Source organism: Panthera uncia, chromosome F1, assembly GCF_023721935.1.
Source record: "Panthera uncia isolate 11264 chromosome F1, Puncia_PCG_1.0, whole genome shotgun sequence".
Classification (NCBI taxonomy): domain Eukaryota; kingdom Metazoa; phylum Chordata; class Mammalia; order Carnivora; family Felidae; genus Panthera; species Panthera uncia.
In genome coordinates this window covers 24727915-24799339 of record NC_064813.1, presented here as the reverse complement: position 1 = coordinate 24799339, position 71425 = coordinate 24727915, and the positions used below count along the sequence as shown (strand labels likewise).

Here is a 71425-nt window from a genome sequence, read left to right as displayed (position 1 = left end):
ACTAAGTGATGCACTAAAGAGAAATAATATACGCATAATTGGTATTCCAGAGGAGGAAGAGAGAGGGAAAAGTGCTGAAGGTGTACTTGAAGAAATCATAGCTGAGAACTTCCCTGATCTGGGGAAGGAAAAAGGCATTGAAATCCAAGAGGCACAGAGAACTCCCTTCAGACAGAACTTGAATCGATCTTCTGCATGACATATCATAGTCAAATTGGCAAAATACAAGGATAAAGAGAAAATTCGGAAAGCAGCTAGAGATAAACGTGCCGTAACATATAAAGGGAGACCTATAAGACTCATGACTGATCTCTCTACTGAAACTTGGCAGGCCAGAAAGGAATGGCAGGAGATCTTCCATGTGATGAACAGAAAAAATATGCAGCTGAGAATCCTTTATCCAGCAAGTCTGTCATTTAGAATAGAAGGAGAGACAAACGTCTTCCCAAACAAACAAAAACTGAAGGAATTCATCACCACTAAACCAGCCCTACAAGCTCCTAAGGGGGATCCTGTGAGACAAAGTACCAGAGACGTCGCTACAGGCATGAAGCCTACAGACATCACAATGACTCTAAACCTATATCTTTCTATACTAACACTGAATGTAAATGGATTAAATGTGCCAACCAAAAGACATAGGGTATCAGAATGGATAAAAAAACAAGACCCATCTATTTGCTGTCTACAAGAGACTCATTTTAGACCTGAGGACACCTTCAGATTGAGAGTGAGGGAATGGAGAACTATTTATCATGCCACTGGAAGTCAGAAGAAAGCTGGAGTAGCCATACTAATATCAGACAAACTAGACTTTAAATTAAAGGCTGTAACAAGAGATGAACAAGGGCATTATATAATAATCATAGGTTCTATCCATCAGGAAAAGCTAACAATTATAAATGTCTATGCGCCAAATACAGGAGCCCCCAAATATATAAAACAATTACTCACAAACATAAACAACCTTATTGATAAGAATGTGGTAATTGCAGGGGACTTTAACACTCCACTGACAGAAATGGATAGATCATCTAGACACACAGTCAATAAAGAAACAAGGGCCCTGAATGATACATTGGATCAGATGGACTTGACAGATATATTTAGAACTCTGCATCCCAAAGCAACAGAATATATTTTCTTCTCCAGTGCACATGGAACATTCTCCAAGATAGATCACATACTGGGTCACAAAACAGCCCTTCATAAGTATACAAGAATTGAAATCATACCATGCATACTTTCAGACTGCAATGCTATGAAGCTTGAAATCAACCACAAGAGAAAGTCTGGAAAACCTCCAAAAGCATGGAGGTTAAAGAACACCCTACTAACGAAAGAGTGGGTCAACCAGACAATTAGAGAAGAAATTAAAAAATATATGGAAACAAATGAAAATGAAAATACAACCATCCAAACGCTTTGGGATGCAGCGAAGGCAGTCCCGAGAGGAAAATACATTGCAATCCAGGCCTATCTCAAGAAACAAGAAAAATCCCAAATACAAAATCTAACAGCACACCTAAAGGAAATAGAAACAGAACAGCAAATACCACCTAAATCCAGCAGAAGAAGAGAAATAATAAAGATCAGAGCAGAAATAAACAATATAGAATCTAAAAAAACTGTAGAGCAGATCAATGAAACCAAGAGTTGGTTTTTTGAAAAAATAAACAAAATTGATAAACCTCTAGCCAGGCTTCTCAAAAAGAAAAGGGAGATGACCCAAATAGATAAAATCATGAATGAAAATGGAATTATTACAACCAATCCCTCAGAGATACAAGCAATTTTCAGGGAACACTATGAAAAATTATATGCCAACAAACTGGACAACCTGGAAGAAATGGACAAATTCCTAAACACCCACACTCTTCCAAAACTCAATCAGGAGGAAATAGAAAGCTTGAACAGACCCATAACCAGCAAAGAAATTGAATTGGTTATCAAAAATCTCCCAACAAATAAGAGTCCAGGACCAGATGGCTTCCCAGGGGAGTTCTACCAGACGTTTAAAGCAGAGATAATACCTATCCGTCTCAAGCTATTCCAAAAAATAGAAAAGGAAGGAAAACTTCCAGACTCATTCTATGAAGCCAGTACTACTTTGATTCCTAAACCAGACAGAGACCCAGTAAAAGAAGAGAACTACAGGCCAATATCCCTGATGAATATGGATGCAAACATTCTCAATAAGATACTAGCAAATCGAATTCAACGACATATAAAAAGAATTATTCACCATGATCAAGTGGGACTCATTCCTGGGATGCAGGGCTGGTTCAACATTCACAAATCAATCAATGTGATACATCACATTAATAAAAGAAAAGAACCATATGATGATCCTGTCAATCGATGCAGAAGAGGCCTTTGACAAAATTCAGCAACGTTTCTTAATAAAAACCCTCGAGAAAGTCAGGATAGAAGGAACATACTTAAACATCATAAAAGCCATTTATGAAAAGCCAACAGCTAACATCATCCTCAATGGGGAAAAACTGAGAGCTTTTTCCCTGAGATCAGGAACACGACAGGGATGCCCACTCTCACCACTGTTGTTTAACACAGTATTAGAAGTTCTAGCATCAGCAATCAGACAACAAAAGGAAATCAAAGGCATCAAAATTGGCAAAGATGAAGTTAAGCTTTCACTTTTTGCAGATGACATGATATTATACATGGAAAATCCGATAGACTCCACCAAAAGTCTGCTAGAACTGATACATGAATTTAGCAAAGTTGCAGGATACAAAATCAATGTACAGAAATCAGGTGCATTCTTATACACTAATAATGAAGCAACAGAAAGACAAATAAAGAAACTGATCCCATTCACAATTGCACCAAGAAGCATAAAATACCTAGGAATAAACCTAACCAAAGATGTAAAAGATCTGTATGCTGAAAACTATAGAAAGCTTATGAAGGAAATTTAAGAAGATATAAAGAAATGGAAAAACATTCCGTGCTCATGGATTGGAAGAATAAATATTGTCAAAATGTCAATACTACCCAAAGCTATCTACACATTCAATGCAATCCCAATCAAAATTGCACCAGCATTCTTCTTGAAACTAAAACAAGCAATCCTAAAATTCATATGGAACCACAAAAGGCCCCGAATAGCCAAAGTAATTTTGAAGAATAGGACCAAAGCAGGAGGCATCACAATCCAAGACTTTAGCCTCTACTGCAAAGCTGTAATCATTAAGACAGCATGGTATTGGCACAAAAACAGACACATAGACCAATGGAATAGAATAGAAACCCCAGAACTAGACCCACAAACGTATGGCCAACTCATCTTTGACAAAGCAGGAAAGAACATCCAATGGAAAAAAGACAGTCTCTTTAACAAATGGTGCTGGGAGAACTGGACAGCAACATGCAGAAGGTTGAAACTAGACCACTTTCTCACACCATTCACAAAAATAAACTCAAAATGGATAAAGGACCTGAATGTGAGACAGGAAACCATCAAAACCTTAGAGGAGAAAGCAGGAAAAGACCTCTCTCTCTGACCTCAGCCATAGCAATCTCTTACTTGACACATCCCCAAAGGCAAGGGAATTAAAAGCAAAAATGAACTACTGGGACCTTATGAAGATAAAACGCTTCTGCACAGCAAAGGAAACAACCAACAAAACTAAAAGGCAACCAATGGAATGGGAAAATATATTTGCAAATGACATATCAGACAAAGGGCTAGTATCCAAAATCTATAAAGAGCTCACCAAACTCCACACCCGAGAAACAAATAATCCAGTGAAGAAATGGGCAGAAAACATGAATAGACACTTCTCTAAAGAAGACATCCAGATGGTCAACAGGCACATGAAAAGATGCTCAACATCCCTCCTCATCAGGGAAATACAAATCAAAACCACACTCAGATATCACCTCACACCAATCAGAGTGGCCAAAATGAACAAATCAGGAGACTATAAATGCTGGCGAGGATGTGGAGAACCAGGAACCCTCTTGCACTGTTGGTGGGAATGCAAATTGGTGCAGCCACTCTGGAAAACAGTGTGGAGGTTCCTCAAAAAATTAAAAATAGACCTACCCTTTGACCCAGCAATACCACTGCTAGGAATTTACCCAAGGAATACAGGAGTACTGATGCATAGGGGCACTTGCACCCCAATGTTTATAGCAGCACTCTCAACAATAGCCAAATTACGGAAAGAACCTAAATGTCCATCAACTGATGAATGGATAAAGAAATTGTGGTTTATATACACAATGGAGTACTGTGTGGCAATGAGAAAGAATGAAATATGGCCCTTTGTAGCAACGTGGATGGAACTGGAGAGTGTGATGCTAAGTGAAATAAGCCATACAGAGAAAGACAGATACCATATGGTCTCACTCTTATGTGGATCCTGAGAAACTTAACAGAAGCCCATGGGGGAGGGGAAGAAAAAAAAAAAGAGGTTAGAGTGGAAGAGAGCCAAAGCATAAGAGACTGTTAAAAACTGAGAACAAACTGAGGGTTGATGGGGGGTGGGAGGGAGGGGAGGGTGGGTGATGGGTATTGAGGAGGGCACATTTTGGGATGAGCACTGGGTGTTGTATGGAAACCAATTTGAGAATAAACTTCATATATTGAAAAAAAAAGAAAAAAATTCATTTTAAGTAGATATATAAAGTTGTAGAAGCTTTATGGAAAAGAAATATAGAGAAATGAATTCTATATAGTCAACCTAAAATTAGAATGTATTTAAGTTAAAAAAGAGTTTTAATATCAAAAATATTTTTAAAATTCATAATCAACATTTTTCTTCGGTTAAAAGAACAAAGTTTTATTATATTATCAGTCTGTTTTCAATAAGGAGTTGTAAACAAATGTTTTCCTTACGTTTAATATAATCTGCATAGGAAACAAAGGTTTTATATTGTGTCTTTTTAAAAAAAAATTTTTAATACTTATTTACATTTGAGAGACAAAATAGGAACAGGGGAGGGACAGGGAGAGAAAGAGTCACAGATTCCAAAGCAGGCTCCCGGCTCTGAGGTGTCAGCACAGAGGCCGATGCAGGGCTCGAACTCACAAACCCGAGCTGAAGTCAGATGGTAAACTGACTGAGCCACCCAGGTGCTCTTGTTTTGTCTTCATCAGGTCTCTGAGCACTCAAGAAAACCAAGTCTTCTGCATATTAAGAGAGCTAAGTTTTGCTTCAACTTTGTGAGCCTTTGAAATCTTCCCTTGTCACTTTGGACAAATAGACAATTAAATACTGCTTCATAATGATCTATAATTCTATTTGGTCAACTGTCCAACACCTTTTGATTTTTTTTTTTTTTTACAAACTTCTCAAAATTAAATTTTTTTTTCATTGCTTTTAAACTTTTTTTTTCCAATCTATGAAATTTATTGTCAAATTGGTTTCCATACAACACCCAGTGCTCATCCCAAAAGGTGCCCTCCTCAGTACCCATCACCCCCCCTCCCCTCCCTCCCACCCCCCATCAACCCTCAGTTTGTTCTCAGTTTTTAAGAGGCTCTTATGCTTTGGCTCTCTCCCACTCTAACCTCTTTTTCAAAATTAAATTTTAAATAGTTTTTTTCTCTATAAGTAACGGAGTATTTCCACAAGATGCTTGAAACTTCTCAAAAGGTTTGCTCTCTCTCCTTATAAAAAGGGAAAGGTTAAACTGCACTAATTAGGTACATTGGGTATTTTAAATTACATGACAAGTATTGTCAAATAAGAGATGCTAAATTTGAATATTTTTGTGTAGATATATGTTAAAATAAGTGTTCTATAAATTGTGTGAAACTCCTTGAAATCTGATATGTTCTTTTTTTTTTTTAATGTTTATTTTTGAGAGAGACACAGACAGAGACAGAGGGGCAGAGAGAGAGAGAGAGACACAGAATCCGAAGCAGGCTCCAGGCTCTCAGTACAGAGCCTGACGCAGGGCTTGAACTCACGAGTGTGAAATCATGACCTGAGCCAAAGTCAGACGCTTAACCAACTGATCCACCCAGGTGCCCCTGATATGTTCTTATATATTGAGATATGACATATCTTGGAGTATGTCACAGAAATAACCAAATTCCCTTGCCAATTACCTCATAATAAACTTTCATGAGACCTCTAACCATTGTTATTTTTAAGTCTTTTGTCATCTATAGCCATGATTTTAAGTACTTCATCTTCAAGGATATTTATGGGAAATATTTGATAGTTTTTAATAAATTTAAGATTATAACACTGAACTGGGTAAGAATTTCTGATAGATTGCTTTAATGTTTTGTTTTCCAGATTTAAAGGACTTCTGTTTTTCTTCTATAATCTATCTATAGCTCACAACAATTTTGTAAAATATATTTTTATTTAATTTACTTATTTTAGGGGAGAGAGCAAGCGGGAGAGGGGCAGAAAGAGAGGAGCAGAGGATCTGAAGCAGGCTCTTCACTGACAGGCTGACAGTAGTGAGCTTGCCGTGAGGCTCGAACTCACGAACCACAAGATCATGACCTGAGCCAAAGTCGGACGCTCAACCGACTGATCTACCCAGGTAAAGTATATCTCTAAATGAAAATTAAAGCATTTAACTTTTTCTCCCTACCTGATCCCTCTAGAATTCTGAAACTCTTATTAAATTCTTATTAAATATTTAATTAATTATCAAATATTAAACTCTTATTAAATATTCTTATCATTTATGACAATGTATATATTTACACAAGTTCATGAGAATCTGTTCTCTTTGGAATAGCATACCCAATGCAACTACTTCCTGCTTTGACCAACAGTCAATAAAAGGAGATATACTTCAATATTGGAAAGGCCTCATTGCTTCTATTAAAAATAATCACGCTTTTGTAGAGCATTCATTCCACAGCATATGCTCCTGGAAGACAGAAACTAAAACATCACCTTTATAAACTGGGGACTTTATCTACTGGAAAACATATCTCCAGAAAGACTCTCTTCAACCCCGTTGGAAAGACATTAATCAGGAACTGTCAGACCAACTCTTGTGTCACCAAACTCCAAAGACCAGACTCTTGGATTCATGTGTCACATCTAAAGGAAGCACCAACCCCTGACTAGATCCACACACTCATAGGTGACCTAAAAGTAAAGATTTCCAGGAACTGAAACATATAGCTGAAGAAGACAGCTTTCCCAAGACGATAAGAACAGGCCGGTATGCCCTCTCCTTACTGTTCCTTCTTACCTTGTTTCCCGCCCTGCCCCCCGCCCCTTTCACTTGGAGAGATAGTACTCCTATATGCATTTCTCAGTCTATTGCAAAAAGGGAAAACCTATCTGAGTTTTAAATCTGTCACCAGAAACTCCAATTGGTTCACAGTGTCAGAGACCCTTTGGTCTTGTAACTAATTTCTCCATAGTCCAATGCCACAACTGAATACATATATAAGCCTATAGATGTCACCAATCAGGTTAGATTGATTTGACCAGATGTTCCCATAGCTTGTTTCAACCTGTCCGCAATCATAACCATATTAGCTCAACTAACCGACTGAGCCACCCAGGAGCTTGTCCTGAATTACAATTCTGCTGCTAGTCCCAAATAAATTCATTTTGCTGATAAAATAACTGGCATTTTATTTTTAAGGTCAACACCTAAAATGTACACAAATACACACACATATAGACAAACACAGAGGTATTGTAGCTTCTGTTTTAAAACACTATAAAACTCACCAGTTTATAAATAAGAGTTGGAATAAACTGTCTACTCATTCAGATGAGTAAAGTCTTTTACTATTTGTGGGGAAGATTTTTGAGATTTGTATCTGTCCCTGGCAGTAATCTTAAGGAGGCAGTGCTAGAATTTGGGCACAAGATACATTTTAACTGCCTGTATTTTTTAAAGGCCTCTTTCGGGGCGCCTGGGTGGCTCAGTCGGTTGAGCATCCAACTTCAGCTCAGGTCATGATCTCACGGTCTGAGTTCGAGCCCCACGTCAGGCTCTGTGCCGACAGCTCAGAGCCTGGAGTCTGTTCAGATTCTGTATCTCCCTCTCTCTCTGATCCTCCCTCGTTCATGCTCTGTCTCTCTCTGTCTCAAAAAACTAAATAAAAAAAAAATTAAAGAAACATTAAAAAAATTTTTTTTTTAAATAAAGCCCTCTTTCCATTTTTTCCCTTTACTCTCAGGTTACTGTGAGCTATGTTTATGTTTCAAAGACATGAGATTTCTAACTTTAAAAAAGAAATAATGCACATTTTTTCTAAGATATTTGGGGTAGTTGTAATTGACCTTTTTAAAAAAAAATTTTTTTTAATTTTCATTCATTTTTGAGAGAGAGAGACAGAGCACGAGTGGGGAAGGAGCAGAGAGAGAGGGAGACACAGAATCCAAGGCAGGCTCCAGGCTGTCAGCACAGAGCCTGATGCAGGCTCAAACCCAGGAACCATGAGATCATGGCCTGAGCCGAAGTCAGCACTTAACCGACAGAAACACCCAGGCACCCCTGTAATTGACCTTTTTAAAATACAGGACAATTTTGTTCCAATATCTTGATGCTTATCTACAAGCATTTTGAGAGATACAGGTGAGCTTTGGAGGTTAGTAAAGATAGGTGGGCTTTGGCCATTTCTTGAGTTGGATTTCTGGTTTTGTAGAGATTTGCAAGACAAAGATCGTTGTTTTTGATCCTCCCAAAGGAATTGGCTTATAGCCTAAGTATTAAGGGACTGACCCACCTTTTTAATTAAACGTGCTACTTTACATCAGGGAGATTTTAACTAGAATGAAAATCAGACAACTTAGGCCTTTGTATAAGGTCTGTTATAAAGCATTTTAACAAAAGCCTTGTTTCTGTGTACACAATTCAGCATTGGCTTCTATCAGTCCCTGAACATCAGCCCTTCTGCTGATCATCTGCAGACGCACCTAGGAGATATTTTGGTCACCTATTTTCTCTGTGGGGAAGTATTGTGCATGACGACTATCTTTCTAATTGCTCCCTGAATTTGGGAGATCTTCTGAAAATGGAGGGAAAGGGCTTTATGAGTGAAGAGACATGCTTATTCAGGGGACATGAATTTCATTTTGATGGGGTGGGGGGGAGGGTCTAGGATGGATCTATAAAGGACATCGCATAGGAATGCGTGAAGCTGGCAGAGGCCTAAACAGTAGGCGCAAAGCCAGCCTTACTACCAGTCTCAGGAGCTGGTTAAATTCATTTCCTCACTTTCAGCATTTATAAGAGTAACCTGTATACTTTGAACCTAGAGGTTAGGCCAGAGTGCTCCCTATAAATCATGTAGGAAAAGGGAAGTTAAAGCAGGTAGATAGGGCCAGATTGTGAGAAGGGGGATTTAAGTTGGATGCAGACATTAAATTTGGTCTTAAGTCTAATTTCCCTTCTTTCATCTTACCAAGGGAGTCCCTAAGCTAGTTGTTTTACTAATAAGACAAAGACTTGTCTTTCCTTTCAGATATAACAAATTTAAAGGATCCACCGTCTGGCCACTCACCAGTAGGCGTTTATTAACCTCAATGGCTACTCAAACCAACACACCTTGTAACAGAAAGACCCAAAGTCAACTTTCCAGGCTTAGACCATGGATGCAAAGGGCATGCTTAGAGAAGGCATCACCGATGCTGGCCCCCATGATCCCAAAAATCCTCTAAGAAAGCAAAGGTGTTCATTGCACAGGCAGTAAGGATGGTGTAGTGAAGACAGTGTCTCTGTTCTCTCCTGGAAATGTGAGACACCTCCAGTCCCAGACTGCTAATCTGTGACACCAGGCAGGCACCACTGGAATGGGACTTTCCAGTATTAACAATCAATGAAGGTTGAGACACACATATCCCTTATGGCTGGGACCCCTCATGACAAACTCCACCTAGAGCTTGGAGAAAGGGAGAGGCTCGACAAAGAGTGCTGCTGCGAGCCTTGTGTTTCAGAACTGTATTCTATCCCACTGGCCACCTGGTACACCCCGGCAAGTGCATCCTTCAGATGACAGAGACCAGAGATATTCTCACTGGTCACAAAGCCAAGTTCTTAGGACGCAGAACAAGATGAAAGGAAAAACTTCATCTTGTTTTCACAGAGAGGACCCACAGCTAAGTTTGTCTAAACAGACACTGGTCTGAGGAGAACCTGAGCTCCCCCCTCTGTGAGGCTGGCTTGAACAGCAGGCGGATAAGGGCTTAGACTGGTGTCCTTTCCCTGTGGTATTATAAATCCTTTTTGTGACCAATGACACAAAAGACAAAGAAAACAGTAACCACCTGTGGGAAGAAAGGGATCAATCACACCAAGAGTATTTTACCAAATTTGCCAGAGTCACTAAGCCCAAGAAACTAGTTCCACAAATGTTTTATCTGACTAATCTAAACTTAGAAAGTGACAGAAAATGGACTCCTCCCTCTTGCTCCATTAGACCCTGTGGGCAGAGAGCCAGGGGCTGACATGTAAATATTCCTATCTTCTGCCAGCTGCTGCTCAGATGTCCCAGGATGTCTCAGCTAACAGTGTCCAGGCAGGGAAGTTTGTCTTGCTGACTATGCCAGCTCTTGAGGAGGAAATATTTTCCTCTTCCCCAAAGTTCCTCTAGCTGGCCTAAGAATTAAACTGACAGGACACAGATTCACAGAAGAAGAAAACAAAGTTTAGCTCACTGTCTGTAACCAAATTGAGAACCAAAGAAAAGACCCAGGCAGGCAGCTTTTATACTTTTTAGACCGAAATTGACAGAAAGGAGAACACTTATGTTTGGGAGCTTCCATTAGCAAGAAATTCTAAACAGAATTTGGGCTGAGGCAGTCATTAATAAAAGTGATAAGGTTTGTTTATACAGCCTTTTCAACTCTGAATGCCCTACCTCTGATGCGGATATCTTTTAGATTTTGGTCCGGGGAGGGCATCTTTCACATGTGAGATTTTTTTCCTGCCTTCTGGAGACAAAGGGGGGGTTTGGGTGACTTTCTTGGACTGGCTGTTTCTTAAGTAATGTACCAAAGTGGCACATGTTAGGGTGGCCTATCCTTGGCCTCCACAGGTGCATCTTTACAGGTTAGGGCTTAGAATAAGGCAGATGCCAAGAGCCCCCCACCATGAGACTGCTCTTGAGGCCTGGATTCTCCAGGCACTGCCCAGTTGCAGGTCCCTGAGCTCCCAGACCTGTGTGGCCCACACCAGGACAGCCAGACTTTGGCAGCTAGGGCCCTCCAGGTGGATATAGCTTGAGCCAGTTTGCAACTACTGACAGTTTCCAAGGTAGAAGGAGCTCACCCCCAAAATCTTTCTGAAGCATCAACTTAAAATTATCAGTTTCCATTTGACTGGCTGCCTGATGGGGTTCCGGACTTCAGGCATCAAACTCCCAGGTGTCTCATATTGAAAGATACCCCTGCTCACCTGCCCCACTCTCCCCTAACAAGGCATCCAATTTCCTGCAGTCCTGACTTCGGGGGAAATGTGTGTGTTTGTAAACGTTAGGGCTCAGAATTAAGCAGATACTTTTGATCCACAAAAGCCCTCACCGAGGACACAGCCTATCCTGACACTTGCCCTGTTCCTTGACTGCACTGACCTGCATGGCTCACACAAGCACTGTGTGTACCCCATCATCTGGCCATGGGCGGCCGGGGCCTCCCGGCTCAACCAGGACCTAACCACCTGCGTAGCCTCATGGGTGGAGGGATCCCTTCCCTTTCCTGAGGTGGCAGCTTTACATAGACCACAGTCAGACCACACCTGCACTGGCTGCCTGATGAGGTCCTGGGCTTCTCCAGCAATCAAGGCTCCCCAGTGTCTCTTACAGGAGGATACCCTGGCCACTCAGGGAATCAGGCCTCATAAAACCAAGGGCCCGTTCTCATGAGCAGCTTTTGCCCACATTTTTCCTGTCACAGTCCCTGGTTATCCTGATCTGCATGGACCACACACATACAGTATGCACCCATAAGCCTGCCTTGTGCAGACCCGGCCCTCCAAGCTCATAGAGCTCCAGCCAGGCCCCGACCACTTGCATATCCTCTGGGGTGGAGGGAAAAAAGCTGAGGCCGCAGCTGCAAATGTGCAACAGTCAGTCATCTTGTGGACTCGCTGCCTGATGGGGTGCCGGCCCGAACAAGGAAGCAGGACTCCCAGGTGTCTCCTTGTGGAGGGATACCCTGTCCCGACCACCCTGCCTGTCCTCGGCAGAGCAGTTGAAAACCCTTCAGCCCTGCCTTTAGGGGGAATACTGCATAATGGGTAGGTAGGCCTTACAGTTCCGTCCATACCTTGCACCACCAAAAGCCTGTCACCAGGGACATGCCTGTCCCGACACTTGCCCTGTTCCAGGTCCCTGACTAACCTGACCTCACAGCCCACGCATGCGCAGTAAGCGCACCTTCAGCCACTTTGGGCTGCCAGGGCCCTCCTGCCCTGAGAAGCTGGAGCCCATCCCCAATCACCTGCATTGCCTCAAGGCTGGAGGCAGTCCACACTCAAAAATCACTCTGAGGCAGCAACTGAAACGTGTGACAGTCAGTCCCCGGGTGGACTTGCAGCCAGTGGCGTCCTGGGCTTCCCTAGGAACCAGGACTCCCAGGTGTCTCCAAATAGGATATCCTTTCCCTGCCTGCCTGGCCCTTCACTGTCAAGGCAGTTGAACAACCTCTCACTCTGCCTTAAGGGGGAGGATTAAACAACAGGCAGGTAGGCCTTATGCATTGGACTAATGTCTTGTCCCCACAAGAGCCCCCTACTGTGATCCAGCCTCACCCAATGTCGCCCTGCCCCAGGTGCCCGGCCACCCTAACCTGCACAGTCCACACACGGTCAGCTGGATCTGGGCCGTGGGGGCATTCTGGGCCTGTGCAATGTCAGCCAGAACGCAACCACCTGAATGGCCTCAGGAACGAGGGAGCCCACAGCCCAAAGTCTTTCTGAAGTAGTGGGTTGAAACTGGCAACAGTCAGTCCCCATTTGGACCCAAGGCCTGATGGGGTCCCGGCTTCTCCAGCAATCAAGTCCCCCAGGTGTCTCTCGCTGAAGGATACACCAGCTAGCAGCCCGGCCTGTGATGGCCAAGTAGCCCAGATCTTCCAGCTCGGCCTTCAGCAGGAATATCCACATCTGTGCAGGTTAAAGCTTAGAATCAGGCTGATGCCAGGTACTTCCTCGTACTTCCCTTGTCACCCAGCCTCTCCCAACACTTGCCCTGTTCCAGGTCTCACACATGTGTATTTTGGACCCCACTGGCCATCCTCAGGAAGCTGAGTCCCTCCAGGCCCATAGAGCTTGAGCTCATCCCCAACCACCCGCACACTATCAGGGATGGAGGGAGCCCACGCCCATTGCCCTGCGGTGACTGTTGAAATGGGCAACAGTCAGCGCCCACGCAGACTTACTGTATGCTGGGGTCCCGGGCTTCTCCAGCAGTCAAGGCTCCCAGGTGTCTCTTAATTAGGATACCAGGCCAGCTCACAATGATCCAGCCCTGGCAAGCAGTCCAGATGACTCTGGCTTGGCCTTTAGCACTTGGGTAGGTTAAGGCCTATAATCAAGCGGTTGCCTTGTAACCCCAAGAGCCCGCTCCAGTGACCAGCATCTCCAGAGGCTTGCGCTCGCTCTTCAGCTCCTTAACTACCCTGACCTGCCCCACCCACACATGCGCAGTAAATACCCATAAGCCAGCCTCAGGCCAGCCTGGCCCTCCAGGCCTTTGGAACTCTGGCATGGCCTCGGGCATGGAGACACCCAACATTCTGAAAATTTCTCTGAGGTGGCCGCTCCAAATGGGGGACAGACCCCATGTGGACTTGCTGTCCAGGGCTTCCTTAAGAACCAGGACTCCCAGGTGTCTCCCAATCGAGCATGTCCTTTCCTGCTCACCTGCTCCCTTGCTCCACAAGGCAGTTGAAAAACCTCCAGCTTTGCCATTAGAGTGAATATTCCACATTGCTGGATGAGGCTTGAGATTTGGCCCACATTTTGGACCCCCAACAGCTCTCTGCTGTGACCTAGCCTCTCCTGACACTCGCCCCTTTCCGGGTCCCTGGCAAGCCTAACCTACGCCTCCCACACAGGTGCAGTATACATTTCATCATCTGTCCCTGGGCAGCTGGGACCCTCCAGGCCTCTGAAACTATGGCTCATCCCCAACCACTTGCATTGTCTTAAGGGTGGAGGAAGCCTACCGCCCCAAATTGCTCTGAGGTAGCTGCTGAAATGGACAACGATCAAGCCCCATGTGGACTAGCTACCTGATAGGGCCCCAGCTTCTGTGGCCATCAGTTCTCCCAGCTGTATCTTATTGGAGGATACCCCAGCCAGCCGGCCAGATCTAGTCCTGGTAAGGCAGTCAGGACTCCTCCAACTCTGCCTTCAGGGGACTACATATGTTTGTAGGTAGGTTAAGGCTTAGAATTAGGAGATGCCATGTACTCCCAATAGGCCTCTCCTGTGACCTTGCCTCTCCGACATTGCCCTGATCCAGGTGCCTAGTTATTCCCTATCCTGCATGGCGCACGCAGATGCTGTTCATCGTCTGTCAGTCAGTTTTGGCCTGCAGGGGGCACTCCAGGCCTGTGAAGCTCCAGGCTGACCACTTGATTGGCCTTGATTGGCTTCAGGGTAGAGAGAGCCCTTCCCAGGAAAATCTAATGTCAACTTTTAGCTGGTGAGTTAATACCCACCCCCTCCCAAATGGACTGCTCACCTGATGGGGCTCCAGGCTTCTCCAGCAATCAGGGCTTTCGGGTCTCTCTTACTGGTGAGTGCCCCAGCAACCCAACCTGATCCCCTTTGGCCAGGAAGTCCAGGCTCCTCCAGCTCTACCTTTCAGGGGAAATATGCACATTTGTGTGGATTAAGGATTAGGCAGATGCAAGGTATTTCCTGGTGTGATTTTCCTGATTTCCTTAATGATGTGGAAAGTTTTTTTCTTAATGGCAACAAATACATTTGATCATTTCAGATAGTGATTAGTCCTATGATATCTTCAAAAATAATGATCGTTGTGAACAACTTTGGACAAGGAAATCCCATCGAATGACAGCAGCTGAGGCCTAGCGGATGAAAGGAACCATCATGCTAAGATCAGCAGGATAAAACCCCAGGCAGAAAGGACCACAAAATCCAGGCCTTTGAGGAAGTGATGGTCTCAGGATTCTTGAGGAACAGAGATACAGCCAGCAAGATAGGAGAGTGAAAGCAATTATCACAGAGTTCTAGGACTCTCTATGTGATGGTGACAGTTTGGGTTTTATCTTAACTACAATGAAAAGTCATTGGAGGATTTTAAGCAGGGAAGTGACCTGATCTGATTTTTTTTTTTTCAAGATCATTTTGTGGAGGAAGGATTGTTAGGGAACAAGTATGGAAGTCAGTTATGAGGCTGATGCTTCAGTTCCAGTGAAAAATCATTGTGGTTTGATCCACGTAGTGGAAACAAAAGGTTGTGAGCAGATTTGGGATTTATTTTGGAAGCAGAACCAACTGGGCTTGTTAATAGATTGGATGTTGAGGGGTGCAGAAAAGAATCCTACAAGACTAATAATTTGGGGGCAATTAGGTGGAAGATGGTAATATCCATAAGTAGAACCTGCATTTCAAAACATGGATATCTTCTGCCTATTCATGATAATATTAGTCATGGTATTTGAAGAGATCGTCTAAGGAGAAAGGGGGGGAAAAGTGAATTGCTTGAGGCTTAAGTCAGGGACACTCAATGTTTAGAGGATGAGCAGAGAATGAGTTGGCAAAGGACATTGTGGAGAAGCAAACAATGGGGTGAGAAAAAGTAGGTGAGTGTGGTGCTGAGAATGCTAATGGGGGCAGGTGAAAAAGCAAAAGAGTGGTCAGCCGGTAGACTGGTGAAAACAGAGAAGTGTCATTGGATTCGGTGCTATGAAGGTCATGGGTAATCTTGACCTCCTAGGCTGCACTGGAGCAACTGACGAAAGCTGCAATAAGCCCCACTCACAATTATCATTCAGCCCTGCCAAACTCACCATCTTTGGCTCTCTGGGGAGGCCACACCTGATGGAGTTGCAGACCTGGGTTTGTATCCTAGCTCTTCCACTTACCACCTTTGTGAACTCGAGCAACTTATCGATCCTTTCTGCACATTATTGCCTCTTCTGTAAAATGGAATAATTGCATCTCATAGCATTGTCCTGGGTGTTGATAGATGTCATGTACAGAAGCATTAGGCATTGGAAACCAGTAGGTGCTCAAGAAGTGGTAATTGTTACGTTTACCACAATTTTCTCCCCTGTATTGCTTGTCCAGTACATTCCAGGTGGGCAACTTCCCTCTTCTCTATGTAACTGGCACTTCTGCTTGACAAGTCCAGGCACAGGATCACCTTGCCTAACATAGCACCTAACATGAGCTACAAACTCAGTGAAATGTTTGTGATAATGAGGACCAAGTGAGAAATATTTGCAGAGCATCCACAGAAACCCTCAGAGAATGAAAGCAGAGGGTAAAACGATCAGTTCCTTCCTTCTCTCTCTACAGACACCCCAGCCTCAAATTGTTCCAGAATTACTGAAGGGCTGAAAATAGGCTCCTTTTCCCATTATTAAAGAGGAGGATGCCCTTTCTTAAAACCTAACCAGGAATTATTCATTGAGCATTTTCTATTATATTTATCACTACTCTCTATAGTGGAAATATCACTTAGAGAAAATCAGACTGAATAAGATGACTCCAAGTTTTATTGACTATGCTTTACAAATGGGCATTTTGATTGACATAACCAGGTACTTACTACAAATCAGAAAAACAAACCTTAATTTTAAAATCTAAGGCAATCCTGCTTCTCCTAAAACCTTACAGAACAGCCTTAAGTTTCTTTCTTCCAGTACCTTTTTTTTAAGCAAGGAGAGGATGATCCATGCAATCATAGGTGAGAGTGGAGGACATCAGTGTCAATTATGTTTAGTTTGACTTCCAACTCTTCTTAACTTCATTTACTGTCATCATCTCTTCAGAAAGAACCTAAGATACTGTTTTATCCCCAGTTCCTCCCATTACAAGTCTCCACCTTGACCACCAGAACGAGGATAAGTGGAAAATACATCAGACTTAATGCCAGAAAATATGTTCAAATCAAGACAGTGATACTTTCTAGCTATGTATTAGAGTAAATCAATATGTCTCTATCCTCATCTGCAAAATGAAGATAACAACACCTACCTTACAGGATAATTTTGAAAACTAAAAGAGAAAATATGTGGGTGTAATTTATAAATTATAAAGCACGATTAAAATGTAAGGTAACATTATTATTCATTTATAAAGATGGTTCATTCATTTTTCAGTGACTATTTATTGAATGTTACCATATGGCAGACATTTTGCTAGGCACTAATGATACAAATCAAAAAATATATATTGGGGTGCCTGGGTGGCTCAGTCAGTTAAGTGTCCAACACTTGATTTCGGCTCTGATCATGATCTCATGGTTGTAGGATCGAGCCCCACGTCGAGCTCCATGCTGAGCCCTGTCCCTCCCTCACCTATCCTCACTCTCTCTCTCAAAATAAATAAATAAACATTATAAATATCACTGGTCCTTGAAAGCTTACATTCCAGTGAGGAAGAAGCAAGCTCAAGGTGGAGAGAAGCATGCTCTGGTTATGGGTGCTAGGGGGCCAGAAAGAGCACTCAGACTGGGGGATGGAGGGTGGGGGGAGCTCAGGGGGCTTTCTGGGGAGGTGACACTGGAATTGTTTCACTACAAATCCAAAAGCAAGAAAATAAATCCAAGTCACTCCTCTGTGAGGTGGTCTACACAATCCATGGTCCTGGTCCCCAAGCCAGTTCAAAAGTGTCCCAATTCCTTAAGGCAGAGTTTCTCAGTCTTGGTACCACTGATATTTTAGGCTGGATAATTCTCTGTTGTGGGGAGCTATACTGTGCATCATAGAATGTTTGGCATCATCCCTGACCTCCATCTATCTGATGACAATAATATTCCCTATCTCCCAGATTTAAAACCAAAAACATCCCCAGATGATGCTAAATGGCCCCTGAGGGGCAAAACTGCCCCCAGTTGAGAACTTCCTTGAGGTCATGGAAAACCAATGTAGGTCGTTCTAGAAGGAATGGAATTCATACAATTAGTGTCTGGTCTTATACTAGGTGTTCAACAAATATTGAATGAATGAATGAATGCATAAGTGGAGTAAATGAGTGAATGAGCTTTCTGGAGTCCCTTTGGCATATTCCTTTGGGGATCCATCCAGAAGATCCCTGGGCTAGTGACTAAGTTCTAAATACCCAAGTAAGTGATAACAATAACACGAAATGCATTTATACAGTGCTCTATGCAAGTTGTATGATCTTGGGCAAGTAATTCAAACTCTCTGAATCTCAGGTCCGCCAGTTCTTAAATGGGGATAATAAACCCTGTCTTGCAAGGTCATTGGCAGAATTAAATGAGACAATCAAGGTAAAACATAGAAGCATTACAGGTGTAGCCACTCAACTCCTGGGGTGCAACTGACAAGAGGAATCTTAGCAGGATGCCCTCCCAGCTCCTAGCACTAAGCTTTACCCATAAAAAAGACAAGGAAGGTAGTTTAAGCATATACATTTTTCTGTTGTAAACATGTAGGAAAACTGGGCACTGTGTCAGGGCCTGATATACCCGCTATCTAACATCCCCGCAAACAACCAGGTTAGTTAAGAGACCCAGACAGAGAGTTGTGACTTGCCCAAGATCACAGCTAAGTAAGTACCTCCCTGAAGTCTAAAAGCTCAGCCACCACTCAGGGATGACCTCTATCACACTAAGGCTTGTTGGGATTGAGGGTTTTGGGAAAATGCTTTTTGTATTCTGTGTTCTGTAGTTTCGTGTAGACATAGATGACCAGATCTGGAAATTTCTCCTGCAAATACTGGAAAGGTTCTCCAATTCTCGACTTCATCCTGAAATGAAACATAAACATATTGGCATGGTTGCCCCCAAATCGTCTTCCCCCATTATAGCATCTGCGTCCAAAGATCTCTTTGCTCCCTTGGTTTCTAGAGCAGAGGGAGTAAGGAGTTTAAAATCTGACAGAACAAGGGGCACCTGGGTGGCTCAGTCGGTTAAGCATCCGACTTCGGCTCAGGTCATGATGTCTCAGCTCGTGAGTTCAAGCCCTGTGTCAGGCTCTGTGCTAACATCTCAGAGCCTGGAGCCTGCTTCAGATTCCGTGTCTCCCTCTCTCTCTTCCCCTCCCCTGCTCACATTCTCTCTCTCTCAAAAATAAATAAACACTAAAAAAAATTTTTTTTAATCTGACAGAACAAGATTCATCTCCTAACTCTTCAACTAATTAGCAACTTGATTTTTGTGAACCCGTTTTATTCTCCATAACATGGAGATGATACAGTTCCACAGTCCCTTATCTACAATTCCAAAATCCAAAAGAGACCTGAAAACTGCAAGCTTTCTGTGAGTTTACAGCTAACATTTTAGGCTGCAAAAGCTGATTTCACTAACAGGGGCTACTTTTGAGACTTTTACAGCACCACATTCACTTTAGCCAGCTGCCCGGGCCCCTGCATTTCTTCCCACAAGGGAGTCACTACCCTTCTGTTCAAGAGAGCTCAGCAATAGCTAAAAAGGAGGATAAGAGCCTGCGGGGCACATCTGTCATTCACTGTAAGACCCTTGTGTTGGCCTTTTCCAGAGGGGAGGAATTACTTTTCTTCCATCAAAATAAATTTCCTATTCTAACAAATAGCAGATATAAATTTAGAACTGGATTTTTAATTTTTTTAATGTTTATTTATTTTTGAGAGAGAGAGAGAGACAGAGCACACATGGGGAAGGGGCAGAGAGAGAGGAAGACACAGAATCCGAAGCAGGCTCCAGGCTTCAAGCTGTCAGCACAGAGCCCAGCACGGGGCTTGAACTCATGAACCACGAGATCATGACCTGAGCTGAAGTCGTACACTCAATAGACTGAGCCTCCCAGGCGGCCCTAGAATTAGATTTTTAAATCACCCTCATTTCATAGATGACTTGCAGGAACAGAAATAGTACTTACTCTTTGTTTTTCTCTTCATTAATATGTTCTCCCAAATTCCGGATGAACTTTAACAGATCACACACAGTATTCTTATAACGTTTGCGTTTGTTTTCATAATACTTATTCATTTCTTGCATAACGTAGTTGTCAATCTACAAAACAAAATGTTAAGCAAAAATGTAGTAGCAACACAAAATAAACCCTAATGCACTATTAGTACAAAAAGGCAAAATGCGAATTTGAATATATGCCCAAATTACCACTGATTAATAAAATAAATTAATAGAAAGAAAAAGAACGGAAGTAAATACTATAACATCAAAATGCTAACAGTAGTTGTGTCTAGATGTGGGATTATAAGTAACTTCACATTCTGGTATGTATTTTCTCAGTGAACTGAGAAGTTTTCATAGGAAGTTAAATATATTGAAACATGGTTTAGACATTCGTTGGCTACTATCCTAGGAAATTTACTCGTTAGACTGTACAATATTTTTATCCTGGTGGCCACCTGTCCAAGTTGGTAATTGATTACATTTCCCCCCTGAAGAGGGGTGTTCAGACTAAAATCGGACCCGGCAGCCATTGCCAAAATGAGTGTGGTGGGTTTTGTTTTGTTCTGAATCCTATTTCCAAAGGTTCCATGTTCCTCCTTGCCTCTAAGTATCTCACAGCAGCGTCTCCCAAGCCCATGCCTTTCTCTGTGTGTTTGCACCCTTGTAGGTGGCTCTCCTTTTTACAAAGCGTTAGGGGTAAGAGAATAGCACCCAACAGTCGTGAAGATAGAGTCCCTCAAGAATCACGGGTGACTAGACCACCCCAGCGAAGACCCGCTGAGACAGTCCACATGTGCCACGTGCAGCGCACCTGGGAGAAGGGCTGAGCCACTGCACGCCAGCGCGGGGCACCCCGGAGGGAGGAGGCAGGAGCACACGCTGGAAAACTTGGCTCCTCGGGGCTGCCGCAAAGCTGAATGTATGACCGTGAAAATGGGCAAGTCGTGAGAATTGACAGAAAGTCAAAGTCTCAAATGGGAATTAAAAGATAAGACTTGAGGGGCGCCTGGGGGCTCAGTCAGTTAAGCATCCAACTTTGGCTCAGGTCATGATCCTGTGGTTCATGGGTTCAAGCCCCACGTCAAGTTCTGGGCTGACAGCTCAGAGCCTAGAGCTTGCTTTGGATTCTGTGTCTCCCTCTCTCTCTCTCTCTGCCCCTGTCCTGCTTGTGCTCTCCCTCTCAAAAATAAATAAATAAACTTAAAAAAAAAACCTAAAAAATAGTAAAAAGGTAAGGCTTGAAGTCAGTCAAAATGCATCATAAGTCCATGAAGTTTTGGGGAAAGAACTGATGAACTGGGAAACAAAAGAACAGGTTTTCCTTCCCAGCCTCTGCCAATCTTTCTTTTCCAGGTCTGGCTATTTCAGGTTATACCTCTGAGTCTCAATTTCCTCAGCAATTAAATGAACGGGTGGACTTCATGGCATCATCACTTCGTGCAGTGAGTAGCTTTAGCACACAGCATCAGCAGCCCGACTGCCCAGCTTCAGATTCTGTTGCTGGCTCTGTGCCTTTGGAAAAAGTATTTGCCTGTGCCTCAGTGTGCCCACCCACAAAAGGGAGGTAATTGCCTCAGAGGTTGTTATAAGGATTAGCTGTGGAAACTCTCACAAAACCCTGGGAACTATAACTGCCACAGATTCAGTGCTACAGAATTGTCAGCTGTTATTATCACTTGTTCTTGTTTCAAACTTCTCTGTTCCTAAAAGTTTAAGTTTTAGCTGAAGTTTTATAGATGTTCATTTAGCAAAGAGTCATGGCATACCTACTCCATGCCAGGAATTCAGTAACAGACATGACTACGGACAGTCTCTGCCCCCCTGGAATTTACAGGGTAGTGGGGGGAAATGGACACTAAGGCAGCAATTATGAGTGTGATGTGTCATCTAGAGGCAAACAAGGGAAGGAAAACAAAATGAGACCCAGAAACAAAGAGGTGTGAGACAAGCAGTCCTAGATCAGGCATATGATTGGGAAGCTATTGGTTTCAGTCAAAGACCTGGGGATATGGATTCTCCCATAGTGCTTTGCACTGTCTCCAGGGAGCCCAGCATGTATCATACAGCCAGTGTTTCTGTGGGTCTCTTGGCCCTCCATGGACCATGCTGTACTCTGCTTTACATGCCCACAGCCTCACATGGGTCTAGCATGAAACTGGCACTCGATAGGTATCTGCTAAGTAATAATAACGAAAGTTTTGGTAGCATTGACCAGATCGAGGTGATGATTAATTTGTTATGTTTTACTGTATTTAGTTCAAGTTAGGTGGACCATTTCTTGAAGAAGAGAAATTTGAAAGATTTCTTCATGGTGTGTTTCCCCAGGCAGAATGTAGATGTGTATGTGGGCCCTCAGAGCTGGGCTGGACAGTTGGCAGAGGCAGCCAATCTCTCCCTGGACTGCGAAGTCTCATGGTGCGGGACCTCCTTGGGGTTAAACTCTATTTAATCAGCTGCTCTTGTCACAATAGTAATAGGATGATTAGCCAGGCCTTTCTTAGAACCAGGGCTGGAGGGAAAGAGCCATGAGAAAGGAAAAGACTCCTGGGCTGGGACAAGGCCATCCTGAAGAGAAGTCTAGATGAGAGTCTGTCTGTCAGGAGGGCCTAGCCTCTGAAAGATGAGACAGAGACCCAACAGGGCAGAGGGGGCTGGGATGGGGAGGAAGGCAGGGAAATCACATCTTCCACCCCTTGGCTGAGCCAGGCCAATAGTATACTGAAAGTTAAAAAAAGAAAAAAAACTAACATAACACATTACACAGATCCTTATTCCTGGAATAACTTCCAGACACAGGAATCGTTCATACCTTAGAAGTCCACTGGGCAAAACTTCTGGAACATTCAGACATTTCAAGTTGCAGTAGTTGGACAATCCTGCTATTACATTTTCGCATTTTAATGTCCGATTCATTTCCCACATCCCTAAGGGTCCTATAGCGGCTGAAGATGACAAAATTATCATGGTCATTCCACTCTGCCTTCTCTTTTCAGAAACAACAATGTTACCTTTTGGTTTTTGATAAAAGTAGTAAAACCATGTCTCTAAAAATTCTGTATGATGGAAGAAGCAGGCATCTTGCTCTCTTTCTCCGCTCCCCCTTCCCCCCCGCCCCGGCTTTTTCTTTTCCTCAGAAAACAAAACCAGAATCCAGAGACATTAAGTCACTACTCCAAAGATACACAATCAGGAGATGCCAAGCTGAGAGGAGAGCCCAGGTCTTCTGATTCCCAGACTAACTCCTTCCCACACCACCTAACCATGATGGTTAATTTTATGTGTTAACTTGTCTGGCCACAAGAGACCCAGATTAAATATTATTCTAGGCATTTCTGTGAGGTGTTTCCAGATGAGATTAGTATTTGAACTGGTGAACTCAGTAAAGCAGATCACCTTCCCCTTGTGAATGGGCCTCGTCTAATCCCCCGAGGTCCTTGAATAGAACAAAACCTGGAATTCACCCCTTCTTGTCTTATGGCTTCATCTGGGACATCAACCTTCTTTTGCCCTCACCCCTTTTGGCTCTCAGGCCTTCAGACCCTTACTGGAATCCCCATCATCAGTGCCCCCTCGCTCTCAGGCCTTTGGATTTAGACTAAATTACACTATTGGGTTTCCTGAGTCTCCAGCTTGCAGAAGCAGATCATGAAAATTCTCAGCCTCAGTACTGCCTAAGCCATTTCCTTATGAAAAATAAATATATATTTATATTTATCATTTGGATATATGATATATGATTTTATATATATTATATATAAAATCTCCTGACTAATACACTCATTGTCTCCCTTCTGGATGCCTGAAATATGCAATCAAGCTTTACTTACTTCTCCCAGCTCCAAAAGAAGGGATGACCCAGCAGGCCACTCAGATGCTCCTTCACATTTTCTCCAGGGTTGAACAGGTGATGAATGAGGTTACAAGTTTCCTCATCTGGAGAAAGTTGAATCACCTCTTCATTACTTTTAGTCTTCAGGGTTTCAAAAGGGATATCTCCCTTCTTTACCACATATAGGACCAGCAGTCCAAGGGCCTGCATGAAACCCATAAATTGAGCTAAAGGTATTCATGAATTATCACTCTGTATGGAGGTGTGATATAGGTTATGACCAAATGGAAAGTGGGAGAAATCTCAAGGAGTCCACAGGCTTATTAGGGAGAAAAGACACAGGTAGTGTATAAAGAACCCTTCGAGGCAGTATATGGTCCCCACAACTGAGGTTTATAAGGAGTGAAAAGTAATCATGGGCCAGAGTTGTCAGGGCAGACTGCTTAAAGGAAGAGGAATTTGAGCTTGATCTTAAAGTATGGACAGCATACAGATAAACAGGGGAGAAGAAAAATATTTTAAGCAAGGGAAATGGTAGGAATCTGGCTGGGAACTGGGACTTTGGGTTGGGGCTATGTCAGGGAGCAGATAAAGGAGCCAGTCCAGGTCCAGTGGGACAGAGTGATAGCCCCAGGAGTTAGGTCATGACAGGGAGGAAAGGCAAAGAAGGAGGTCAGCATAGGAACTTCATGCAGCAGGCAAGACACCAGTCAGGGAAGAAGCTAAAATCTGAGGCTTTTAACAGCAAAGGCCAGACATGGATAGAGAGCTCTTGCTCCTGGGGTTGAAAGTTGAGCACCCTGGAGAATCCCCCAGGACAAAGCTGCCCTGACAGGATCAGAATCAATCTGGAACCTTTGGTCTGCAGAGGTCAGGCTCTGTTTTTGCCCTCTCTCCTCCCAGGAGAAACAGCTATTTCAGGGTCTTAACCCTTTTGGCCAAGATTAGTCTCTTTCAAGCTGAAGATCAATCTCATCCCTCCCTTGTGTTTCAGAGGGCTGTAGTATCTGGCCCTCCCAGGAGTTTAGCACCCCAGTTTGGATGGAATGGGAAAAGAAATCTCAACTGCTTTGTCCTTAGGCAGAAAATACCTCCTGCAGAAATTCTGGAGGTAATTTGGAGATGCTTCTTGGAGGTAATTTTAGAAGAGATGTGGCATGCTCGATTTATTTACTATCTAGCTGGTGCAGGAGGAGAGAGATCCAAAGAGATACAGAAAGGAGCCACAGCAACAACCAACTCCACACCAACCCAGAGAAATGCTACTGTCTGCACAGGACTGAAGGCAGCGATCTCTGGGAAAACGCTGTGAAAGTTAGTTAAAATAGAAATGATGAACTCTAATTGGCCATAGGACATAAGGGAATGAATGAAACAAAAAAGGAAGGTGAAAGATGGAAAAGTAAACTAGTTGTAGAAATTACCTCTAGATCTGTCTTGATTTCCTGCGGCTCTCCACCCCACTTGATGCTTTTATCGAAATCTGCCAGGCAAACAGCATTCTTGGAATCTAGAGGATAGTTTGTAGAGATGCAATGACAATCCTTTCTCTTCCTGTTGTAATTAATTTAAATAAATATGTTCCGCAATGTGCTACCATCGCCGAAGAAAGCAGCAATAAAGCTTATATCTGCATGGCCATTTACTCCTCAAAAGAGCCATGTGCACCACATCGTTTCACCTGTTAGTTATATGCCAAGGGCAGGATTTAAATTTTATTTTTTTCCAGTCCTGGGGGTGAGGTAGGATGAGGATAAATTTAACTAGCTCCCCATTCAGGCAATTCCTGGGGGCAAAGAGCACAGATTTATAAAGAAACTGCTGGCAGGAGTTATGTTGACTTCCTAAGGCTACACAACGGCTAACCAACAAGATTCCAAATCCAAGGCCAGATTAGCACAGCACTCCACTAAATCAAGCCCATCACCCACAGACCACTATGATGCTGTAAGCAGTTATCATGGATAAACCATGTGCTTGTTATGAGTCACTGCCTCATCCCCTCTTCAGAATCCTTCTCCCTAGAAAGAAGCCACTGAGTCCTCAGACAGAGGGATGCATGGACAGGAGAGATCCGGAACAATATGAGAGGAGAACAAGTCAGTGATCTGTCCTTGAAGAAGTAGCTCCTGCTTCTGGCTTGAAGGAGTCAAAGAAAGAAAACTGGGTAACTCCAGATAGGATGACAGTCAGTAGAATTGTGTGCTTCTCGAACCCCTTTTATTCTGAACTTAAATATCAAAGTTGCACGGAAACCCACAGTCTAACAAAAATGCTTCCACTAAATTATTCAATAAGGGTCTAGTGAGGGGGAAAATGACAGTGGAGGAGGAGAACACAGCACAGACTCTGCAGGGTTCAGAGTCGCTGAACAAGGAGATAGATATTGAGTGAATAATTACACAAATAAACACAAAGTTAATTGCAACTTTAAAAGTACTAGCCAAAAGTGCAGGAAACTGAAAGTTTATAACAAGAACCACATGGCTGTATGTGGGAAAGAAGTCTTCCTTGAGGAAGGACTCTTAGGGCACCTGGGTGGTTCAGCTGGTTGAGCATCCAACTCTTGATTTCAGCTCAGGTTATGATCTCACAGTTTGTGAATTTGGGCCCGACATGAGGCTCCATGCTGTCATCATGGAGCCTGCTTGGGCTTCTCTCTCTCTCTCCCTCTCTCTCTCTCTCTGCCCCTCCCCTGCTTGCATTTTCTCTCTCTCTCTCTCTCTCTCTCTCTCTCTCTCTTTCTCTCTCTCTCTTTCAAAATTAGAATTTGAGTGGATAAGTGGAGCAGGGAAGAGAGAATTCCAGATAGGAATTCCCAAGGCAGAAAGGAACCCGAAGAATTCCGCTCTGACAGAAAGCAGGCTGAGTACCTGGAGAGGAGGGATGTAGTTGGAAAGTAGGTTGAAGGGGCAGATGGGATGCAGATCATAACCAGGGACTGTTTTCAGCTATTTGAACTAATAAATCCCCTTCATTGTTTAAACCACTTGGAGCTGAGTTCTACTACTTAAATTGGCAAGTGCCTGATGGAACACTTCACATCTCTGCCTAACACTTGATTTTTTTAACAAGCCCCAGTTTTGTTTTGTTTTGTTTTGTTTTGTTTAGATTCAATAGACATTGTTAAAGTGCTATCAAAATTTTAAACTTACATCATCACAGACTGTTAACAGTCGATGGGCAGAGTCCGGACAAAATCTGCCTACTCCACCCTGCTGTCAATGAATGAATCAAGAACCTCTTCATCCTCACTCCCACCACAGTGATGTCATCTAAGATTAATATATTTGTAATTCTTAAAAAAAAACAATGTGCATAATTTACATAAACAATGAATTCTTTCTTTGTTTATTCTTTGCTTCTTGTAAGTTACTATTTTCTCCCAGACTCTCTCTCCTTCCTTATGCATATCCTCTAGCAGATCTTTCATGTAGGGTCTGTGGGCAGAAAGTTTTCCTGGATCCTTGAATGCTTAAAAAATGTATTTCAACAAATGGTGTTGGGAAAACTAAACAGCTACATGCAAAAGAATGAAAATAGACCACTTTCTTACACCATACACAAAAATAAACTCAAAATGGATCAAAGACCTAAATGTGAGAGCTGGAACCATTAAATTCTAGAAAAAGAAAAACATAGGCAGTAATTTCTTTGACATTGGCCATAGAAACATTTTTTCTATATATGTCTCCTCAGGAAGAGAAGACAAAAGCAAAATTAACTATTGGGACTACACTGAAATAAAAAGCTTCTGTACAACAAAGGAAACCATCAGCAAAACGACAAGGTAACCTACTCAGTGGGAGAAGATATTTGCAAATGAGATATCCAATAAGGGGTTAATGCCAAAAAGGTATAAAGAACATATGCAACTCAACACCAACAAAACCCCAAACAATTCAATTAAAAATGGGCAGAGGACCTGAATAGAAACTTTTTCCAAAGCAGACATACAAATGGCCAACAAACACATGAAAAGATTCTCAACATCACTCATCATCAGGTAATGCAAATCAAAACCACAATGAGATATCACCTTATGCCTGTCAAAATGGCTACAATCAAAAGGACAAAAAATAAATGTTGGTAAAAATGTGGAGAAAAAGTGTGCACTGTTTGTAGGAATGTAAATTACTATAGCCACTGTGGAAAACAGTATGGAGGTTCCTCAAAAAATTAAAAATAGATATGATATGATCCAGTAATTCCACTACCAGATATTTACCCAAAGAAAACAAAACACTAATTTGAAAAGTTATATGCACCCTTATGTTTACTGCAGCGTTATTTACAATAACCAAGATAAGGAAGTAGCCCAAGTGTCTATCAACAGATGAGTGGATAAAGAAGATATATATATATATATATATATATATATATATATATATATATATTGAGAGAGAGAGAGAATGAAATATTACTCGGCAATCAAAAAGAATGAAATCTTGCCATTTGTAACAATATGGATGGTCCTAGAGGCTATAATGCTAAGTGAAATAAGTCAGAGAAACCTAAACACCATAGGATTTCATCACATGTGGAATTTAAGAAACAAAACAAATGAACAAAGAAAAAAAAGGGGGCAAACAAAAAAACAGGCTCTTAAATACAGAGAACAAACTGGTGGTTTCCAGAGGGGAAGTGGAGGGGGATGGGTGAAATAAATAAAGGGGATTAAAGTGTGCTTATTGTGATGAGCAGTGGGTAATGTATAGAATTGTTGAATCATTATATTATACATCTGAAACTAATAAAACACTGTGTGCTAATAATACTGCAGTCAAAAATATGTATTTATTCTGAATCACATGTGAACAATAATAATGTGACTGTTCTCTCAGTCAGTCCTGGATGCTATGACAAATCACAATAGACTGAGTGGCTTAAACAACAGAAATTTATTTCTCACAGTTCTGAATATTGGAAATCTGAGATGAGAGTGTCAGCAGGACTGGGTTCATGGTGAAGACCCTCTTACTGGTTTATAGACAGCCATCTTCTTGCTGTGTCCTCATATGGTGGAAAGATAACTAGCTAGCTCTATGACTTCTTTTTTTTTTAATGTTTATTTATTTGTTTATTTATTTTGAGAGAGAAAGTGCAAGTGGCAGAGTGGCAGAGAAAGAGGGAAAGAGAGAATCTCAAGCAGGCTCCATGCTATCAGCACAGAGCCCAACACAGGGCTTAACCTCAAAAACCATGAGATCATGACCTGAGTGGATATGAAGAGTCAGAGAATCAACCAACTGAGCTGCCCAGGCAGCCCTCTATGACCTCTTCTTATAAGGGCATTAATCCATCCAAAGCAATTTTGAGAAAGAACACATCTAGAGGCATCACACTTCCTGGTTTTTAACTATATCACAAAGCTCTAATAATCAAAACAATGTAGTACTGGTATAAAATGAATGAAACAGAATCAAGAGCCCCAAAATAAACCCACACATATGTATTCTTCACAAGGGAGCCAAGAATACCCAATGGGGAAAAGACAATCTCTTCAAAAAATGATGTTGGAAAAAACAGATAGTTACATGCAAAAGAATGAAAGTGGAACCCTGTCTTACACCACTTAAAAAACTACTTTGAAATGGCTTAAGGCTGAAATGTAAGACCTGAAGCCCTATAACTCCTAGAAGAAAACAAAGAGGAAAAGCTCTTTGATATTGGTCTCAGCAGTGATAGTTTAGATCCGACACCAAAAGCACAGGCAACAAAAGCAAAAAAAATGAACAAGAGGGACTACATCAAACTAAAAGCTTCTGCACAGGAAAAGAAACCATCAACAAAATTAAAAGGGAATGTACAGAATTTAAAAAAAGCTATTTGCAAATCAGATATCTGGTTTGGAGTGAATTATAAAATTCATTCAATACAATAGCAAAGATAAAGTGTTCTGACTGAAAAATGGGCAAAGGACCTGAATAGACATTTTTTCCAAAGAAGACATTAAAAGAGCCAAAAGATACATGAAAAGGTGCTCAATATCAGTAGTTATTAGTGAAGTGCAAAACAAAACTATAATGTAATATCATCCCATACATCTGTTAGAATAATCACCAAAAGACAGATGACAAGCACTGGTGAGGATGTGGAGGAAAGGAAACTCTAGTGTGTTGTTGGTAGGAATGTAAATTGGTGCAGCCTCTATGGAAAACACCGTGAAGGTTTCTCAAAAAAATTAAAAATTGATAAAATAGAAAAGTATATTTGAAGGAAATAAAATCACCATCTTGAAGAGGTAACTGCGTCTCCAGGTTCATCACACCATTATTTATGTTAGCCAACACATAGAAACTGGCTGTGTCCATTGACAGATGAAGGGATAAATAAATAAATAAATGGTACACACACACACACACACACACACACACACACACACACAGAGCGGAACACTATGTAGCCATAAAAAGACAGAAATCCTGCCATTTATGACAACATGGATGAACTTTGAAGGCATTATGCTAAGTTTAAGAAGTCAGACAAAGAAACACAAATGCTATATGATCTCACTTATATGTGAAATCTAAAACAAAACAAAACAAAACAAAACTGAGGGGCACCTCGGTGGCTCAGTTGGTTAAGCATCCAACTTTGGCTCAGGTCATGATCTCATGGTTCATGAGTTCAGGCCCCAAGTTGGGCTCTGTAATGACAGCTCAGAGGTTGGAGCCTGCTTCAGATTCTGTGTCTCCCTCTCTCTCTGCCCCTTCCCCGTTCATGCTCTGTCTCTCTGTCTCTCTGTCTCTCTGTCTCTCTCTCTTAAAAATAAACATTTAAAAAAATGTTTTTAAATAATAAAAAAAAAAAAAAAACTGAACTCATAGAAGCAGAGAGTAGATTGGTGGTTGCCAGTGGTGGAGGTCAGGGAAATGGCTAAAGGCAGTCAAAGGGTACAAACTTCTAGTTACAAGATGACTAAATTCTGGGAATGTCATGCACAGCACAGTGACTATAGTTAACAATACTGTATTATATACTTGAAGTTGCTGAGAGTAAATGTTATAAGTTCTCACCACACATACACACAACGGCAACTATGTGAGGTAATGTGTTAACTAACTGTATTGTAGTAATCATCTTGCAATATAGACGTATATTATATCATCACATTATATACCTTAAACTCACACAATGTTACATGTCAATTTTGTCTTAATAAAGCTGGAGAAAATGAAAAAAATTATTTCTAATTGTGAAAAAAAAAGGCACTAATGTCATTCATGAAGGCTCCACCCTCATGATCCAATCTCCTCCCAAAGGTCTTATCTCCAAGTGCCCTCATATGGAGATTAATGTTTCAACATATGAATTCTGGGGTGACACTAACATTCAGCTGTTAAATAGGCTCTTTCTCGTCAGTGCCTTCCTTTGGCATTCAGGTTGCTGATGAGAGAAGTCTCTTACCAATCTGATTTTGGTTTCTATGTAGGTAATTTTTTTTTCTCTTGGGAGCTTTTGAGGTTTTCTCTTTTTTCTTTGATGCTTTGAAATTCCTTTAAGATGTGGCTCAATGGGGTTTTTTCCATACTTATCCTCAGCTCTTGGTGAGTCTTTTCAATAAGAGAACTACATCTATCTTTTAGTTCTGGGACATTCTCAGCGATTTTTTTTTCAAATATTGTTTCAGCCTCACTCTCTTCTTCCCTCTGGAATGCCTATTAGAACTTCTGGATCTAATTCCTGACTTCTTAAACTTTTTCCCTTTCCATCCCTTTATACTTTTCTATTATTTCCTTGGAGAATTTCTTGGGCACATCCTCTAGTTCACTCATTTAATCTTCAACCCAGTCTTGAGTTTTAAATTTTTATTTTATTATGTTTTTATTTTATTTTTGAGAGAGAAAGACAGAGCATGAGTGGAAAAGGGACAGACAGAGAGGGAGACACAGAATCTGAAGCAGGCTCCAGACTCTCAGCTATCAGCACAGAGCCTGATGCGGGGCTGGAACTCACAGACAGTGAGATCATGACCTAAAGTGAAGTCAGACACTCAACCGACTGAGTCACCCAGGCACCCCAAGTTTTAAAATTTTAAACAATCATATTTTTAAATTCCAAATTCTCTATTTGGTTATTTTCACAATGCTTATTCTTGCTTCTTGGAAGACATGACCTATCTTTGTTCTCTGGTTTTATTAATTATATTTAAAGTTGTATTGTGGTTACTTAATAAGGTAAGCTAAGTAAATGCCCATGTACTAATCCGTGGAATCTGTGAATATTACTTTATTTTTTTAAATTTTTTTAATGTTTTATTTATTTTTGAGACAGAGAGAGAGACAAAGCATGAGCAGGGGAGGGGCAGAGAGAGAGGGAGACACAGAATCAGAAGCAGGCTCCAGGCTCTGAGCTGTCAGCACAGAGCCCCACGCGGGACTCGAACTCACAAACTGTGAGATCATGACCTGAGCCGAAGTTAGATGCTCAACCGACTGAGCCACCCAGGCGCCCCTGAATATTACTTTATATAGTCAAAACAAAAAAGGATTTTGCAGATGTGACTAAGAATCTTAAAATAGGAGAGATTATCCTGGGTTAGCAGGGTGAGTCCAAAGTGTAATCACGTACATCCTTATGTAGTGAGAACTTTTAACAACTACCCTCTGTGGAGGCAAAGGGAGATCTGACAACACAAGAGAAAGCAATATGACTACAGAGGCAGAGATTAAGTGATGCTACAAGTCAAGGAATATCAGCAGCCAAGAGGAAGAGGCAAGGAACAGAGTCTCCCCCCACAGCCTACAGAGGGAATTTGGTCTTGCTGACACCTGATTTGGGGCCAGTGGTACTGATTTCTGGCCTCCAGAACTGTGGGAGAATAGGTTTCTATTGTTTAAAAAAATTTTAATGTTTATTTACTTTTGAGAAAAAGAGAGAGTGTGCAAGCAGGGGAGGAGCACAGAGAGACAGAGACCAACTCTGAAGCAGGCTCCAGGCTCTGAGCTGTAAGCACAGAGCCTGCCCCGACACAGGGCTCGAACTCAGGAGCCATGAGATCATGACCTGAGTCAAAGTTGGAGGCTTAACTGACTGAGCCACCTAGGCGCCCCATAAGGTTCTATTAAGACACCAAGTTTGTGATCATTTGTTTCAGCAACCATAGGAAACTAATACATTCAATTAGCTTTGTTTCCTTGGGTGTTAATTCTTCTATTTCATGCATCTCTTTTATGGTATCAGTACTTCATGAATATCTTAAGTGATTTTTTACTATAAGCCTCACTTTGCAGTTGAGAATCCCTGATGCCCTGTGAGTTGTTTCTGTTAATGCTATCCAACATAGGGGGATGGAGGCAGTTGTCAGAACTGCTTTACATTTTATTCAGTGAAACTTAGGGGTAAGAAGGACATGCCATTCAGCAGGGTGCTTTGGCACAAATCTTGTGGGTTTAAATGTTCTTTGTTTCTCTTGAGATCATCAACCACCCAGTGTCTTGAGTAGCAGCCCTGTCTCCCTGTCTGCAGACAGACAGGCCTGTCATAGATGCTTGGTCTGTGGGGGAGAGGGGATGCACAGGGTTTGAGCTTCCTAGTTTCTACCAATGCAGTAATCTGCCTGTTACCTGGTCCTTTGTCCTCTCCTGCTTCTGGCTTCCATTACTCTTGAGTGGGGCTTCTTTGCACTGATCCCACTTTTATGAGTAACATCTAGTTGTGGCCTTCTGCATTTCTACTGGCTCCTGTGTCCTTCTTTAACCCCATCCAATCATGTTCAGTCTCTTAATGACTCTTCAAAGATTTTGTCCTGTAAAACTTCTTTTGTTATTGTGATCTCAGCTATGAAGTCATTTAACCATCTTTCCCTATCATTTTAGGGATTTAATACAAAGAATAGTCTCTAGTATATGTTAGGTTCACCACCTGAGGCAGAAATATAGTCTATTCTTTATTGTTCAAGCTTAAGAATAGAAGAGGTGGTGCCAGAGGTTCTGAAGAATAGGTAGTGACAAGTAATTTTCTTTAGAACATAATATATGACACTTTTGCATCAAGATAGACATTTAGAAGCGGGAAGGAACCTGCCCTTGGCTGAATCTTGAGACTGCTTCACTTGGTAGAGCTGCACATATTTCTGGCCTTTGTCAGTCTCCCCAGCAAAGTTGGTTAACACCAGGAAGGAGTGCCACTAGTGGCTTCAAACTAAAAGCCAGATTCCAGTTGTGTTCTTAGATTTACCTACTTCTTTCCAGGTCTTGTCCAGGACCTTAAACACTGTTCTCTGCCTTTCCATACCTGAACCCTCTTTTTGTCTTGTTCCCCTACACCTAGCTTGAATCTCAATGCATGCCTGTATATTAGGTACCTGGCCTTGGTTGAGCACCTATAGCACAGGTAACTTGTCTAACATACTGCACTTAGACCTCATAACAACCTTATCAAAGCAGTATTATCAGTCTTAAATGAGAGAACTAAGCCTCACAGAACCAAGTGACTTTGAGGTTGCAAAGCTACCAAGTGGCAGGACTGGGCTGCAAGCCTCCCTCAACCTGTCTAAAGCCAAGACTCTTTCTACTGCACCACATTGCCTCCTGGGACTTTACATTCAGCTCTGCTTCTTTTCTTTAATGTTGCTTTCATTTGTTTGTTTGTTTGTTTGTTTGTATGTTTGTTTATTGGCTTGAGCCAGTGGGTAGTGCCTTGTTCTGCCTACTTGGAGGCTGTTTCACTGTGTTGCATCTTATCCTGGCATGCCCAATTTTGACCTCAGTTTTGCCATTCAGTTTTACGGTGACTACCATCTTGTCTGAAGGAACATAACTTCAGGATTCTCTGACTTGCAGGCTACTTTAGGAATTCAAATTTCTGGAGCTGACCCCGTCTAAGACATACCTTCATACTTGCATTTGCCAAAGGAAGTATAAGGTTAGCCTGGTATTCCATTGGCATCTGGGACCTCCATGTGGGGTAAAGGTTATACCTCGTAGCAGGAGAGACTGCACTATAATTATGAATCAGTTTCGTTAGTCCTTGAACAGAATAGTATACACGTACTCTACTCCTTTCCTATCTATAATGAAAATCCTTTCCTTTTGTAAATAAAGATCCCACAATTTTTAAGAGAAGACTGGGGAGACTCACCTATTAAGATGTTTCTGGGGTGCAGATCCTGATGAGTGTATCCACACAGTAGATGTAGTTCTTCCACAGCCTTAAATACAGAGAAAAGGACATGCCGGGCAAATTCATCTTCCTCATTTCCCACAGCCTCCCCTCTGTGCTTATCCAAGTGCTCCTCCAGTGTCTGCTCACAGAGGGCAAGGCACACATACAGACAGTCCTTGTGGCTCTCACTCCCATAGAACGTCACCAAGTCACTGTTTGCTCGGCTGCTCTGCAGACAGGAGACCTCCTTTTGTCCATGTGTGCTGCCTTCATAGAAGCGTTTCACAGCTACTTCCTGCCCTTCATAGAACCCCAGGTAGACGCCCCCTTCAGAAGTGTCAGCAATTTTATATTCCTCATCAATAAAGATCTTGAGTTTGCCAATCATAGGGCGGTATATTCTGTGGAGATGTTCCAAGGCCTCCCCCCAACGTGAGCTTTGAGGCTTCCAGTCTTCAGCAGGAGAGTGAAAATCTTCTCTGGCTCCATGAAGGAGAAGAAACTTTGCAAGGGAACTGTCATAGTTGCGCCTCGCTATCATAACAAGATCTCCACAGTCTGTGCTGGCTCCTTTCTCGCATAACAGTTGAGCAATTTCTGCCAGTTTGAGTTGGACAGCCAGCAGAAGTGCTGTATTGCCCTCACTGTCTGTGTCATTAATCTCTATATGCTCTTGTTCCAGAAGCATCTGCACCAAACCCAAGTGCTTCTTTTCCACTGCCAGGATCAGGGGTGTCTTCCCTTTCTCTCCCCTCACATTGACATCAGCCCCATGGTCCAGCAGAAGGCGAGTGAGGACCTCCACCTTTCTATCATCAGAGTTCCTAAGTGCATAGATCAAAGCATTTCTGCCCATGTTGTCACGGGCTTTGACATCTGCCCCCATCTCATCAAGGAGGACCTTCAAGGCATCTACATGTCCATTTTCAGCAGCATCCATTAGAGCTGTGGCCCCTCCTTTTTTAAGCCTCTTTTGATCCTCCTTTGTCCTTCGACTCAAATTCACCTTTGCCCCACTCTTATATAGGAATCTTAAGGCTTCGACTTTACCATTCACAGCAGCTTCCATGAAAGCTGTGAAGCCATTAGCATCATACTCATTGACCTCTGCACCTTTAGAAAGTAAAAGTTCGAGCACCTTCACCTTTCCTCCGATCCCAGCGATGATGAAGGGAGTGGCCTCATTCTTCTTCCTCAGAAAAGGATTAGCGCCATAACGAAACAGAAGATGCAGCATGTCCTCCTGGCCACTTTGTACCGCATTATGCAACGGTGACCAGCCCCACTCCTTTTCCTGGAAATTGACATCAGCCCCTCCTTCCAGCAATTGCTGAACCAGCTTGATGTCTTCTTTTTCAACCGCTTTGATCAACTGGTTGTCCTCCACTGATGCCCTCCCCTTGCTGGAGGGTGTGGGTCTCTCCTGAAGGTTGTTATGGCTCTTGCTCTCCATGATGGTAATTACCAATGGCTACAACTCTGTGCCTTTCCTTTAAGAAAATGAAAATTTATCTTCTTGGGACTTGATCAAAGAGACATGGAGCTCTTAGAACTCCTGTCAGGGTAAATCGGAATTATCTGACTGTGGACCAGCAGTATGAGGGAAAACAATACTCTTGCAGTCTTCTGACATCCCACCAGGAGATGAGAGAGCTATCTGTAATTTCACAATAGTGAGGAAGCATTTGAATTGGAAAAATTAATCTGGTTATTAATATAGAACTATTTGCTCTAGAAAATTATTATGCTACAGTCCCACCACCCAGAAATAATCATTGTTAACATTTTAGTATATTTCTATACATTTTTTAAAAATAGTTGAGATCATGCTATGTAAAGATGTTGTATAAATATCCTGCTTTCTTTCACTTAATGTCATAGTGTAAATAATTTCCTATATTACTGCAAAGTCTTTTAAAATATTTTTAATGGTTGGGGCACCTGGGTGGCTCAGTCGGTTGAGCAGCCAACTCTTGATTTCAGCCCAGGTAATGATCTCACAGTTTGAGACATCAAGCCCCTGCCTCAGAGTCGGAACTGATAGCATCAAGCCTGCTTAGGATTTTCTCTCTCTCTCTCTTTCTCTCTCAAGAATAAATAAATAAACTTAAAAAAATTTAATGGCACTATGCCACCAGACAGTTGCTTCATTTCCTTATTACCGAGCAGTATTTATTTATTTTTTTAAATTTTTTTTAATGTTTATTTATTTTTTTGAGACAGAGCATGAACAGGGGGAGGGTCAGAGAGAGAGGGAGACACAGAACCCAAAGCCGGCTCCAGGCTCTGAGCTGTCAGCACAGAGCCCAATGCGGGGCTCGGACTCACGGACCGCGAGATCATGACCTGAACCGAAGTCGGCCACCCAACCAACTGAGCCACCCAGGCGCCCCTATTTATTTTTAAATGTTTATTTTTGAGAGAGAGTGCAGGCAAGGGAGGGACAGAGAGAGAGGCGGAGAGAGGATCCCAAGAGGACTCTGTGCTGACAACAGCGAGCTCAATGCAGGGCTCGAAGTCATAAACCACGAGATCATGACCTGGGCTGAAGTCAGAGGCTCAACTGACTGATCCACCCAGGCACCACTACTGAGCAGTTTTTAAAAACAATTTTTAAACAAGACGTTTAAAATTAGAATTTTTTTAACCATTCTAAATAATGGTTCAGTTAATTTAGCTTTTTAAACTTTATTTTCTTTCTTTTTTTTAATGTTTATTTTTGAGAGAGAGAGGGAGAGAGTGCAAGTGGGGTATGGGCAGACAGAGAGAATCTGAAGCTGGGTCCAGGCTCTGAGCTGTCAGCACAGAACCCGACACAGGACCCGAACCCACGAACTGCAAGATCAACCTGAGCCGAAGTTGGACGCTTAACCAACTGCACCCAGGTGCCCCTAAAGCTTGTTTTCTTTTTTTTTTTTTAATTTTTTTTTCAACGTTTTTTATTTATTTTTTTTGGGACAGAGAGAGACAGAGCATGAACGGGGGAGGGGCAGAGAGAGAGGGAGACGCAGAATCGGAAACAGGCTCCAGGCTCCGAGCCATCAGCCCAGAGCCTGACGCGGGGCTCGAACTCACGGACCGCGAGATCGTGACCTGGCTGAAGTCGGACGCTTAACCGACTGCGCCACCCAGGCGCCCCTTATGAGAAATCTTATAATAGATTTCTTACGATAGATTTCAAAGAACTGAATGCCTGGTCAAAGAGTAATGGCACAGGTCTTAAGTGTTAATTTGCTTCAAGCCTATGCACTTGTGTGTGCTGACCTAAGTCCCTCGGTCTGTAGCGGAACTAATCTACTTTCCTTGAGATGTGCAGACCCCTGGCCTTGAGGAGTGAAGGGCCAGCTGCTGCTGATGCCAATATGTCTGTTCAGGGTCATACTGACAAATGACTAACTGCCTGGGCATCTGCTTCTTGGGCACGCAGCCCCCACCCCCTCCCTTTCCCCATGCCTTCCCCAGCTTCCCTTGCATGGGGAAGATGGTCTTTGAGACGTTAGTCTGCCATCTTCCCGGGTTGTCAGTTTCCTGAATAAAGCAACCTTCCCTTTCTCACCATCACCTGTCTCTCTAGTATTGATTTTTGAGCAGCTAGAAGCCAAACCTGAGTTTGGAACCAGTTCTCTGTCCCACAACAAAAGGATATGATCGTTTTAAAAGCTCTCAAGCTGTGTTAATAAATGTCTTCTGATGTCATATAAACATACTCTTGCCAGAAATAGATGGGCTCTTAAAAAAAAAAAGAAAGAAAGAACTCTCATTTATAGGGGGAAAAAATCTGTGTTATGTCAATTTGCATTTCCTACGCCACAGGAAGTGTGATTCCTCTCAGCGTGTTTGTTCGCTGGCGCTGGGCAGGTCTTCTTTGTGCTTCTATTCAAAATAATACAGAAAAGCGGAAAGAGCTTAAGCTCCAACCTCACAAGATTGAAGTCTGAACCGCTGGTTGTGTAACTTCGGACTGTTACTTCCTAATTGTGTAGCATTAGATTATTCTCAATTTTGTTTCCTCCAGAGGGGGCAACAGTAAATACAGTCATGCATGTCACGTATGGCAAATATTAGGCATTCAATAAATGAGAGAACTAATAATGTCCCACTATGAAAAAATAATAATAATTCAGCGAATCCTGGTCTCTCCACCTGTGTGCACACACACAGCACATAAACAGGGGACCTGATGGTGTTGATTTAGTCCAACGGCCCTCCACCAGGTGTGAGTAACAGAACTGCAATTCAAGCATGAGCACCAAACTGTTACTTGTGTATCTGTAAAACTGCACCTGCTACAGAACCCACACAGCAACCACTTTTTAGCAATCTGGCCACCCTGACAGTATCAAAGTCCCCTCCCTTAGAGATCTAATCGATCGTGCTATGAAAGCACAACACCCTGGCAATGAAAACTTTGAGACAAATGTTCACGTGCAGGGTTCCTGTTACAGCAGGTGTGAGATGGGCTGGTAGAAATAAAGGAGCAGGGAAGGGAAGGGAGTCAAAGAAATCCCAAACAAAATATCAGAGTAAAGAGACACTGCAGCAAAAGCGCTATCATAGACAACAGCCGGCTTTCAGTTTCGTTTTCTCCGACTCACCAGAGGTGCCGGACAAAGAAGGCTTGAGTTAAGCAATGTGTGAACTGTGGCCAAATCTTGGGGCTCCCAGGAGGGCTCCGGACCAAAGGGCCCCCTGCCAGCGGGCTCTGAGCTCCCTCCCGGGTGTCCCACACCCGCTTCCACCTCCAGACCCCGGAGCCCAAGGAATCCCTCAAAGGGAACAGCTTCTCAAGCTTTCCCAGCTCTCCTCTTTGTGAGGTCTTACCTTCTAAACTCAGACGCCCCTCAGCTATTCCTTTGAAGTCCTATACGCCCCTCAGCTATTCCTTTGAGGTCATATAATCTTCAAAGCCTGTCGCCTACAGGAAAGCACTTCTTGCAAGAGGTCCCTGAGCCACAGGGCGGAGCTGAGAGAAGGAGGAAAAACTGAGCCAGAAAAGAAAGGATCAGGGCCTGAGCAGAGAGCCCTCTAGAGGACAGTGGGGCTCCCACTCTGACTGGCCATGGCTAATTTGACGTCCAATATAGAGCTGTTCATCTTTCAGCCCTTTAGGCTTTCAGGCCACCGCTTCCAGCTCCTTCTTTACATGTTCTTCTAAATCCCCACCTTTCTGAGGGAAATGAGTGGTAAATGCATATTTATTGAACTCTGACTGTGTGCCAGGCGCCCTGCCCATTGCTTCACAAGTGACATGACCCCAGTTGACCCCTAACAAACCTGTTGATGATGAACCTGTGGCTCAGAGAAGCTAGATAAACCCAAAGCCCAAGCTCCCTCACTCATGTGGGCATACTCAACTCACTCACTGCCCGAGGCACGGAGGCCTCCTCAGGCGGGCACCAGGATGGCAGTCTGGAGACTTGGTCCTGCAGCCAGCACTGTGGCTGTTTAGGGGAGTGACCTCAGGTGGGTGGATGGTTTAACGGCGTCGAGCCTCATGCTCGTGGAGCATGGTTTTTAAGATTCCTTTCTGCTCTAGAAGTTCGGTTCTTGCCACTCTCCTCGCACTGAGATGCATACTGTGTACTCAGTGCTGCAGTGGGAAATATTCCTGTCCACAAGGAATATCCAGTCTTGCTGGGGAGACAAACTCCTGACCATCTTGAACCAGGAGAAGCAAAGAGGGGGTGGCTCAAGAGACAGGTAGAGTGTGACAGCGGGCCTGGTAGGAGGAGACTTCGTTCTGCTCACAGAGACGCCAGCCACTAGGCTGGTGCACAGCTCCAGACTCTGAAGAAGGAGCCACCAAGAGCAGAGGCAAGCAGGTCCAGGAGTGAGTGGGAAACTGAGGCAAGAGCATGCAGAGAAACATAGGCCAAGGCTACATATCATGATGTCCCCCTCCATCCCCTGAGCTTCCCCTTTCCACACACAACATGCTAGGATGGGGACACAGGGTCCTTCCCCTTTCCTTCTTTGGACCAGAAAGAGCCCTAAGGCTGCAAGGATTAGCCCTAAAGTGCGACTAAACTGCATGTTACTTACCAGAATCTCTTCTTGTTGGATCTTGGCAAGAAGACAATGGGGTCGAGTTGAATCAAATACATGACTGATGTTCTCACAGCTTCCTCACAATTTTGCTAATGAAATCTAGGTTTCCCTGCTTTCCTTTGACTGTAGTAATCATGCACCTCACCTATTCTGCGAGCCTGTTAAGAACAGATGAGAAAGTAGAGATGTGGCTAAAATCAGAAATTAAAATTTGCAACCAAAACAAACAAAAACAGGATGCTCATGACCCAAGTGATCATAAAGCAGAATTCTGAAGGAATAAACAAAGGAGTAGCAAGAAATGTGGGCAAGACGAAACAGCTAGCATAGCTAGAAACTCCCTAGCACCTGCGATTGAATAGAGGCTGTTGCCAGGGTATTCCATGCTTAGGAGCAGGAAATGGCAAGACTCTTGCTAGCAGATATCAAGGCACTGAGTCTCCAAAATGCTTTAGAGCAAGGACACCGGAACCAGGCTGCCTCGCTTCAAAGCCGACTCTCCCACTATAATAGAATAATTACCAAAAAAGAGCCACATTTTTTTTTCCATCTTCCCTTCACCCATGCTCTTCACAGTTTAACTTCATACTGGAATTCTCATTAAGTGCTCTCGTTACTCCCCTCTTTGAATCTTGGCTGGCCCCGTGACTTGGTTGGCCCAGTAGAATGTGGCAAAAGTAATAGTGCACCAGTTCCAAGCCTAAGCATGTTTTCACTCCCTCGGGACCCTGCCACCATATGAAGAAGCTTGGACTAGCCTGCTGGGTGGTAAGAGAGACACAGGGCCCAGACACCACCATTGCCCAAGCCAACAACCAACCAATCCTTAGATGTACGACTAAGGCCATCCTAGACCTGCCAACTCTTACCAGACCACCAGCAGATCACAGATGCAAAACCAAGCCTAGCTGATATTAGCTGAGCCTGGCCAGATAAGCAGAAGTGCCTACCTGACCCACCGACTCATAAGCAATAATACAGGCTTATTATTTGAAGCCATGGAGTCTTGGAATGGTTTGTTATGCAGCAACAGCTAACTAATATAGCTAACTAATATATAACTAGCTAACTCTTTGAATTTAGGCAATTTCCTTAAGCCTTCTGGCCTCGGTTTCTACATCTGTAATATGGTGATAATAATAACAGTAGTGACCTCAAAGGAAGGTTGTGAGGGTTACAGAAATGAATATGTGTGAAGCACTTAGGATAGTGCCTATGGCATATAAGCAGCTACAATTTGTTGAGCACTTACTGCCTGTGGGGCACTGTGATGAATATTTGTCATAAATTTTCTCATTCCGTCATCACAAAAGCCCTGTGAAGCCAGTACTATTGTTATTCACAGGTTACAGGAAAAAGTGATGCTCTGAGAAATCCAGTAATGTGCTGAAGTTTACTCCACTGAGAAGTAGCATGTGTGGGACTGACTTCAGAGCCCGCTGTCTAAAGCAGGACCCTACATTGTCTGTGAAACTGCCTCTTGGAACGGGCATGATGGGATAAGTTAAGGCACTTATCCTCTCCAGCAGAGAACTCTTTCTTAAGTGGGGGCCCATCACAAATAAAAGGTTAATCCACACAGCATTGCTTTTCTCAAAGTTTAAAGCAAATCCTCGTCTAAGTTCCTTCCAAGGCTTGGAAATCACCAACACTGTAAGTCGAGAGGTATCTTTTCTAAATGATGGAGACTCAAACTCCATTATCTAGCAGCTAACTGCATTACATCCCTCACCCTTGGGATCTTTCCTCCGTTATTTAAATTTCAAATTTCTTTTCTTCCCTAAAGCAATTTGAATAGCTGGACCAATTTAAAAGTTTCAGTAAAAGGGAATTACCTTGAGATCAGCCCTTAATATGCCCTGAACACCTTTCTCTCTTCACCTAAGAGCTTCAGTTTTTAAAGTTAATTTAGCCTTATTGACTAAAGTTCACTAAAGAAATCTTGTTCTAAACCCTGTACCCATCGGGCTGTCTTAAAAGTTACGCTAATTGGGGCGCCTGGGTGGCTCAGTCGGTTGGGCGGCCGACTTCAGCTCAGTTCATGATCTCACGGTCCCTGAGGGCTGTGAGTTCGAGCCCCGCGTCGGGCTCTGTGCTGACAGCTCAGAGCCTGGAGCCTGTTTCAGACTCTGTGTCTCCCTCTCTCTGACCCTCCCCTGTTCATGCTCTGTCTCTCTCTGTCTCAAAAATAAATAAATGTTAAAAAAAAAAATTAAAAAAAAAAGGTTACGCTAATAATTTTCATTCATATTAAAATTTCACGTGTTTATTAAAAAGCATTAATAAACAAAACTATAAGTTATACCTCTTGGATACCATTCCAAAGGAAGTAGCCAAACAAAATATGGCCGAAGTCAAGCAATACAGAAAAAGTATGCATTGCCTGATATGGCCACAGGGAGGCAGCAGAGGGTGAAAGATGGGCCAGGGGTCCTTGGCAGTCTTGTGGAAGCAACAACAGCACCATGTGGAAGCAGCACTAGCTGACTGGGGTGGGGAGGGGGGTTGAGCGAGTTGATGAATGGCTCAACCCTTGATTTTCTCACTTGAAATTCTGTAATACTCTGCACATCAGATGATATACAATACTGGAACAGTTGGACTATTTTTGAAAGAAAAGTAGATTTGGAATCCTGATTCTTCCAATCTGCTCAAAGTCGGTAAATAATTACTATCTGATGCCCACCGTGTACAAGGCACTGTTTTAAGTACTAGGGATCAGGTAATAATAATAGTAACTAACATTCATGGGAAAATAAGTGCCAAACACTTATTTCATTCAATGTTCCCAAAGAGGGGTGCACTTTTATTATCTTCATTTTACTGTGAGGGAACTACCTTAATAACTTCCCAAGGTCATAAAGCAAATGAGCCAGGATTCCAACCCAAATATTTTGACTCCACAGCCAGAGCTGTGAACCATTTTGCTGCAATCTGTCCGGTCCCATCTTATCAAGGTAAAGGATATGGCTTTTGACCTTGAAGAGACCAGTTTAGGGGAAGGAAAACAGCATGAATTGCACCATGCAGTATGTACAACAGAGTGAAAAAAAGAGTGTGTCCTAGAATCACGGAAGTGGGAGAGATTAACTCTGTGCAGTTGACATCTGGGAAGGCTTCACTGAAGAGGTGATGTTTTTGTTGGATTTAGAGGAAGGCATTTCCCTCCTCACCCCAAATCCCCCATTTAAAAAAAAAAAAAAAGAGGAAGAGGGCATTCCCAGCACAGGGAGCAGCATGTGTGTAAAGGCCATCTGGGCAGAGGACAGGTCAGAAGAGGGACTTGGTTCAGCTCAGAATGAGCCTCAGATGCCATGGTCAGATCTGGACTTTCTCTTGTAGACAAAGGTGAGCCATTTTAATGCAGCCATCACACGCTCATATCTGTGCATTATGGGTGAAGATTGGCAGTGTGGGAAATGAATGGGAGAGGACGGGGAGGGAGACCAGGTGGAAAGCTGTCTTTGTAGCTCAGACTGGAGAGGACAAAAGGCTCCTCTAAGGAGGTCTCCGTGAGCCTGGGAAGGAGAAGCTGGACTCAACCCATTTCCAAGACTGGATGCGATGACATAGGGAAGAGATGGAGAAACCTGAAAAATGGGTGGCCAGCCCCTGTGTATATCAGGGTTAGAGAAACAGAAGGCAGTGCATATTGGTGGGGGATGATGATAACCTTGGTTTTGAATGTGTTATGTATGAAGAGCCTGTGGGACATCCAGGGACGGATCTGGATGGAAGTTGGAAACCGTAATCTAAACTTTTCTCCTGCTGGATTTAAAACTAATCATTAACTCAAGAGCCATTTCCTGAATGCTTATAGGCGAGGCCCTGGGGAGGAAGACCTGCCTAATCCCAGGAGCTTGCCCTCAGGTAAAGAGAAGCAGAAAGCAGGGATCTAAGTGCTCTAATTCAGTTATGAGCAGCTGTGGTACATTGAAAGAGAGGCATCCGTAATCAGACCCAAAGGTTCGGGGAAGGCTTCCCAGAAAGATCCTCGAGTTGGTCTTTGGAAGATGCCTCCCTAGCTGAGTAGACGTGGTGGAAAGCAATGATGAGAGGAGGGGACACAGCAGGCAGATGGTCCAGGATGAGGAAGCAAGGAAGCCCGAGACAGTAACAGCAGATCTGGGAACTGTGACAGATTTGTTTTCAAGGGACAGGGGAGAGAGTAGCGACAGAGGCCTAGGAGGCCAGCATTTCCCACTTAGGAAATGCTTTGCCTGCTGAGTCAAAGCCAAGAGTGCTCTGGGGAAGGGGCTAAGGATACCAGAGACACTTGCTTAGCAATGTGATCTTCAAGAAGTCACTTAAACTCTCAGAGAATCATTAGAGCATGGGACGGTTTTGAGCCTGACACCTGGGTCAGCAAAGAGGTGTGTTTTTTGTTTGTTTTTCTTTATCTTGAGAGAAAGAGCATGCAGGAGGGCAGAGAGAGAAGGAGACAGAATCTCAAGCAGGCTCCGCACTGTCATCATGGAGCCCAATGTAGGGCTTGAACTGAGGAACCATGAGATCATGACCTGAGCCAAAACCAAGTCAGACGCCCAACCTACTGAATCACCCAGGTGCCCCAGCAAAGAGCTATTCTTATCTCTGATGTGTACCTACCACCTTCAGCCACACCACGGAAGCCAAGCCACTTTTCATGTGAGAGGGAGGTTTAGTGGGGTGGGGACAAGCCTTGAGGATGGTCCCACTGGACTGTGGGGTCTGCGGCACACACCGCAGATATAGGAGGTCTCCCATCCCCGTTCGTTTCTCTCTCACTCACTGATTACACCTGCCTTTTCCTACTGACCACCCACACTGCTTAAAAAATGTGTGCCCGTGTCTAGCCGCATTCAGAATCCCCACCCGCTATGAAATAAATGAAGCTACTTTCTGGTGAAAGTACAGTTACTGCTTTTGGTTTTCTGCCAGGCACCCAGTGGACACACTCAGATTCCTGAGAAGGTGAAGAGATGGAAGGAAAGTAAGAAGAGGACAATGTGGATAGCTCCCCACCTCCCTGGGGACCCGTCTTTCTTGTCATCCATCACATCCCTCCTCCCATCTCTCACACACTGGACACCCCCCAATGGTGTAACTGGGCTCACAGCTCATCTCTGCTGCTCTCTCGAGCCAGCTGCCCTGGGCATATTCCTTGCCCCACAAACTTCAGTTTCCTTGGTGTTATAGGCTAATACACCTACCTCACAGAGCTGGCCTAGGGACCAAATGGGACCAGGGCCTGCCACAGCATCTGACCCAATCTTCTCTGGCCCTAAGGTCCGGATCCCTCCTAGGACTGCCCACAGAATTGCCCCCTTAGATCTGGGTTTAGAGTGCGAATCTACCAGGTTTTCTGCCCATCATACCCCGAGTCTGGCCACTAACTCAGACTAACAATAGGGGAGAAATAAAAGTCAATAGCAGGTCCAGATCTGTGTACAAACAGATAATTCAAGAAAAGTTCTTGGGCCGACAGTACTAGGGGGACCCTGAGCTCACCCTGTCCCACATTTTCAACTAGATATCATCCACATCCAAGCCAACAAACTGCAGAGTACAAACAGATAATTCGACGGAGAAGAAAAGTTTAAATACTGGTAACGGGGTGGGGCAGAGGATTGGTAGGGTAAGCAAAGGGAACAAATAGGCTCTTGGCAAAGGATGAGCAGATATGATCCTTGCAAACCTACCCCCAGATTCTTGCAAGCCCAGCTCAACCCCCTTACTCCCCTCAGCCCCTGGAGTGGAGCGGCCTTGCAGACAGAGTGGCTTCCCGGAGCTCATCTCAAAGACTTCTACGAAATTATTTTAGAAATATGAATCCTTTGAATGTGCATGAAATTCTAGTGCAAATTAAGAATGGGCAAAAGTGAAGATGCCCAAAAGCCACCCCCTAAGTGAAAACATGTGGCTACTCGACCGAGGAGTCCCGCCCCTTGTGTGTCTGTTAGAGGCAGAGTTGGGAATGGTTCGTGCTGCGTCAGCCAGGCAAAGGCCATGGGCTCCGAAATGACAGCAGGCTGACAGGGTCCAATCAACACAACAGCCAGACACCAGCTGGGGCCATCGTCAGCTGAAGGAAGTTACCAATCTTGGTGGCCACCCTTAGCACCTAGCCCCTCCTCAATTCTGCCAGTCACCAGACAAACATGGGTCTTTCCCCTGTGCCTCTGCCAGGAACACAAAAGCTCTCCCTCGTGCCCTGAGGGATTTCTGGAGGCCAGCTCCCCCACAAGGCTTTCCATGGCGTTTCTCCTCACCTCTTCCAGACCGCACAGCCCCCGCAGACAGAATCTCATATCTGGGCTTTATGTTTATTGTACAAGAATATAACATGTTAAAACAGGGAAACAGGGATTGAGTACACATTCCTATCTAGGAAACCAGCTCCATTGTCAACAATAAATAAATATTTAACCAGTGAGGAGTCCCTGACAGGCGCTAAGAGGTTCCCAGCACGTAGAGGTAGAGTCTGGTGGAGAGGGAGACAGTCAGGCTGCCAGTTCCTGCTGAGATTCTCCAGCAGAGGCAAACTGAAATTACAATAATAATAAATAACAACAGCAACCACACAACAGTAATAAAATAATATGCTATGACAATGGTCACAAAACCAACAATACATTATACTTAAATAATTTTCTCCTGGAGGAGCTCACAGCGCAGAGAACAGTGTTGCTTTTCCTGGGGCATAACGGGGCTGCCGGGTTCATTTGCCTCCGTGTCCCGGGCTCGTGCAGAAGTCTCACCACAAAATAGGTGTTTGGTGTTGCCCTGAGGTGACAAGCAGGTTCTAATTTCTCCCAGTCCGCCTTCTCCAAGCAGTCTCTCCCCCCAGCTGCACTCCCAGCTTCTAAAGTCTTCCGAGGGCCATCTCGGTTCCAGGCCCGACTTCCCCCCACACTCTGGTAAGGGCACCTCACATCCACAGGAAAGAAACACAAGGCTCCCCTTCCACTGAGGGCGGCTCTTTTTCCCTGTTCTCACACCCACAAAAAATACTGGCTTCATTTCAATGGAACTTTTGGAAACTGCCAAGAGAGTTCTCATGACCCTTTTCTCCCTAGCTCCACCCTGCTGGGCCCAAGAGCGGGGCTAGCCACTCACTGAGGGGCCCCACACCTGCCTCCTCATGGGCCCTATGTTCAAGGGCAGCATGGAGCCACGAGAGGGCACAGCCCAGCAAGAGGCCCCACAGGCCCTGCTCACAGGCGGACCTTGCCGCAGGCACAGGGTCAGGGACCACCTACAAAGGTCACCAAGAGCACCAAGATTAATTTCACAGGCGCAAGATGGCCCCTTTTCCAGGCTCTCTACTGACTTGCAAAGGGGCTCAAAAAGCCAGTTTTTGAGGTATAAAACTCTTGCTTGGGGAAAGCATCAAATTGGTTCTCCAGCCTCAATAAGACTGTGAGGCTGGACACGGGAATGTTAAGAAGGGCAAGCTAAGCGACCCTCGGACAGCCCAGAGGTGAAGGGGACAGACTGGGAATGCCCTTCTGTGTCCTGGACAGCCTGGGAACTAGGAAAACAGGATGCAATCGGAGTCAGCTGTTCAACAGGCGGAAGAGCTGATCTGGTGGTCTTCCCCTCTCTCGTTTACAAGTTCCCCTTATCCAGGCTGGAATATTTCCTGCCCCGTGGAGAACAAGAGCCAATGATCACTCCACCACCACCTTTCCTTTCCCCGGAGAGCCCCACACAACCCTCATCTCCAGCCCTATCCGCTGGTCCTGGAAGCGGGCGGTGGGGGGACCCACTCCTGCACAGAATTCAGTCCCACAGTATTTAGAGGAGAGGGCGCTGCTTCCAAAACAGGCGGCCAGATGGGCTTTTTCCTTCACTGTCCTCTCGGGCCTGCTTTGCAGAACCTGCCTCAGGGATGGGCGACTCCACCTCTCTTCCTGGCTGGCTTCCTCACTGCCACAAGGCTCAGGTGTGTGAGGGCTCCACCGGGCCGCAGCTGGATGGAGAGGCCAAGGCGGCCGCGGCTTGGGCGGCCAGGTCCCGGTAAGCAGGTGACTTCAGGAAGCGCGGATACGAGTCCTTCTCCATCAGGGTGCGGGTCTTCCCCTGAGCCACGTCAAAGCAAGTGGCTGTGGCGGCCTGCACATTCGTCCTGGTCAGCTCCCTGGTCTCGTGGTCTATGTTTACCTGTGGGAAGGAGGGCAACAATGTGGGTGAGTGGAGAGTGGGCAAGGCGAGGGTGTCAAGGGGTCAGGGGGCCGAGGAGGGCCTGACGGGCAGGTGCAGCAGTGGAAGGGGTACCCGACTGTGAACCTGGAAGCTGGGGTCTCCTGAGCTGACCATTAATTGGCTTTTCAACTGTGGGCCTGTCCCCACCTCAGATCCAGCATCTGCCATCAAATCTCTCAGTTATCAAGAACATATTAAGAATGTATACAAATCCGGGGCCTCTGATTCTTGATTTGGGCTCAGGTCATGATCTCATGGTCATGAGTGTGGAGCTTGCTTGGGATGCTCTCTCCTCTTTTCTGTCTGCCCTCTCCCCCACTCACACGCACTCTCTCTCTCATGAACTCACTCTTTAAATAAACAAACATTAAAAAAAAAAGAATATATACAAATCCAATCCCATTTCATCCCTGCCTCTGTACAGTCCTGGTTCAATTCGCCATCACCTCTCTCCTAGGTTAGTGTCAGAGCCTGCTAACTGGTCTCTGCCCTCCACCCTCACTCCTGTGGTCTATTCTCCAGCCAGCAGCTACAGTGAGCCTTTTCAAACTCAAGTCAGTCTGTCAGCAGCAGTGTTGTCTTCCCTGGTCACTCGGAGGAAAAGCCAAAGTGTATGCTGGGCCCGCAGGGCCACCTAGGCCCACATCTGGCCACGTGTCTGACCTCATCTCCTACTCTCCCTCCCTCACTCTCCGTGCTCCACACGGGCTCACTGCCTGGTTCGTAGTAACTAGGACATGTGTTCTCTGGCTTTTGCACTTGCCATTTCCTGTGTTAGAATGTTCTTCCCTCCCTTATCTGTTCATATGTCACTTTATGGAACAGCCCACCCATCACTTCCCTTTGTAAAAACAAAAAGACCTCACACGTCCACCCATCCGGTACTCCTGTGCTCCCCTTTTTTTTTTTTAAATGTTTATTTATTTTTTGAGACAGAGAGACAGAGCATGAACAGGGGAGGGTCAGAGAGACAGGGAGATGCAGAATCTGAAGCAGGCTCCAGGCTCTGAGCTGTCAGTGCAGAGCCCAACACGGGGCTTGAACTCACGGACCGCAAGACCATGACCTGAGCCGGTCGGACGCTTAACCGACTGAGCCACCCAGGCGCCCCCTGTGCTCCCTTTCAAATCCTGCTTTGTTTGGATCAAAACACGCACCATCACCTGACATATATTTATGTATTTCACCATTATTGTCATCTTCTCCCATTAGGGTAGAGACTTTTGTCCCTGCTATGTCTCTAATAACTATAACAGTGCCTTGCATGTAAATGGTGCTCAATAACTCTTTTATGGAATAATGTGGTAAAAATTAAAGTGCTCAGAAAATACAATACAAAATAGGATACAAAAGCAAGGTATTACTATATTCTCTCCACAAGGTGGCCCCGTGCACTTTACCAAACGCTGAGGCCAGCCATGGAGACCTGAGGGAAGGTGGAAAAATTCACCAACCACATACCAACCAGCCTGAGGCACCGTCAGCCAGGGGACTGAAGCAGGTCACACAAGGTCCCTAGGGTGACCTGTCTCCCCACTTGTATATTTTAACCCTCTAATAAGGGCTTAGTTTACAAAAGCAGGTATGCACCAAAGCCAAAACACCTGCCAACCCCTCTAAGCCCCATCAGCGAGTCTGAGGGTAACAGCACCCATGAGTGGCACAGAACCTGGTTTTCCTAGTCTCCAGCCACAGAAGCCCATTCATGCCTGTGCAAAATAAGATCACTCTCTATACTCAACCCTTGCCCTGATGGACACCCACCACCCCCAGTTCTCAGTGGGGAAGGAGCAGGCAGGTGGAGGGTCCACAGGACATGTGGAGGCTCTGACCTCTTTTGGGGCTTCACTGCGGATGAATTCATCAAAGATCTTGTGAGCCCGGGAGGCCAGCTTGGTAGCCGACCGGAGCTTTTTAAACTCCTCACAGGCCAGCCAGAACTCCAGGTTCTCCTCGCTGAACTCCGTCTTCAGGAAAGCATGGAAGGCGGCTACTCCATCTGGGGTTGAGGGGAGAGAGGGAGAGACAGGTCAGACAGTGGGACAGCGAGGAATCAAAGAAGAAAGACAGCAATTGTAGTTAATGGCTCTATTTTTAGGATGTAATTTTCTTGAACAAGGACCTGCCTTTGTATTCTGAATAGAGGCTGGCACACTAGGGGATGGATCATTATTATTATTACTACAACTATTATTTTGCCCACGCTTTCAGCATCCCTCAGGCTGGCTCCAAAGCACATGGGTACACATGTGCTACCCCCGGACGGACACAACAGGATCCTACTCACTTTTACTGCTCAGTAGCAAGTCAAATGACTCTTTCCACCCCAGCACATCTTCTGAGAAGTTTCTGCTAGAAAACAAAACAAAATGCAAAGATTTTACTTAAAAAAAAATCAACAAACTAATGCCTAGCATAAATCCTAGCCAGAACTCTCATGGAGGTTGTAGAATTCACACAAAGTGATTACTGGAGCAGACTCCTCCAACCCTTGGTTGAGGCTACAGGTATTTTTGTAGGGGACAATTAACTCAGTAATGAGAAAACAAAGCCAGGGGCCTTCTAGTCCTCAGTAGATAACTCTAAGACTGTCTCTTCACAGTCCAAAATTGTTTCTATTCTTCTGACCGTGGGCTTTGTTTTCTACATTTCCCCCCGTGGAAATAAGGGCCTCAGGAATAGAGATTAAGTCTACCCATAACCCCAGAGCCTAGAGCAGCACCTGGCAGTGTTGATTTTCAATATGAAAGGGCTTACAGGCAAAGTGCACACTAATGGGAGTAAAGTCATTGACTGAAAAGCCTCAAGTGTTCTTAGACCTTGTCCTAGCCCTGGTTGCAGAGACAGTGACATCTGCAGGTGGAGGAGTCTGGTAACTAGACATTCCACCCTGGGCACACATATCTGTCGGTGGGCCGAGAACCCTGGAGCCACCGACCCAATCACCCATAGCAGACCAGCAGGAATCTTCACTAAAATCCTCAGGAAGGGGTCACCAAGATGCACCCTCACACGTCCTAATTTCTGCTTGTATTTTCCTCCTTGTGGCTCCTCTCCTCGATCTGGATCCCTCCCCTCTAGGGCCCTAGGCCGGCCAGCAGGACTCACCCCTCTTTGCCGTGTTTGCTACTCCACTCGAACTTGCTAACACTGCCAGTATCAGAGCCCAGCTCTGATTTGTGAAGAAAGATCCCCAGCCGTGTCTTGAACTCTTTGGCTCTGGAAGACAAAGCAGGCACATGGGAGGATTCCCCATTTGCTCAGCCAGGGCAAAGAGGCGTCCCAGAAGAGTTGGGGCCGGTGCCACCCACCTTCCAGCCTCAAGGGTTCCTGGGAACCTTCAGCTGTTCCCAGGGCCTAAACTTTGCTTCTCTTCTTAATATCACCAACCCAGAACAATGAAAGTAATGTTTCAGCTGTTCCTCAGTAGGACTTACACTTTCTGGGTTCAGAGCACAGCATACATGGCCTCTTTCCCACTTAAGTCACACTAATCTATATTTGTGCCTGTTGATTAGCAGAATGCAGCTCGGCACTCTCTAGGCTTGTCATGAATATTTCTGGAACTTTGTGGAAACTGATTCCTGCCTTCGCCTTCACAGCCACCAGCTCCAGCAAGGGCTAGAGGTGGCTGAGTAGCTCCCTGGGAAGTGGGCACATCCCTCACTGGTGGACCCAAAACACACCTCCCTGCCTTCTCAGGGCCAGGGGACTCATGCTCCTAGATCTGGGCTGTAGAATGAAAACCCAGTGTTTAAGAAACTAGAAAGGCAGTTCTGCCTGCTGATGTCAACGTGCTCTTCGTGTAGCCGATCTTTGGCAGGTCACCTGAGGACTGCCATTTGTCAGAGGCTGGGCTATAACAGTAAACAGTGGTCCCTCCACTTCCCCTTGTTTTTCCTCCTCCCTTCTCTTGGCCTGTGGCGTCTCTAGGACTCTAAGGGAAGCATCTGAGAACGTGGAACTAAGGTGACCTCTGCCTCTCCTCTCAAGTCAGTAGAGTCTCATTCTCCCGCCCACCCGGTCCCCAAGCCTGCCACTCCACTCCTTAAGGACTGGTGGGACTAGGACTTCTTCCTCTGGGCGGCTGGCAAGCTCCATGGGACAAGCTTCTCTTACCTCTCCAGGCAGGTGGTGGGGAAGGCGGTCAGGGTCCGGCACATAGCTGCGGGTTCAGAGCAGCACGTCGTGGGGAGGATGGTGATGGGCTCCAGCGGTCGCCGCGAGCGCGACGAGGCAGAGGGGCAAGAGGCGCGACTGGCACCGTTGAGCAAACTTGAGCTTTAGCGGACTGCACGCAAGGAGGCGCAGCTACCGCGGCTTTTATTTCCTCGGAGGGAGTGGGGCGGGGCTGCGCGCCACCGACCAATCGAAGCGTGGAGGTGGAAGGTGGAGGCGGGGCCAGGGAGATCGACGGGGCGGGGCGCCCGCCACTTGCACGCAGCTGTGAGTCGCTGGGCGCACGCGGCGGCCCCCTCCTCCGGGCGGACGCGGCCACGCGGAGGGAGAAGCAGCAGGGAAGTTACACGGCACGAGGTGCGCCCACTCAGTTTAGTAGGAAAAAACCCGTCGGCCTCTAGTAAAAGCAGAAAGCCAAGTCAGCGGTAGCAGGCGGATTTGCGTAGGGGGTGGCACGTTGGGGAGGCACACACACAGTGCCAGTCACAGCCTGAGCCTGAACCTGCGGGGCCCTGAAGGACGGGAGTGAGGGGCGCTAGCCCAGCAAGACGGCGTCGTGATTATACTGATAGCAACCATTTACTGTGCTCCTACTCGAAGAGCCATCCCATCACCTCCATTTCAGAGATGAAGAAACTGAGTCAGAAAGTTAAAGAGGGTTGGAATTAGCAGACAAACGGCCCGGGGTCGGGGGGCTCTTTATTGAGCATCTGTATGCCAGGCATTTTTACTAAGAGTCAGGTTACGTAATTTGCTCAGCCTTACACAATTAGTGTTATGCCAGCATTCAAATATGAATTTCCCATGCTTTTTCCACTGCCCTACCACCCAAAATTAGAATCCCAACACCTCTGTAAACTGATAAATGATCGACCCTGGGTTTAAGCAGCAGCTAACTCAGTGTCCTTATCTCTGAGATCAAGGACATCTTCCCTCTCTCCCCATCTTCCCATGAAAGCCTTGCAGCCACCCCCACCTCTCACCCCCGTTGCCCCTCAGTTCCCTTGGAATTGCTACTGAAGAGGCTGCATGTGAGGTTTAGAGTGTGGAATCCAGAGCTGGATTTCCAGGTTTCAAATCACGGCTCCACCACTTACTAATGGGAGACCTTGGGCAAGATTCTTAATCTTTCTGTGCCTCAGTTTCCTTATCTCTAAGATGAAAATATGATACACCTATTTCATAAAGTTATGAGGATTACATGAGTTCTTAGAGTTCCCTAGGAGACAGGAAATGCAGTTCCCCTGAGGCATTGCCTTGCTGGGGAAAGTTCTCAGATCAGAGAGGGAGTGAGAGAAGCAGGGTTAGACAGAGGGAAGAGTTAAATGCCATGCTGCTGTGATAGAGACCACCATTGGCCCCAGGGGATGCCCCCATTAAAGCAAGGGGGCAGGCCTTTGTACCTCACATTAATCATTCAATGTATGAGGTGGCCCCAAGAAGATGCTTAATCTCAAGGCAACTGCCTCTGTCAAGGGCAACTCCCAGAGAGACTGTGCTGTGAGCCTACAGCAGACCACAGGCTGGAGAATGAGGGCCTCGGTCCCAAACAAGAAATCTTGGTGGTATGCCACAGCACCCCTACCAAGGTGGTTAGATCAGTGCTGAACACATAGTCTGCACTCAATAACTTTAGCTCTCGGGTTTACTTACTAGGAATACAGGAATCACCAGACAATAAGGAAAAGTAGTAAGTTTTTTGTGCCTCTTGGAATTTAGGTTTCCATGAGGGGCATCTAAGTGTTGCTGTTCTTTAGCAAAGCCTGGGAGTAAAGGGTCAGAAGAGAGAGACAGGAGGAGAAGAGGTCCTCACCTGAGAGAGTAGGGTGACACAGCCCAGAAAAGCTGGTCAGGGAAGGAAAGGTTAAAACCACAGAAGGGGTGAGGACAGGAAGGCCTGGAGATTATCGAGGCATTGCTTGAGCAAAAGAGACCCAAATCAGAGCAACATGTGGGGCCATTTGACAAAACAGATTCTCTTGTTAAGCCAGGGCCTGTAGAAGATGACCCGGTTAGTAAAAACATAATGCGCTCTGAAGAGTAGAGTCAAATCCTTCCCCAGCCTCCCAGTGGGTCAGTGGACAGAGGCAGGTACAAACACTGGCAGCAGCATCTCAGGTGCCAGCATCCCACCTTCACCCCCATCCCTGGGTCTTCCTTTCTCACAAGTGCAGGGCTGGGTTGGTGTGGGGCAGGGGTTGGGAGGGGGGCAGTGGTGTGCAGCCGGGCAATCGAAGAATGCCTCTTGAACATCTGTGTTGCTCAGCACAACCCTCCATCCACACGAGGAAGTAGCCCACCCTCCCCATCAGCAGCACGTTCTGCTGGAGGAGTTGGTCAGCTGAGGGGAGGCCCGATGCTGTACCCGGTGCCGCTCAGCTCAATCCCCAGCGTGGGATTGATTGTATTATGCAGCTGCCAGGTGGGGATGCGGGTGGTATCCGGGACAGCTTCTCTTCAAGCGACAAAAACAAGATTATGGACGGACTGAATGCCAGGTCTTGCCCCCAGTAGCACCATGTTGGAATCAGCCCAGACGTGGCCACATAACAACAATGATAGTGATTATGCACAGACCCTCCCTAAACCTTCCTGTTCTGTCTGCATCCCTGTGAATAGGCCAGAGGAGCCTCTTAATTTCTATTTTGCAGACAACAAAACAGCCAGTGCCTGAGGTGACCTTACTTAAGGACCCTGGAACTGAAAACAGCTGAAACCCGGGCCCGCTCTCCAGATCCTGAGCTAGTGCTTTCTCCCATTGGACAAACAAGGCAAAAGAGGCAAGAGAGACAAAGGCTTGCAGCCTGGCAAATCCAATCCGAGAGCACAAAGCTCCCGGCTCAAGATGAAGAGCCCTCTCTGAGTTCAACCTGCCTCCCGGTTGCCATGGTTACCTCTTCAGTTTCCAGACAGAAACTTTTTGAAGTTCACAATGTATCCCAAATTCTCTTCCCAGCAGGTGGGCTGGTTCATGTCTGCAATTTCAGTAATGACTCCACAGTTGCTGGAAATCCAGCATGTTGAGCCCACCTGTGAACCTCACACGCTTGGGCATGAACCTGACCTCGTTTTTGCCCAGCGCTCGCAGCACAGCTGTGCTCCCTTTAATGGAGGGTGTGGGGACACAGCTCGGAAGCCTGGGTCATCTGGGATCAGGATTAAATATCCCACAACATCCCGGCCACACTGCCCTTCACTCCCGCCCCTGCTCCTCTGCAACCCCACCCAGCACCACCCTTTCCACCGAGCTGCAGTCTACACAGGACCTTGTCTGCTGAAAATGATCCGGGGAAATGGAAACATTTTCTCGACTTCTGATTTGGTGCAGATGATCCTCACCGGGGTCCGAATGTTCCCAATTCCATCATCGATCTACCGATAAATATTTAGTAAGAATTGATTATGTTCCCTGGCCGGTGGAGGAAATCACAGCTTTTAGGCTCTTCACTGAGTTTAATGACCTTCTATTTCCTCCTCTCTGAGGAAACAGAACTAACACAGTAGGGAAGGAGAGGTGAAAGGAAGTTATTGACAGGAGTTGCAACAGAAGTCCCGGAAAGTGAGAGCTCAGGGAGTGTCTGCGATGTCTTAAAAAGGAGTGAGTGGGGTTTGAGCACGATGGAATACAGCCAGACATGCTAGATATGAAGGAAGGAGCGTGCTCCCAGTGGGAGAGCTGTACAAGCCAGTTGTAGTTTGGGAGTGCGGGAAGATTTAGGAATCCCTCGTATACAGCAAAGGCTCTCAGGATGCACAACTGCATATCACGGTTTGATAGAAGCATAAAAACAGCAGGAGCAGCACATACCGTGAGGCAGCTCAGTGAGGAGAGAGATATCCCTTCCTGAATGCATGAAGTAGACAGTCACCGGGGCCATCTCCCTGCGAGGTCATGACAACAACTATGGGTGCCCTCCCCTCGGGCAGGGGGACTTGAAGGACTTCAGCCTGGATGCAGGAAAGGACTGTTTTTCCTGGTTACCCTTCAGAGCACTGGGTACAGCTCACTTCAATGGCTGTTTTATTCTTCTCCCACTTCTTCTCCTCTTTCCTCTCCCTCCTGTCTGGGAGAGGTTCTGAGGGTATGGGGGTTTGGGAGGCCTGCTTTCCTCCTCCCCCACCAGGCTAATGGACCCCTGGCTTCCAAGGCAGGGCAGTCTCAGTCACTTGGGAAGGAGGCTGAAACTCTTCAGCGGTACCTATGGCTTATAGGACCATGTCTACACTCTTCTGTACGGCATCTAAGGCTCTGACTGCCTGATCTCACATCCTTCATCTCACACCCTAAAGCCCAACCAAATTCAGCAATTGGCAGGTTCTCATGTCTCCGTGCTGCCTTGCACATAGAAAGCCCTGAGCATGAGATTCTCTTGGCCTAAAGGTCTCTCCTCTCTCTGTAATACTCACTTTAAAAGAAATTTCCTTCATGTGCCTTCCAGCCAACCCCACCTACCCGCCCCCCCCATCAGAGGCAACCATTATCCTTAGTCCTAAAACCACAGGACCAGTGTTGACTCTTCTTGACTTTATCACTGAATTTTGAGACCTAATTTTGATTTCCAGTCTGTTTGCTCATGAGCTCCTGGAGGGTAGGGACCATTCCTTGGCCACCTTTTTATTATCTTCAGCCCCTAGTACCATGCCCTGTCCAATGTATGTATCTAAGTAAGTGTTGAATAGATGGATGGCTTCTGTTTCAACACCAATCATAACAGCTAGCATTTATTGAACACTTACTAAGTGCCAGGCTCTGTTCTGTGTGTTTTCCTCTGAATTATCTTCCAGTTCTCATAAGTGCCCCCACAAGATGAGTACTTTCTTGTCCTCATTTTACATTTGAGGACACTGTGGCAGAGGCTGGTTAAGTAATCGGCCTCGGGTCACACAGCTACTTAGTGGTCAAGCTGGGTTTTGATCTCGGATAGTCCAAGTCCAGAACCTGTGCTCCTAAGCACATGCCATGCCTGCTGGAGGTATGGCACTCTCCAGAAAGCGGCATTTGCTCACTATGAGAAGATAAAGGCTGAGCTTGGGAAATCATGGCAGGATGCTACAACCCCTCTTTCTGTTGTAATTTCCTCTTCTCGTCTCCTCTCCAAACATCTCTTCTTCGCTCACTCCATCCTTCTCTCGTCATGCACATCTCCCACTTTCTATCTTTGCCTTTAGTGTATGTCATCACTGGCCCTAGCCTTTTCTGCTTCCTCAGTCCCTTGTGTGTGTGCAGTTCCCAAGAGTGGTTGCAGAGACCCCCCTTTTCTGCTGAAGTCCTTCCATTAATATCTGGGCTTTGATTTTTCTTTGCAGGAAAGCTCCGAGTTCAGCTGCTCTGCCCTGCCACCCTTTCCAGCTGTGTTTCTCCATCCCTCTTTGCTCTTGTGGGACTGCGATTCCCATCCGGAAGGAGCCCCAGAGCAGCTTCTGAGGGAGGCAGATCTTCATCTCCAGAAGTCTTTGGGATGTGTTGGACCCTGGGGACCTTTGCTTGTCCTCAGCCTCCTGGGAGCCTGGCTGCTGATAGATGTTGCTTCCAGTGTTTATGCTTTTTCCTAAAGGCTGGCTGTGGCCCTTCCGCAGGCTCCTCGCTCGGTGTATGATGTCTGACCCACACGCATGGTCTTCCCCTCCTGCCTGTGACTGTCAGCCCTACCCCACACACTAACCAGCCATCCACCTGCCTCAGACTCCTGAATTCTCACTGACTGCTGGTGCCCAGCATCCTCCCCACAGCATACCTGTCCTCAGCCTGTCCCCATACTCGCCCCCTGTCACCTTCACTCTCACCTGCAAGTGCTCCTGCTGTCATATTGATGCGTTCTCTAAAGTACCAACTAAATTAATGGCTGTAAATGACCCCCATCTCACATAAGACTGCCAATTCCAAAATAGGAGAAACTACTCAAGAACCCTGGGTTTCTAAATGTCTTCCTCTTTCTCACCCTCCCTCCTCATCCCTTTGTTCACTTTTGTCACAAATGTCATATTTCGGAGAGCATTTCACTTCCACTCACTGAGACATAGAAACAAGTTTGTCAGAATGCAGATTTTCCTCCTTTAATAATTTTCCAAGGCCCTGAGGAACCACTTAGGATGAAGGATGAGGGGGGGAAATGGGAGGTCTGGGATTTGCATACGACTGAAAGATGATGTTTACAATTCCAACTCCCTGCTTCTTCCCAGGCTGAGGATGAGCACTTTTGGATCCTAGAACTGCAAAATCAGACAGGTGCTACATGCTGGGTTGTGCCTCTCTCCAGGCAGGAAGTAAGCCCCGGGATGGGGGGGGGGGGGGGTGGTGGAGGGAATCTAACATGCCACCCTCTAGCTGGGGAGTAGAAGGGGAGATTCTGACCACTCACTGTCTCTGCCACATTCCTCAACCAGGGCAACCACCAGCGCTTGAGATGGGCAAGGAGAAGGCACACTGTTCTCTGGGAAGACTCTGAAAACAGCCTAATTGTTGTTTTAAGGGAGGACAAGGATACAGAATAGGTGACGAGGAAGCATTGTCTTATTCTCAAACTGGGAGTGTGTTTGTATGAGTATGTGTGTTTGTGTGTGAGAGTGAGTGTGTAAGGCAGGGAAACCTCTACTGTAGCCGATGAAGCCCAAGCCTACCACCCTCATTTCTCAGGGAGCCTCAGCACATCAGACTATCCCTGATCCCAGAGACACGCAGTGTTGGGAAGTTAACCATTGAGAAGTGGGTGTTCACTTGGGCAGATCCAAAATGGCCCCAGGGAGGCCTGGCCTCCTGAACCTTGGTGCCCAGCACGGTCTCTGGCACAGCACAGGAACTCATTAAATCGTCAACGAGGAGTGAAGGAAACACATCCCATTCTAGATGAGATCTTTGGGATCACAGACATTCTTGGCTGAACTTCAACCAGACAGCTTTCTGGAAATGGGTCACAGACCGGCTGGATTACACAGTGAAACATGACTATGCATCTCCCAAACTCATCTCCCACTGTGGCTTGTGGAGTCCCCCAGTGCAGGCGAACTGGCACTAAGTCGGGGAAGGGTCTGGCAGATGTGAGTGGTTCCAGAGCACAGCTCAAGTGGGAAACAGGGCACCAAACACACATGGAATCTGTGCCTCCTCGTCATACTTCTCTGAAGGTCTTGAGTAAGGAAAACCCCAACACACCTTGTCCCCTTCTCTCCCTCTCCTCTAAGTACTTCAGAGAGGCATGTGCTGGGAAGAAGCCGTGGGCCGGACCCAGCTCTGTGTTTGGGAGTAAGGACAGACTTCAGCCAGCTGGAGGACACCTGGCCCTACTCTAAACCCGGTCTAGGAGGAAGAGAAACTGCTCTTTGTATGCCCTGCCATGATCTAGCAGTGAGCTCAGTGCCTTATAGACACCACCACAGATGGGGAACTGGAAAATCATGGGTAAGTAGTCTAACCAAAGTGACATACCCAGTAAATGCAGGTGCCAGGACTGGAACCCAGTTCTGTGTGGCAGGTCCCAACCCAGGGCTACTCAATGCCTGTTCTCTGGTTTCTGAGCAGCTCTTTCACAGGCCCCTGGCCACTGCTTCAGGCCATGTCTCCACACTGCCCTCGTTAGGGATTTCTAGGTGCTTACGTAGGCCACTGAAGAGACGTAAGGACTGCGGGAACAGCAAACCCAGCATGTGAACATCACAAGCACATGCGGAGATGTTAGGTCAGAGCTGCAGGAGGGCCTTTGCCATCTGGTGGGAGTTAGAGACCTGCCCTCCACGCAGCCCTCTTTCCCTCCTTTGAGTCACCTTCCATGAACCCCCATGTCAACAGAGAGAGTGAGGGTGAGGGTGGGGAGGGCCGATGCAGGGACACAGAGGGAAAGCAGTTTTATGGGAAACGGGAGGGCAACACTAGCCGTGAGTGCCGGACAAGTTGTAAGGAAACGTGCCTCTCACAATGTGCCCGAGACACCTGAGCAGAGGGAGGAACGTGGTTTGATATGCGAGCAGTTGGAGGCTGGGGCTGGCGGCGTTGGGGTGGGAGGGAAGGGGCAGGCAGAGCGAGAGGAACAGGTGGTCCTTTCATAAGCTCCCAGGCCATCAGCCCCTGACATAGCAGCTGTCCTAGAAACAGGCCCAGGTGGACGGAGGGAAGAGCACAGCGGGGGGGGGGGGGGGGGCGTGCGTGATGTTCTGCAGAGAAAGAAATGAGCCCTCCCTAATGGGCCCCACGCATCTGAGCACGGGGAGACACGAGGCGAGCTGTGTGACTGAGCCGGGCTGAGCCCCTCCCTTTCCACCAGCCCGCTGGCTGTGCTGCTCCAAGTATGGCCCCAGGGAAACCTGCTGGATCCAAATCCCCAGGCTTCCTGAACCCCCACCCCACCGGGGCTGCAGTAATAACCATGAAAATCACTAACATTTAGTGAGTGCTTTCTGGCTCTATATTTATGGTGCTTCTGGTCTTCATCTCATTTAAGTCTTGCACTAATCTCTGGAGAAGGTACTCTTACTGTTGTTGTTCTACAGATGGGGAAACTGAGGCAGGGAGAGGTTAATGGAGGAAGGGACAGAAGGCAGAGCCTGGTACCTGGTCATCTGACTCCTGCGCCCGTGCGGTTAGCCACTCACTCCACACACTGCCCCCACCTTCTCCGGAGCTGCAGAAAGCCCTTTCCTGGCCTGGATTTCAAAATGCTCGTTTCTCAAGCTCCAAGAGGATTCGGGAGATGAGGGTTTTTATCTTCCCTTATAGTTCAATCTGGTCTTCACTTCTTGGGAAGGGGCAGAGGGAGCACAAGAAAAGAACTTCCTGCTTCCAAGACACAGGTTAGAGAGGGCCAGTCCTGGGATGCCCAGCAGATTTGACCCCGGGGCTGTGCCATTCATCTAGAACATCCCTCCCCTCTAGAAATGGTATTTCACCTATCCAGCAACTACAAAGTCTTCACCTGGAGCTTGGAATTTGGAATTTCATGCATATGAGCTCATTTAATGCTCACTGTGAACCTGCCAGGTGGGCTGCCCACCCTCTGGCTTGCCTCCCATGTCTGTGGCTGCTCCTCTTGTCTTTTGCCCGTTCATCCAATACGGATGCTGCCCAGGGCTGTGGCCTTGACCCACCTCTCTTCCAGTATGATAGCCTCTTTCAGAATAAGCTGTGATTGCTTCTGCCACATCTGTATGCTGATGACCCCCAAACCTATCTCCCTGGCTCCTGCTAGAATTCAAGAGCCTATATCCACCCGCAAGTTGGGTGCCTTCATACTTAACTTGTCCAATATGAATTCAGTATTATATACACACCACCACATTTGACTAGATTAGTGACATTATTTAATGGTAGTAAGGCATCTATTCACTTGGCTCTAAAAGAAATCTCACTCACCACCAGCGATCCCTTTCTTCCATCCTTTCTAACTCCAGTCAGCCTCCAAATCCTATCTACTCTGATCTGATGTCTGCAATCTTCTCCTCCCATCTCCACAACCTTTGTCCCCACCCTCTCTCATGCTAACCAGTCTTCTTCCACCCACTCTGGTGCCGGATAAAGATAAATCAGAGCATGGCATCTCTCTCTTCCAGAGCCTTCAGATTCTCCCACTTTCCCCAGGGTCACACAGAAACTCCATATCAGGACATTCCAGTTCCTCCACAGTCTGGTTCCAATCAGTTGCTCCAATGTCCTCTTCTTCCTGCTCCCCTACCCCTTCAGCTCTGGTCACCCTCCACAACCTTTTCGCCAAATACTCCATGTTGCCCACCCATTTGCTTTTCCTTGTATTGTCATTGCAGCCTGGAATGACATTCCTCTTTTGTCTGATAAACTCCTACTTATCTGAAAAGACCCAACTCAAAATCCACTCTTTGAACGTCCTTGTTCTTAGAAGATGCATGCTGAAATGTTTCAGAAGGGATGCCATGATTCCTCTCACTTACTGTCAAATGATTCAGCCATAGCTGTACCTTGAGAGGGAAAGATAATATGGCAAACTATGGTTGAACCTAGGTGGTGGTTGTAATCATCTTTCAATTCTTCCATATGCTTGAAAATTTCTCACAGATAAAATTACCTCATCTCTGATAGTTTCCTCATTGCCTCTGACAAAATGAATGACCCCTTTCTCTGAATTCCCGTAACACTCTGCATTTGCAGCAATATAGCACTTCACTACATTTTACTTTAATTTTGTGTTCGACAACTTTCTCTTCCATAGACTGTGAACCTACAAAACCATACTAGCTGCACATAGTAGGCACTCAATAACTGTTTATTTCCTGTTTACGTCCCCTCCTGCAAAGCTGAACTGAAGGAGCAATAAGCCACATGGGGCACCTGGATGGGTGTCCAACTTCGGCTCAGGTCATGATCTCACCGTCTGTGGGTTCAAGCCCCGCGTCTGGCTCTGTGCTGACAGCTCGGAGCCTGGAGCATGCTTTGGATTCTGTGTCTCCCTCGCTCTCTGCCCCTCCTCTGCTCAAGCTCTGTGTCTATTTCAAAAATAAATAAACGTTTAAAAAAATTTTTTTAAATAAGCCGCAGAACAGGCAGCCCAGCCCCTGATGCTTCATTCTCCAATACATGGATGGATGCCTGTGAGCATAGGACAGGCACCTTGGGGGAAGATAATAGATGGCTATTTACTGGATAACAGAACATAATTTAAAACTCAGGAGATCTAGCCTCTGTGACTGGTTCTATGAGTAGCTGTGTGATCACGGGCAACCACCAACCTCTCTGTGTCTCAGTTTTCTCACTTGTAAACAGAGAGTAATAATGTAAGTCTTACCCATCAAATGGGAGGAAAGTGTGTGAATGAGCTCTGAGAAGTCTAAGAGATGTACAAAGAAGGCGGTGCTATACTGATTTTTGTGATTAAAATGAGCAAGACCTTGTCCTGACCATGACCGGTGAAGAATTCTGAGTCACTGGGTTTTGGGGCAGGGGAAGTGCTTTGCTTCCGTGAAGAATGGGAATTTCCACCCAGCTGGAAGTAATGAGCGGCTGTGGCTTGGGCCTCATTTTCCCCACCCTGCTTTCCCTTTCCTCTGACCAAGTGACAATTGCTGGGAAACAGACAGAACCAGGGATCTTAAAATAGAGCAGCAAATGTCTGGACTCTCTGCCCCAGGCTTGGTTGCACCATCAGTCAACTCACACTGCATACACACATACACAAACGACTGGCTCACAGGGGCATCCACCCCTCCCGGAAGACCAAGGCCGTGGAAAAAGTAACACATTGATTCCAGAGAAGAGCAGTCATCCAGGAATGCAGTGTTGTGGTTGGCTGCCGAGGCCCAGCTCCGTCGGGAGGAGATGCCTTCCCTGATGCTCCTGTATCCTCTGAGGCCTGGGGCTCCCCCAAGGACCAGCTCTTCCTGGAAACAATAGCAGTCGCACTGGCCCCAGCAAGCTGGGGAAAGACAATGAGAGGCCTCTAGGGGAGGTTCTATGACTCACTGGTTTCAGAAAGCTCGACTTCCCAGACTGTGAGCGCTTCAGTTGGGGATGCTTATGCAACAAAACACGGGCAGCCTAAAGTACTCTGAAGTGGAGAGTCACCTCGAAGACCGGACCCTTCACTGTGTGACGCCGCAGACCCAAAATACTAATCTGGTAAACTTTCAGCCTGATCCTAGAGAAAGGGTCCTTTCAGAGTGTGAAGGTTGAGGTGATGAGACAAAGATCATAATCCTGAAAAGCAACTGTTATGCTCATTTGAAATTCTCCTAAGTTCATTCGTTCGTAAACAGTCGGTGCCAGGCAGCACATCCCATATATGCACTCATTTAATTGTCACTGTCTACAGGAACCGTCATTCTCCCTGCTTTAATAATGGGAAAGCTGAGACACACAGAGGTCCAAACTCTCACAATGGCAGCACCGTGATTCAAACCCAGGCAGGCCGGCTCCAGTGTCTGTGGGTGTAACCACTACACTACAGCCAGCAGCTGCTGGGAACCTGGCAATGGAGGGGCCCTGGTGAGGATGGGGAGGAGGTCTGGCAGGTAGCTTACTTTCAAGGAAGGAAAACAGATAACGAACGACTATCAAATTGCCAACAGTGATTAACACAGTAAAGAAAATAGAAAGTCGGGTCGGGGGGTGAGGAGACTAGTTTAAGTAAGGTGGTTTGGGAAGGTGTACTAGTCAAGTTTCTGTTGCTAAGGACAGAAATGAACTTTCTCTGACTTAAAGAGAGAATAATTTTTTGAAGGGAGTTCGGGGCAACCCACAGAATTTTCAGGCAGTCTCAGAACAAAGATAAGAACAAAGGGAGGCTCAGCAGCCAAAAATCCCTACACAAAACCGTCCTGATGAAGACCCAACAGGTACCAGGGCTGAAGGCTAGACGTCTCAGCCCTCTCCACAACCACGGCTGGAACTCCCCAGATACTGCTGCTGGTTCTGCTGCCCTGGAAACCGGATACCGCCGCCACCACTAACCCCAAAGTGGATTCTCCACCACCCCATTTCTTTGCACCACCAGCTCCTGACTCAAAGTCCCAGATGGGTGCACCTAATTGGTGCCCTGCTGCTTCTGACACAAAAGTCCCAGGCTGTGCTGGGAAGGCATTGGCAGCTCTTGGCACTGGTCCCACCCTGTGCTGCTGGATACGCAGGCCTGTGCTTAAGGCACTGTTGGGGGGAGGGCAAGAGGGGATGCTGACTATCCATCCACTCTTTTTTGTTTTTAATATTTTATTTATTTTTGAGAGAGAGAGAGAGAGAGAGAGAGCGTGAGCAGGGGAGGGGGAGGAGGGGGGACAGACGATCTGAAGCAGGCTCCCCTACTGACAGCAGCAAGCCCGTGTGAGGCTTGAACTCACCAACCCTGAGATCATGACCCAAGTGGAAGTCGGCTGCTGAGCCACCCAGATGCCCCTATCCATCCACTCTTTATTGAAGTCCACTCCCAACCCAGTTTGGCTGATGCAGCCTTTCTCTTCCCACCAACCACCCCACCCCCCCTGCCACTGGCAATGGGATTTCAGCCTCCCTTCCAATAAAAATAATAGCTACTAATTTTGAGTGCCTATTAAATGCAAATCCTTCACAAACATCATCTCTAAGGCTTACTACCTCTTTGCAAGGTAGTTAATTACCCTCTCCATTTTCAGATGCAGAATCTAAGACTTGGAGAGGTTAGAAATCTCATCGAGGAAGTTGCTGAGCCCATATGTGAATACAGGTCTGTTATGCTCTCAGGAGCACAGGCTACCTCCCAAGGGGATTAAAATTCAGGCAAATTTTCAGCACCGATGTGACCCCCTCCTTCCGAATCCAGGACATCATACATGGGGGGAGGGAACAGTAAACTCCATCTGGATTTAGGACCAAAGGTCCTACAGCCCTTTACCTGCCAATCACCTATGGTCTTCCTGATACCCCAAGATTGCAGCTGTCCCAGCCTTTCAGGTGGCCAAGCTCTGTAAGACCATTTGGCAGGAGTCTCTGGTGCTTTCTTTGTCAAGGAGGACCCACACCCCACTGAGGCTTGCCCCACCAAGCCTCCATAAAGCCCCTCTGGGGTTCTACACTTCTGGACTTATACTGCTATAAGCAAGGCTCACTTTCATAAGATACATATGGCCCCTAAAACTACATCTGAGTTGCATTTTTGTGAATCAATTCTATATACTCATTGGCTTACACCATCACTTCAGATATCATTGTTAATCTCCAAACTCTCTTCACTGCGCATTGACCACCAGATGCTTCAGCTTAAATTATCATCCCCCTGCCCCCTCAGGGCACTCCAGTGGCTCAGGTGGTTAACCATCCGACTCTCGATCTCAGGTCTTGATCTCAGTGTCATGAGTTTGAGCCCTGCATTCAGTGGAGGCTACTTAAAAAAAAAAAAATCATCCCCCTCTGCCTTCCCTACTTTTCTCTGAAAAGATCCATAAGCCAACATTTAAATGTACCAGGGAAGCTTACCATTAATGCATTTCCAAGGGGAATCATCTTAAAGTGAAAAAATTGCTCCTTGAAAAGGAAAATCATCCCCTAAGACATTCATATTATGAATTGGATGGTTTTTTTCTTGGTTTTAATGCATCATATTCCATGTATATACCTAGGGGTGTAGTAATAAACTGGTACTGTAAAATGAGTAATTTGCTCAAAGAGAATGAAGAAAGAAAGAGAGGTAATGAGAATGAATATAGATTTCTGGGCCTTTTTGTTATGGGTTAATCACAGGTCACCCAGCCAGTCATTCAGGACTCAGTTTCTCTCTTTGACACACAGAGCATAGATCTTCTGTATATTTGATGAGGCTGTCATGAGATCTTAATGAGGCTCTCTGGTTAAGGTCCTTTGAGATAAGCACAAAGTATTATTAGAATGCAATCCATATGCATCTATTAAGAGAGCAGCGTCTCACCTACCATTGCTTGCTAAGTGCCCCCCACCCCTGGCCAGGTTTCTATTTTCCCAAAGTGCCAGTGCCTGCATCATTCCTAAAAAGGAGGTTTGGCATTGCATCATTCACACTTTTCCCCAAGGCCTGAACAACAAGACAAACAAAATGGCTGTAAGGTCGAAGACTTAGTCTCTGGCTGCTGCTGGAAATGTGCGCAGCAGTATTTCCCCTGGCAACAGACAGCTGCTGTGTTAGGTGTGAATCAAACATGTAAACCTCTGGAGATTTGTCTTTCACTTCTCCGAGACACAACTTAGCAGAATTGCTGAAAATATGGTGACACATTGCCTTCGCACAGGGCTGTCAGGGAGACGGAAGAGAGGAGTGAGGATTACTCTTCACTAGTGCTCAGGAGTGACTCCAGTCTCTATCCCCATCCTCCCCTGGGCCTCCGTGCCTTGACATCATCTCTCTTCTCCACTCTGAGTTTCTGGAACTATCAGACTATAAAAGCAGAGCAGGCCCCTAGCTGCCCCAGACACCTTGGACGGTGATTACATCCCTAGAGGTGCCAGGACTCTGCCTGGAGACCCTGGGCAGGAATCAGGCTAGAAATGAGCTTGATTCCTTCATCTGTCCCCTGATTACTTTGGCTAGGAACCTAATCCATGTGTACATACATGTGAACCTACGTGCACACACATGTGTGATCCCTGAGCTAAAGGACAAAAATTCTCTCCAGAAATGCCAGTAGTTACAGCTGCATTCCTTTGTCTTTCCTGTTGGAGGGTTGATGATCCCCTGATGATGTGTGAGCAGGAAGAGACATTCTGCATCCTCCTCCAATGATGGATGTAGGCAGGCTTAACAATGTAGAAGCTGGGGGCAGCCAGGCAACCAATAGAAGCCTATCCTGAACTCTCGCACTTGGGGCCCAGGGAATTTATTTTATGTCATTATTATTTGGTACATTTGGCATTAGTTTATATGTCAATGTACACATATCAGCTAGGAATCCCAGCTCATAAACTGTTTTCTTTATTTCCTGTAGCCTAACCTAATTTTTTCAATTTAAGCACCCATTCCACAAACTGCTAGAAAAGCAAAAAACAAAGATCGGATCTACCAAAGGTACTCTCTGCAAAATGGTACCAGGGCTATGAGGCTTTCTATAGCACCAGGCATCAAGTAGTGGGAATGAGCGGCCCTCTGATCTTTGATCCTCTGTCCATTCAGGTTTCTGCTCAGACAGCTACAATCCCTATCTGTGATCAGGTCCAGAAGCTCCCTGCTGCTGTGCTACTTCTCTTGTGGAACAGGAATCTTTTACACAAGTATTGTCTTGTGGACCCCTTGCTCTCCCAGGCCTTCCTTTCTAGCATCTTGCTGCTCTCTGGAGACAACCCTAGCAAACAGATCACAGGCCCCCTCTGCTTTGATAACCAAAGCTATTTACTCCTTCCTGCCCCAGCCCCAGGGGAACCTCTTTTGAGTGGTAAGACCAAACTGCCTCAGAAAGGAGACTTACAGATACTTACAGATGCTGACATTTGGGGCTGCCCATGGGAAAACAAACAAACAAACAGGTTTCCTAAAAGCCCCACTCATGCACACAGAGCTTCCAATGATGTTCTTAGTGTTTTACTCTTAAACACAAGTGAACAACTGAGGATCGCCAGACCTTAGAACAAAATCTTGAACACAAAAGAGACTAAAATAAATGGTAAAAAGGAACCTGGAAGAAACAGAAAGGATTGAGGGAACAGAATAAAAAGTAAACAAACTAAAACAAAATAAACCCATCATTAATATCCTTAGAGAAGTAGGAGAAAATATTGCATTTATGAAATAAGATCAGAGTTTTGTTTTGTAAGAAATAATCAGAGAAAAACACAAGCTCTTGGAAATTAGAAATATGATAGCAAAAAAAAAAAAAAAGATTTAGAGGATAAAGCCCAGTAGTCTTATTTCTAACTAGTAGGAATACCAGGGGGGAAAAGCAAACAGAGAAAACAGTGGGAAAGAAATTACCAAAGAAATATTATAAGCAAATTTTCCCCAAAGTGAAGCATAAATCTCCAAATTGACAAGACCTACCAAGTGCTCATACTGAATGTAAAAAGTCCCACATCAAGCCCCACATCATTGTAAATTCAGAACCCTGGCACATAAAGGAGATCCTAAAAGTTGAGACAACAGAGTGAGGGGGACCAGGGAACAGACCAAAAATGATGAGCAGGAATTAGAATGACATCAGTCTTCTCAACAACATTGAAAATGGAAGACAATGGTAATGACTCCAAAATTCTAAGTGAAAATAAGTTTAAGCCTGGAATGCTATCCCTCCCACCCCTGCCAAATCAAGAGTACATAGAGAATGAGATTTTCAGTCAGAAAAGTCTCAAAAAAATTTTATCTCCCATGTACTCTTTCTTAGAAAGCTACTAGTGTCTGGAAAATATGCTCTGTTAAAGTGGAAACAAGAAAATAAAAAGAGAGGATGGGGTAGGAGACAAGAATTAGGAGACAAGAGAGAGGTGAAAGGAATTTTCAGGAAATCAGCAGAGGAAAGGGTCATAACAGCTAGACAACAGAGAGAGCAACCAATCTCCATACAAGGTCAGCAGACTCCAAGAGAGCCATCTGGGAGGGGTTGAGGGGGTATCTGTCAGGCTCGACAACATGAAAATGTTATTGAGCAATGTTTCACAGAGCTATGGGAGCATGTGGGAGAACTTAGTCAAGTATTGATATAAAACTAAATGAATGAAAATTAAAGGCAATTATTAACCCCAGGAAAAATTTTTTAAAAATGTGCAAGAACTGATATGTAATTAAAATACATTAATTGGTTTAATAGTAAACAATATTTATACAATTATGATAACAACAGCATTGTTAACCAGAAACAGGGGCAGACTAGAAGAAGAGAAGGAGGGAATGTACATGGGTTTAAAATCCTCATTACCATAATAGGAAGTCTATAACTAACATCTAAAATTGATAAGTAAGCAGCACATTCTGTGAATTGGAAATCTAGGGGAAATGCCAGATGAATAACTTAGAGTTGAAAGTGGTTTTCTCTTTGCAAAAGGAGGTGGGGCAGAAGGGAGACAAATAAGAATAGCTAATCTTTATTATGTGTTTTTCTACAAATATAACTTAAAACTAAGTATCCAGGAGTAGTTTTATTTAAAATAAAAGTATATTAAGTAAATATTAAAAATGAACCCCCGGTCATGTATGTGAAACAGATAAACAGGTCTGACACATAAACAGATCAGTAGAGAAAAGAACTACAGGTGCTACCTATACTCAGGTAAGGTGTGGACACCAAAGAGAGGGGAGATGACCAAGAAATTCCTGACTTCTACTCTTTCATCTTATCCAGCGACATTGCTGCCTGTGTGCATATACAGATGTGGCTCACTTGTAAAAACCTGAGAAGCAAGGTAGAAACTCACCAAACACTCCTGGAAAGGTGACAGGGTCTGTAGGTTAGGACGCCAAACATAAGCATCACACTGCCTGGGTTTGAATCCTGGCTTTACCACTTACTAGTTGGGTCGTTTTGGACAAGTTACTTACCTTCCTCAGTCTCCTCAAATGTTTCTACCTCAGGGGATTATTTCAAGGGTTCAGTGAGTTATTGTGTAAAGGGCTCAGAACAATTATTGGTATATTTCAGTATTCTCTCAGCAGCCACCAGGTGAATCTGCTGAG

The 71425-nt window shown here is 45.3% G+C and overlaps 2 protein-coding genes across 6 annotated transcripts; both read right to left on the bottom strand.

Annotated features, from left to right (window-relative positions):
* Positions 1-16643: 16643 nt before the first annotated feature.
* RNASEL (ribonuclease L) lies at positions 16644-39950 on the bottom strand. Of its 4 annotated transcripts, XM_049634123.1 has the most exons (8): positions 39786-39950; positions 38569-38693; positions 34941-36454; positions 25280-25365; positions 23854-24059; positions 22836-22968; positions 19989-20122; positions 16644-18879 (listed from the first exon to the last, which is right to left on the bottom strand). In XM_049634123.1, the coding sequence occupies exons 3-8, from the start codon at positions 36415-36417 to the stop codon at positions 18741-18743; spliced, it is 2175 nt and encodes a 724-aa protein (XP_049490080.1). In that variant the 5' UTR covers positions 36418-36454; positions 38569-38693; positions 39786-39950; the 3' UTR covers positions 16644-18740. The 4 variants fall into 4 exon arrangements, with proteins under 4 accessions (XP_049490080.1, XP_049490079.1, XP_049490081.1 ...); XM_049634122.1 differs by lacking the exon at positions 38569-38693 and having other exon boundaries at positions 34941-36621; XM_049634124.1 differs by lacking the exon at positions 38569-38693.
* A 7348-nt stretch (positions 39951-47298) lies between these two features.
* RGS16 (regulator of G protein signaling 16) lies at positions 47299-53518 on the bottom strand. 2 transcript variants are annotated; one of them, XM_049634119.1, is made up of 5 exons: positions 53319-53518; positions 52308-52418; positions 51487-51551; positions 51032-51198; positions 47299-49157 (listed from the first exon to the last, which is right to left on the bottom strand). In XM_049634119.1, exons 1-5 carry the CDS (start codon positions 53360-53362, stop codon positions 48936-48938), a joined length of 609 nt encoding a protein of 202 aa, XP_049490076.1. In that variant the 5' UTR covers positions 53363-53518; the 3' UTR covers positions 47299-48935. The 2 variants fall into 2 exon arrangements, with proteins under 2 accessions (XP_049490076.1, XP_049490077.1); XM_049634120.1 differs by having other exon boundaries at positions 51487-51548.
* Between the last annotated feature and the right edge of the window lie 17907 nt (positions 53519-71425).

Bases quoted from the DNA above. Each gene is read 5' to 3' on its own strand.
- RNASEL (XM_049634123.1), bottom strand. From the start codon at position 36,417: ATGGAGAGCAAGAGCCATAACAACCTTCAGGAGAGACCCACACCCTCC. The intron at 22,969-23,853 runs GTAAGTAAAGCT...TGTCATCTTCAG, and splicing joins TTCTTTTGGAGCTGGGAGAA to CCGCTATAGGACCCTTAGGG. The intron at 20,123-22,835 runs GTATGAACGATT...TTTGTTTTGTAG, and splicing joins TTGCCCAGTGGACTTCTAAG to ATTGACAACTACGTTATGCA.
- RGS16 (XM_049634119.1), bottom strand. From the start codon at position 53,362: ATGTGCCGGACCCTGACCGCCTTCCCCACCACCTGCCTGGAGAG. The intron at 51,552-52,307 runs GTGAGTCCTGCT...TTTGTTTTCTAG, and splicing joins AGCAAACACGGCAAAGAGGG to CAGAAACTTCTCAGAAGATG. The intron at 51,199-51,486 runs GTGAGTAGGATC...CCTCAACCCCAG, and splicing joins CTTGCTACTGAGCAGTAAAA to ATGGAGTAGCCGCCTTCCAT.